Source organism: Anas acuta, chromosome 3 (assembly GCF_963932015.1).
Source record: "Anas acuta chromosome 3, bAnaAcu1.1, whole genome shotgun sequence".
NCBI lineage: Eukaryota > Metazoa > Chordata > Aves > Anseriformes > Anatidae > Anas > Anas acuta.
Window position 1 is genome coordinate 106147050 of NC_088981.1, and position 72089 is coordinate 106219138.

General features: G+C 36.5%; 1 protein-coding gene across 10 annotated transcripts; it reads right to left on the reverse strand.

Moving 5' to 3' along the window:
• Positions 1 to 810: 810 nt before the first annotated feature.
• Positions 811 to 58608, reverse strand: CYRIA (CYFIP related Rac1 interactor A). Of its 10 annotated transcripts, XM_068678633.1 has the most exons (15): positions 58411 to 58608; positions 47298 to 47448; positions 42008 to 42058; positions 40122 to 40190; positions 23681 to 23760; positions 23413 to 23492; positions 12533 to 12654; positions 11550 to 11655; positions 10248 to 10384; positions 10086 to 10163; positions 9719 to 9835; positions 9541 to 9620; positions 7641 to 7767; positions 4962 to 5083; positions 811 to 2921 (listed from the first exon to the last, which is right to left on the reverse strand). In XM_068678633.1, exons 6-15 carry the CDS (start codon positions 23483 to 23485, stop codon positions 2858 to 2860), a joined length of 1026 nt encoding a protein of 341 aa, XP_068534734.1. In that variant the 5' UTR covers positions 23486 to 23492; positions 23681 to 23760; positions 40122 to 40190; positions 42008 to 42058; positions 47298 to 47448; positions 58411 to 58608; the 3' UTR covers positions 811 to 2857. The 10 variants fall into 10 exon arrangements, with proteins under 10 accessions (XP_068534734.1, XP_068534733.1, XP_068534732.1 ...); XM_068678632.1 differs by lacking the exon at positions 47298 to 47448; XM_068678631.1 differs by lacking the exons at positions 23681 to 23760; positions 47298 to 47448 and having other exon boundaries at positions 58411 to 58607.
• Positions 58609 to 72089: the final 13481 nt, after the last annotated feature.

Here is a 72089-nt window from a genome sequence, read left to right on the forward strand (position 1 = left end):
TTAGCAACTATGCTTTGTGACAGCCACTTAGTAGTAGCAGAAAGCTTAGAAGTCATAAATTAATTAATAAATACTTCTGAGTTGAGATTAAACCCATTCATTTTTTGCAGCAGCAAATTCTAGTCTTATATCACAACTCTCCCCCCACTTTTTTTTAAAGGCTACTCTGTCCCAAACTAGTCACACATATTTATGCACATTTTGAGGCTTAAATATTTACCATACTACAAAATACGTATTCTTACATAATGATGAACCAAAATAACAAGAAGAACTGATAAAATGGAGATCAATAATTTTGACTATAGAACTTAGTCTATATAATAATATAATATAATTAGAATATACGTATAATAGTTAGATAATAATTAGAATAATTTAGTCTATAGAACTTCTCTTCTGAAAGCAAATCATTTGCTCTTATCTTAAGATTAAATGAATCATCCTCTGGTTATTATTGATTATAAAGGCAGCCTGTGACAGCCACCACAGCCTTGGGTGGCACACACTTCACTAATGTGCAGTTATAAATTCCATGGAAGGGATTCATCTCCTCTTTTTTTTAAAGCTGTATCAACAATTTCCCCTGGACATGATGACAAATGATACTATTTGTCAAAAAATCCAGGAATTGTTTAACTGACTTGAAGTTGTATTGTTCTGGCATGCAAGTGACACATTTTAAATGCTTTTTAAAGAAACTATAAACTGGATACATAAAGGTGAGCCTATTATAACTCCGATTCAAAACTTAAATAAAATCCTTGTCAACTTTTAAATGTTGTCTCTAAATACAGACAGTGCCAATGCTTACTGTACCAAACTTTTTATTATTTCAAACAAACTTCTGTACAAAAACATCACAGCAGGCAAAGAAATTCAGTGGCTTCAGCAAACAGCACATGACAACTTGCAGAATGCTTTAATGTTTACATTTTTATTATACAAGTGACAAATAGCTTTCCTCCAGGCTACTTAAAGACTTCATGGTTTGACAAATAATTGCAGGTAAGCGTCTATTAACTTTAGTTACCAAAACTCAACAGAATGACCTTTAATCCACCTAAATTTATCTAACTGAAAGTGGCTATGAACAAAACAGGATTTTCCCTAATGTACATTTGTAAATGTCCCCCAATTAAAAATGGAGTTTGTAAACAGTGGATTTACTACTATAAAATAGCAGTGTGATCACCGCTTCCAGAAAAAGAAAAACTACTAGCAATTTCTAATTCTGTTCCTGACGACAACATAGTGATCTGCCACAACTGCAGATCTCTGAAATGAACTCTACAGTTGCAGTGGTATCTTGTAACATTACGTGTATAACACTAGCTTCTGTGGGTTCTCATAGGATTTGAGAAACCTCATAGTGGCAGTTCTGCTCAGAAATAAACTCTAAGGCAATTCCTATTCCAAAGAACTTATGATAGTAATACTGTTTAAGGACCAAGTTCAATGACTAAATTTGTAACAGCGCAGCTGAGTTTTAGCAGACCAAATGCATCTTCAAAGTCTTATGGGTAATGTTTCAGAAGCGAAATGCATGAAAATTCCAGTGACAGCACACAAACCCTGATTGATGTACACAAGAATAAACAAATACAAATCTGAATCTGTGCACAAGCACTGGAGTTTTCATACATACATGCAAGCAAAGTACACAATTGAACACATTTTCACAACGTGACCTCTGCAAGAATATGTACAGCAACTGTAGATCACTCAGAAAAGACACTTTAACGGAGCATGAACATTTTGCTGCTTTTGGCAAAATATTTCTATTTCATTTACTGGAAAAATTACTAGAAAGAAAGAACAAACAACTCAGCAAGGAACTCAAGTCCTTGAAGCATCAATCACACCTAGAAAAACAATGAAGAGCAGTCAGCTGAAAAATACCTCTGTGTGGATTCTGAATCAGCTGATGAATATTACTACCCAGGAAATTGATGGAGTGCCTAAGAACAGCTCAGGTCTTGAAACTCCTTTATTTCATCCCTAGTCTGATGTGGGCAATTTGACACTAGGGAATTTTACTGCTACAGAAAAGCATTCAGCTTTATACAGTTTTGTATCAGCAAAAAAATTATTTACCAGGAAGAGCTGTCTCTAACAGATAATGTTTACCATGATATATTTACACTGACAAACTTTTTTCTCAAGTCAAGGCATTAGCATTTTCCCTTACCTTTCTAAATCTAATAAAATTCTGTATAATTTTCAAAATCTAGCAATGGTCTTGAAACACACTTCATGTTTATATTGAATCTGAAAACAGGTATTAATTTCCTCAATGGTGGAAAGGTATAGGCTATATTTATTAGAGGTAAGATGACCTCTTTTGCAATGCATTTTTGGATGTCAGCCAGCAAATAATCCTTAAAATTGGATGTCCACTCATTACAGGAAAGACAATATATTTAATGAGGTTAATGAACATTCAGGTATTCTTTTATTCATACAATTTTACTTTCTCTTTGATTAAATTTCTCCTTTAAAGTTCCTTTTTCTATGGCATCTCTGATATTCCAGTTTATCTGATTTCATTTTGTCTTCATTACTACCTACTTCTCTGGAAGAGAAGGCATTTAAGGATTAAAATACACAGATAAACTGTTGTAGCTGAAGTATCTAAGTAGAAAAGGTATTTTAAAAGTCAAAAGATAAAGGCTAGCATAAAAACTTAGGCTGCACTATATAAAGTCAGTCAGGTTATGATTACAGATTCATATATTTTAGCAGTGCGAAGAAAATGGTTATGTAAATACACACGAGTATTAACACCAACTGTATTAAATTATGTAAACATACACATCTTCTGTGGTCAATACAAACATCTACTTGTCTCAGGATACTACTGCAGCATAGCTCGGATTTGTTTTGAAGTAGATTCATCATTCAGGTGTTTTGTAGTGAACCTAGAAATTACAAGTTAGAACAGTAAATAAAACAGTAAATACAATAAAACAAACATGGTTAATAAGAGTCTGAAAACTTCATTGGCTTTTTTGGAAGTCAATACAGGTCAATTACACAAAGACCCTTGTATATTCCTTTACTCACTGATCACTGGAATTTAATTACTATTAGTCTGGAGCTCTTTATCTTCTAATTACCCTTTGCAATAAATTATTCCTTATTAATAGGTGGAGAAATGTGAATAAATCCTGGCCTCAAGCCAACAATCATAGTTACTTCAGTGTAGCAAGTGTTTTAATTTAAAAGATGGGTCTGCAATCAAATACAGTGCCTGTGATCTGGCAGGAAACTGAAGTCAAATCATGATAGTTCAAGAACAGATCTTGATACTGACTATGACATCTTTTTTTTTTTTTTGGCAGACTTATCTTCTTTTTTTTTTTTTTCTCCAGTTAAAAGCCTCAAAAGAAATATAACAAATAGAAAGCAATATGAAATAGGATAAAAAAATAGGAATCTAGAGGAATCCTAATTAGGATTTAGGAGTCTAGATTGAATTTTGGCAGAACCTAAAAGTTTAAGAAGCTTTTTAAAATGTCTTCTAAACGTGCATCTTATGATGTACCATCACACAGAGAATCTTCTTTCTTTCTTGCTTGCTTGCATTTTAAACCAGCAGTTTATTTTGTGCTGAGTTAAACTATTATGAATATCCTAGGAGGACTGAAAGAGCTTTAGTGTGTTTCTTCCATTTAAGCCCAAACGCATTTGCCACTATGTATGTTTTTGGGGAAATCAATTACCACTCAAGCTCAAAGGACAACCGACACCTGTAGGATTTAAGTCTGTATCAATTTCAATTCAAAAGACATAAGTAAAGATGGAGGTGGTTATGGCTGTAGTTCTCTCTCTATCCTATTCCTCTACAGCTAAAAAATTCAACACAGCTGTGAAAGATTTGTTACTATGATGCCTTTCTCAGTTTCAGAGAGGTCAGATCATCGTGTTTTGCTTTCTGAGAGTGCCTCAAATGCTCAGGTACAATATAGGGATTTAGGTTAGATGTTTTCCTTAAGTTGTACCATTTAGCAACATTAAAATAAAATAATTCACTAGATCGCAAGGAAAGAGAAAAGGGAAGTAACGATGACCCGAGAAACAGAAATTTTGTTCTACACAATTCTATTCTAATTCTTTCATTCTAAGTGTTCTAACTACTGAGATATTTTATATAAGAAATCTTTCTCTAGCTGTGCCTTAAAATAAAGCTCAAACTATCTACTCCAACTGACGGTAGATGTAGATCAGTGCTCTAAATTGCAACTTTCCTGAAATTTGCAGTCTCTTTCCTGTCCCTTCCTCTACTGTTCTCTATTACTGTCTCTGCACAGGCTGCTGTGGTTATTGCAAACAGCTTTGAGGAACCTAGCTCTTCATTTCTAGCAGTCACTTCAGCTCTGAAGTTGGCTTTAGAAAGTGCTTGTTGAAGCACCATACCATTCCAGTTTTTAATACAGTTCTAGACAATTTGTTGGAGATGTCTCAAGAAGATTGTGGTAGAGCGAGCAATTAATATTCACGTCACCTAACTTTACTTATATAAAAGTCATTTATCTAATTTGAGATTTCTGATCATGCTTGTAAGCAACAGAAACAGAGAAGTAGACAAATGCTCATTTTTTTCCCACTGAATATTAACTGAGCATAGAAAACATGCTTAGCTATATTGTTTACTTTTTAGATAGCTAATTTTTAGGCAATTGAATGAACTTCTACTTAAGTATCACTGATGTAGGACATTACAACTTCCAGTATTAATTGTTATTGACTATCAAAGTGAAATGAAATTGAAAGAAATTAATATTACTTAAGAAAATCCCAGGTGATGAATGCATACCTGAAAAGACAGTTTTCTTAACAAAACAAACTTCTAGGGTGAAAAGTCTTAAATATGAAGAAATTGGGAGAAAAAAAAAAAAAAGAAAAAGAGGAATTTGTTAATTTGTTAAGGCTGAATCAAACAATTAATCGATACATACCTGAGAGCATTCAGAAGTCCTTCCACAGTGTCAGGTGGCTGTTCCTTTAAAACTTTTATGCATCCCTTCATCTGGGAACAGAAGCATGCCACTATTGAACAATAATATATGAATTGCACTAGCTGAAAGCAAGGAAAAATTTCACGAAAGATAGGCAGTTTTTTTTTTTTTCCTACTGAGTGTTAAAGCTGCTTTATAGGACACAATAAAAAGTGCAACTTATTTTAAATTAGAGAAAACACCTACTTTAGTAAGTAGCTGTTGATACTAAATTATAAATCAAAAACGTTTATTTTAACTCACACAATTTCTCCAATTCCAACTGGAAAAAGAGTTCAAGAATAGCTGATATAAGCTAAAAAAAAATCAAAGAGATTGAGAGAGAGTTCCATATCACTGCTGTTAGGAACTATCAAAAGAGATGTTTTAACTTTGACTTTTATTTTTATACTTTCACACAAAGAAGTAATTTTCAGTATTTCATTTATAGTTGTAAATGGCAATAGCTTATGGTTTGTTTCATAACTAGTGGTTTCTAACTTCATCTGAGATGAGAAGTCTCTGGTGTTGACTTTAAACATGATAGTGAAAGAACATCTGCCTTGGAGACTGTAATAATCAGGCTAAAAATACTGTCCAAATTTACAAAAGATAATAAAGCAGAGAAAGAAGACACAGAACTTATCTGACCCAAAATACAGACTCCTTATGTAGTTCATAGAGAGAAACAGTAAATTCCTCCAACCTATTCAAAATATAATTTCAGATGTAGTGAATGGTGCTCTGGAAATACGTATTTCTTCCCATTGCTATGTAGATATCCATTAGCTATTCAGAAGTCAGTCTAGGTAAAATCAATCTTATTTAAAGTAACAGATAAAGACATGGCACAGCCAAGATGTGATCTTTTTCCAAGTCACATTACAGTGCTAAATCTACAAGCCATTATTTTCTTTGTAGCTATAGAGCAACTCTGCCTTATTACGGAAGTGGATGATTAACTGAAGTCAGGATCCATGTATTTGCCAATAAAAATTACTTGGAAAATGTGACTCAGCCTCCTGTACAAAGACCGGTCTAACAATTTCTGATCACTGTTCAGTTGGCTTATTTCTACCTGTAACATAAAACTAGCAATGCAAACACCAAATCAGATGAAATTCTCACGGTAGCAGCACATGTATTGTTAAGTGACAAAGTTACTTCTCCTGAACCAGAGAAACTCTGCAATACAGTATGAAGTACACATTCAGATGTCCCATCAGATCAGACAAACTCAAAAAGGATAAAAATTCAAAGCATTCATTTCCATTTTTGTCAGCCTCAGAATCCTTAAAACAATCAAAAAAATAGAAGCTCTTAGGGTGTCTAAGCTAGGTGCCTATCAGTAACAGCTTGAAATACAACTCTGTGGTATCCAGCCTTGAGAGAGTAACAGAAAGGTAATTTGTTCCATTGTCCCTAAACTCTTCAAATGGCTCCAAAGAAATGACTAGCTTGGAGAGTAGCATTGTTTTTTTTAGTATGCATCACCTGAAATACAACAGGATTTTTATTTTTTTTTTTAAGAAGAATCTCTAAACTAATTAAGCAAATTAATAGTTGAGATCATATACTAATTTTTTAAAAAGTTGTACATTTAACAAAATTAACAACTTAACAAAAGTTGTACTGAGTTGTACATTTCCTGCCTCCCATTTATGCTGACTATCCTGTAAGATTACAGGGTTTTAGGATAAATGTGATAAACAAAGTATGCACACTGTATATTTGGTCCTGTGAAAATTTCCACTTGTGTATTCTTTGAAGGCAAGAGACCAAATTAGAAGTCAGGAAGTCTGAATTTAATTCCCAGACCTTATCTGCTGCATGACTTTGAGCAAATCAATTCACCTCTTTGTGAAATCCCTTTCCCTCTGTTAATCAGAGTCAAAGAGATCCAGTAAAATACTGGTATCCACAAATAAAAAATGCTAACAAAGACTCAGTGTCATGGAGTACAAAAACATGTATGTATGTATATATATATTTTTTTTTCTTCCTTTGAAGTAGACTGTCTTGTAAAGGGAAAGATTTAGCTTTTTTCATGAATTACAGATTATTTCTTCTGAAAGATGTAGTTCATGAGATTTAGGCTTGTAAAAACATGTAGCACCAATAGAGCACTTTTTTGTATGTGCTTGCGATATCTCAGATAAAAAAAAAAAACACTTTGATTTTGCTGTGACTGTTCATGCCAAAACTAGAACTGAAGGCTCATTATCAACATTACAACAGTAGCATTTCAGTTCTGTTACTTTAGATCACAGACAAAGCAGAGACAATGTAGAATATCTGCCTATTTACAACAGAGCTACAGCCAAGGATAAGCATTTTATTATAAAGAGATTACATGATTAATAAAAAATTATGACCACAGAACTCATTCAAGGCTAGCTATAATACAAAATTATTTTGGTGTGACTCTACAGTTGGTAGAAAAGCGGAGCTAACAAAGACAAATAGGAATCTGTGTCTGAGAGAAAATACCTTATTTTAATTTCAAACAATCTGATATGAAAGTACGCAGGTAGCATAAATTTTAAGTTTCGCCATTCAAAAGTAATTAAAATGATTTATACAAAGTCGTCTGCAAACTAGTTTTCAAACCTATGGAATATTAGAAAAAGTAATTCTTACATCAATCTTTGATGTCTTTGAGAAAGCTCCCACAGGATGAACATGATCATACAGAATAATAACTCCCACCATTACACGCATGCAGAACATAAGAGTCTCTTCACTGGTGAATCTACTCCTGTACTCTCTGAAAAACAGAACAAAAGAAACAGCAAGTCTTGAATTTTTTTAGCTTGATAGCTTTCCAAACTAGACTATGAATGTGTGAAACCTTAACATTGTACTTAAATGTAGTACAAGAAGAAGAATTTTAGCAAAATTTTAAAGATCTTTAAATTGCATAAGTCCATGTCAATTTAGAAAGAAGTTCAGAAAGCAAAGAGATACGGAAATCTGTCCTATTGACTCTTCACAGTTCAGATACTCACTTCTGTGAAGCCATCAACTTAGACATTTTGCTGAAGAACTTCCATAGTTAATGAAAATATGATGGACAAAAATTCTGCTTCCGTTTAGTCTTAGCAATGCAACATATTTGGACCTCAAATGAAACCTACTCTTTTTGCTTTCTTTGAAACAACTAATGTTTAGGTGGGATCTAATTTTAGCAGCTAGGAAGCTTAGGGCTTCACCTAGGTGAATCATTTGCTCTCTTCTAAGTACATAGGCAATTTCAACAACCCAGGTTCAGTAAACATCTAAAATGTAGAGGCACACTATATGGGACTTGACTGAACTCATTCCAAAGAGATTTTCTGTGACTTTTGAACAGAAAAATAGGAGTATGGATAGCACAGTTAAGTCAGTCCCTAACAGCTCCAATACCTGAAATCATCACAAAGAAATAAAGAATTAACTACAGTAGAGAAAACCAGAAAGTCTGAAAAATACTAATCACTGCTATTTTTCCAACAAGTATTATTCTGAATAGATAATACACATACATCTACTGTCATTCATTGGCTTTCAATATAAAAAAATACTTAAATATTAAAAACACCAAAAGCTTTACTTGTACTATTTCTCAGTTTACAATGACTTTAGATTTTATTCTTCAGTTTACAACTACTATTAACACAGCATCATAACATGACCTGATTTAAAGGCTTCAGACATTTACATGTGAAAATATTTGATTATCCCACAATTAGAACCAAGAACTGGATAATAAAGTCAATTTTCTTTTTCTAACTCTTTACTTACTGTTATTCTAATTTTGGCAAAAAAATGAGCTAACACATAAGGTTGTGTGTTAATACAATGATGCATTTTAAGATGTCCAAGTATTGTGAGATGAGCCCCACCTCCTACATACACTTCTCTAGAATCTTCATAAACAATCACAATAACCTCGGGCATTCTACCCTTTATATACCATTATGAGCAAACAATTCAAAGAAGACAACTGTGAATCTATCTTGTATGTGTTTTTCACTCAGAGAACACCTGTAACCTAAAAAATACTTGGCCAAAAGCACAGCTAAACAATAGTAACTCCACTGGCTATAATAACGCAAATAAATAAGAAAGCAACTATACAGTTTCCATACAATTGAACTTTCTCATATCCAGAATAAGATGGATGCATCCAGGAAAGACCTATTCAAATTATCTTCAAAATAGTCCCTGTGTATCACCCGCAAAAATGCCACTTGGAAGAGCCAAAACCTGTCCTGCTAATAATTTAGCAGAATGGGCAATCAAGAGACGGCAGTTGGCATATGACTCCAGTTAGACAAGACACAGATATTGAAACCTATGCACTTAAATTACACTTGTATGTTAACCTTTGTTGTAATACCATGTAATCCCAACCTAACAAAATTCAACGCTGATTGATGAAAAATATCCTAAGATGGTTAAAATAGGAGGCAAAGCTTTCTGAAACAGATAATGCTTTTTATACCAATATGATAACACGATAAAAATATTGAAAAACAAGATTTAAGGTAAAACTTACGGTGTTTCCAACATGACTTTACATACACTAGCCATAGTACTTAGACAGTCCGTTGTATTTTCAATTGGCAATGTTTTGTTCTAGAAGGGTTAAAAATAGACATTGTTCAGTAAATTGTCTTGTAAAATTAAAATTAAGAATGTCTATGCATTTCTCCCATTTCTCCCCCATTACCTACTTCTGATACAAAGTGTGTAGTTGCATTACTGAGTGTTTTCAGCATTGGTGTGGCTTCAGCATAAAACAGGGACATCCTATTGGCCATTTCATTGTTTACTTCATTCTCAATGTCTAGCTGATAAAAACACGAGGAAAAATAGTTAGTAAAACTCTTAAAAATTTTGGCAGTAGCAGGATGCTCATATCAGCAAGCAGATTGTTGCATGAACAGTTCCAGCCTAATCACTGCTGATTAACTCTCACTGTGAGGGACAGAACATGACAGCTAGCTAATCAGAAGAAAAAATATTACCACAAATGGTGTAAATGTGTGCAAAATAATAAATACATCTGCATGAACAGCAGATCAGCTTTTATTTACTTACATGCATGTTGTTTATTCTGTTACGGCTTATTGTTCGCCTATAATAACTGAAGTCATTCTGAATTGCTGGGTTTCTCATCTTAGGGAAAGACAAATAGGAAATAATCAGTTTCAATTCAAAATATATGGAAAAAAATAGCAAGTACTAAAAGATTTTATTTACCTTAAGTTCATCAAAACGAAGAGTAAAATGTAAGATTTCTGCAAACTCTTTAGCCAGAGCCTGTTCCCGTTCCAGGTGTTGAGTTGGAGTATAAGGTGGGCAAGTCAAGGATTCCAATAAGCTTTGCAGGGCTTTTTCTAAATAAAATAATAGAAGCACAGCTTTTATTCAGTCCATATTATGACAATTTTTACATAGGTATCTAAACATACTTTGTTAAAAAGGAAGGAACCCTTTGAATATGCAGAGCCCAAACAGGAATATTCTTCCTTTCTATTCTAAAGTGAGAAACATTTGTCAAAGACACCTGCCTCTTTAAGCTGTCGTTTCCTCTCCACTTAGCATCAGTGAGCTCCTTTCCCTTACTTCTCCTTTTCCTTATTAACACCCTTTATCTGGGATCCCTATCAAAAATTGTATGGAGAAAGCATTTTTCCTGTATTCAAATATCATGCCCTCTCTCTTTCATCTCACTCAATTAGCCATCAACAGTAGAGAGATTATTCTGGCATCTCAGTTATTAAAAGTGTACTCTTAGGCACTGATAGCAATGAAGTTTAGCTCCTGTGGCTGTAATTACTAGCATTACTCAAAAAGGGTACTCAATTTAGGATGTTGTAGAAGAATTCCCTTGTATTGGTAGCTCTCCCACTTTATAAATACATTATGAATAAGTTTTTTGCGCACTGGCTGTCATCCGGAATCCTAATTTAAAGATTAAGTACATAATTTTTTGAGGAGAACAGGGATGGCAAAATCAGTTTAAAATATGCTCAGGCTTGGATTTTCACCCTGCAAAAGAGTTTATCGATATCCTCCTTTCTCTTATCTCCCTCCTTAAAACAAACAAACAAAAACAAACATAAATTACTATATATTTTACTATATTTAAATATATATATATATATATATATATATATATATATATATATATATATGGTCTTAATTCATTTTAAAACCGCTCTCTTCAAGAATCCAAATTACAAAAAGCAAATTGCATTACTACAATAAAGATCAATGATGTGCTGAACAGTGGGAGGCATCAAACTTCATATTGTTACAATCACACTCTCTGCTTGTCCTCTATTTAGATAACATAGACTTAAGTGACAAGCTAATAAACTGCGATAATTTTGAAATCAAATAAAGATTAAAAGGTATGCCCTGAGAAATGTAATTGAAGGCAAATTTCTGTTGGTATCAAAAAGAAAGAATAACAACCTTTTAAAAGTTTGTGGGAAAAGAAACATTGTCTTTCCTTAAAGTAAGCTGGTAAAACAGATAAAATAACACAAGGCTCACCTAATCTGAGTGAAAACTCATAAAAACGCTTCAGCCTTACAACCAGAGGACATACTGAATTCCACGCTTTTTCTTGCAACTGGATATCATTGGGGTTTTGTATTGCCTGAAATGAAAACATCACACAAAAGAATGATCCATGAGTAATGACCAAAAGGTGGTTTGGAAGTTTTTTAGTACAGTTTTAGAAAGTAAGTATTATAAAAACACAGAATTACAAGAAATTACACTGTACAGGAATAGAAAACTACTAAACAAAAACAAAAGCAGTCAAAAAAACCCCACAACATTCTTTTCCAGCTTCCTTCTTCCTTTTAATTTGATGATTAAAAAAGTATTGTGAAAACATAAGGGAAGACATTTGTATAAGAAGAAACTTTTTTGTTTTCTTTTTAAGTTTTGATGCTTTTGAAATTTTCAACATATTCAGGGTCTTAAGTTCTATAGCTCATAATAGAAGTAAGCATGAGACTGATGCAGGAAAAGAGTTGAGGCAAATTTTAAGTAACAGTTCTGAATTTTACTTCAGGACCAGATTCACAGGAAAAGGCACCTGCAAAGTTGATATAAAATTATAATTTACTGTGTTCCATTATTTCTCTTATACAGAACCATTATTTTCAGCTTTTTTTTCTATTATTTCTGATATCTGAGCATTATTTCTTCCACATTCTTAACTGTTACTTCTGCCATAAGATACATGACATGAGGCATTTGAAACTGTATATCAAAGCGAAAAATAGTCACTAATTTCTAATAGTAAACCCAAAAGAAATTCCAACAGTGGTTTCATCACCTGATGATGTGACATTAGGGCTTACTATGTTACCCATAATCAGTAACATGTTTTCAAAAAACAATTTTAACGAAGATTTTTGTATAGTTCCACAGAACATGCTTAGATATAGAAGAGAAGCAAAGAACACATTGAGTTTTGCTTGATTTTGCTTCCAGAGAACTGTTATTAACATTAATGAACATACATCTCTAATTTCTTGTCCAGCTCCTTTGTAAGCCTGAAGATCTGCAAGCATACTTTCCGAGTCCTGCAAAACTGCACTGATCTGATTCCATACCTCCCTTTCTCCATCTGTGGGCTGTGCATCTAAGAAACATAAAAGCAAAAGGCATAAAGTCAAAAGGTAGCTGCAGTACAAATGGCAAGATTACTCAGTTCTACTTAATTATATTCAACTTGACAATGTGTTAAATGCATTTTTTTAAACACACAACTATACTGCACTGCCACTCTGCTAACATCAAAGTTTTTCCTTTCTTTACACCAAGGAAGGAAAACCAGTACAGTTTTGGTAAGCTCTGGCTCAGAATGTCTCTTCTCAAAAAGCACCATTTTGAAGTGAAGCAGTATCATAAAGCAGTAGTATTAGAAAACAGAATAATGCCTCAGTCTTTTAGTAAAAATGCCTCTCACTCGTGAGCTCCACAACTTGAATCCTCAAGCAAAGGATTGTTCATGTTTCTTGCAGCTTGGGAATAAAATCAAGCCTGAACGGTGCAGTAGAATATTAAACTTCCTCCAGGCTTCCCTAACTGGGCTAACTTTTCTCCTTTTGTAAAAACACAGGTACAGTACTATTAAACATTTTTCCTTTGTATGTCAAAGACCATTCCTGCTACTAAAATAAAACCAGTTTTGACAATGATAAGTTTGATTTTAGGGTGGGAATGGCCTGTAGGCCTTTATATTAAGAGAAATGACATTTTGAAGGAGATTAAAATGCCCACGCTAACAACACGAAATTCAACAAGTGCAAGCAAGGCACGTAGTGATAGGACAAGGGGAGACGATTTTAAATTGAAAGAGGGTAGATTTAGATCAGATAACAAGTTATTCACTCTGGTGGTGAGGCACTGGAACAGGCTGCCCCCTCCTTGGAAGTATTCAAGTCCAGATTGGATAGGGCTTTGGACTGCCTAATCTAATGAAAGATATCCTAGCCCATGGCAGCAGAGGTCGAAACAGATGATCCTTATAAGGGTCCCTTGCAATCCAAACCATTCTACAATTTTAAGATAAATTTTCCAATTCAAATCCCACGTGATGGGATTTTTAAAGCAGTATGATGTCAAGTGATGATGTCAGACCTCAAACATCAATTTGCAAGACAAGGTAGAGATCTTCTCCCTTCTTTTGCTTTGAAACATAAAGTTAACGACACTGATTTGACAGGATGACCTACATTTACAATTGCTGTCAGCAGTTGTAGAAATAATCACAGTGTCCCCGCAGATTTCTACAATGAGACTTTTTTTTTTCTCCCCTAAAGACAGTATTTTGATCTTAATGGAGGAAAAAAAAATACTGTGAAGGTAAATCTTATGTCAACTGTTAAGGGCTACTTGTTTGAATTCAAAGCAGAGATGCATTCAGTTTGAAATTCAATGATTAGGAAGAGCAACTATACACATCTCTACGTTAAAAGGCATTAAAAATACTTTTTCTATTTAGTCTTCTCACTCTCCCTAAGAAATGAGACACAGTTTTTCAGCTGTAAATCAGTACGGGATTCATTTACTCATCCCCCATTAGAAGCAAATGAACCAGTTCAATTTGGAGAGTATGGAAAGGGCAGACACTTCTGAAGACTTTCTCTATGAATTTTCGGGTTAGGATAATTCAGTTAAATATTAAACTGGTACCTTCCTTGTCTCAGCTCACTCCCCGAGACCCTATGGATATCACCTCCTGTAAACATCTTGGAGGGAAGGTAGAACCAAAGGGAAAAGTACCCCAAAGACAAAAATCACAGATGAGACAGTGCTGTTGAACTGAACTCTTAGTGATAGTAAGCTTACAGTGATACTGACTGATTCTTTCCCCGAGCTGCAAGAAATCTCATGTATACACTGTAATGGTTCTCTGACCTTGTGAAAAAGAGGGGAACAAAACAGTAAACATTTATGAGTTTAACAAGGAGGGTGGTACTCTTGCTAAAATGTTACATACCAAATAACAATGAAGTAGGAGGAAGGAAGGAGTCACCTATAAATCAGTATTTGTATTTTAATTGTTAAGTAAAAGTTAATTAGAGTAGTATTACCAGCATAAAAAAGAGAATAAGTAAGCGATTAGTACAAATCACAAGTGTAAAATTTGCATATACAGGTCACCAGAAGCATGGGTTAGTTAGCAAAGTACTTCTATGTTACTTTCACAGTTAATTCACTTTAAAAAGTTTTAACCCCTAATAAAAATTTAAATGCTGTAGACTGCTCAGCATTTTGGAACTTAGGAATGGTCTTTAATAACATCCTTTGTAGTTAATCTTTATCAAATTTTCCTAATTCATCTTTTGGAAGCTGGGGTAAGGGTGAACATTTGAAACCAACTGAGCTATTTTGTATCCCAGCACCTGGGGAAGTAGGACTAGCAGAAAGGTAGATGGATGGAAAAGGGAAGGGAGAGGGAGCAGGCTGCAAAAGCCACAGAGCAATAGGCTTAGCTTGCACTTGCAGAAGCAGTTTGTATTTATGCTGAAAGTGTTTAGCTTAAACACAAAGGCAGGGAGGATGAATCAGGCTTTTTTTTTTTTTAAACATGCATCTTATTTATGAACTGTACGTTACGCAAACGGATGCTCTGATAAAATTATAGTTGTGTTTCAAAAGGGATTTTACTTAAAGATTTTACCAGGTATTTTTGTCAGCTAAAATACCTGTGATCAATCACTGAAAAAGATACAGCTTGCTTCAAACAATAACAACAACAATAATTAAAAGGAATAAAGAATTCTTCATGGTTGAGAGTTTGGCTTTTAAAATTGTTTTTCTATTCCAACAATGCCAAAGCTCATTCCCCTGTACTGTGTGTAAAAATGCCATACATGAATCAAACAGTAACAGCCTGGAACTACTGCTTGGTAGCATCACCTCTTGCATCTTATTACTAGAGATCCAGCACATTCTTAAGCACTTTGAGCAAATTTATAAATAAAATTGTAGCCACAACTAATCCACACAGAATGTAAGCCCTCTCAGTAAGGTACCATGATCACTGAACTTACTGCATTTCAAGTCTAATAGTCTTTAGAGTACCCTCAAGTCTGAGTCTTTACAATTTGCAACTATCTTTCAGAGTGCGCTTTCTTTAGTGAGACAAAACAGGAAACCCTTGCATCTCTCTCTGATAACTGAGTAAATCCTCTTCAATTATTTCAATATACTGTATTTAAGTACAGTGTGGTAAATACTCTGGAGGGAAGGGATGCCATTCAGAGGGACCCTGACAGGCCTGAGAACTGGGCCTGTGTGAACCTCATGAAGTTCAACAAGGCCAAGTGCAAGGTCCTGCACCCGAGCCACAGAAATCTCAAGCACAAATACAGGCTGGGCAGAGAATGGATTGAGAGCAACTCTGAGGAGAAGAACCTGGGGGTGGTGGTTGATGAGAATCTTAACATGAGCTGGAAAGCCAACTGTATCCAGGGCTGTATCAAAAGCAACATGGCCAGCAGGCCATGAGGTTTCACCTCCCTCAACCTGCTCTTGTGAGACCCACCTGGAGCCCTGCATTCAGCTCTGGGGCCCCCAGCACAAGGACACAGACCTACTAGAACAAGTCCAGAGGAGGGCCATGAGGATGGTCCTCATTCCAGAGGGCTGGAATACCCCTCCTATGAGGACAGGCTGAGAGCTGGGGTTGTTTAGCCTGAAGAAGAGAAGGCTCTGGGGAGACCCTACAGTGGCCTTCCAGTACCTAAAGGGGGCTACAGGAAATCTGGGGAGGGACTCTTTGTCAGGGGGTGTAGGGATAGGACAAGGAGCAATGTCTTTAAACGGAAAGAGGGTACATTTATATTAGACATTAGGAGGAAATCCTTCACTCAGAGGGTGGTGAGGCACTGAAACAGGTTGCCCAGAGAAGCTGTGGATTCCCCATCCCTGGAAGTGTTCAAGGCCAGGTTGGATGGGGCTTTGAGCAACCTGATCTGGTGGGAGGTTGGAGCTAGATAATCTTTAAGGTCCATTCATTCTATGATTCAATGAAATTTGTATATTTGTATATACAGATTCTACCAGAAAATTTTCATACAGAAAGCAAAAAAAATAGTTTTGGAGAGAAAAGTTATTCCATTGGCTCCATCACAATTAACCAGAATATGGTAATTCATCCACTCCATGAACAAATTAACCCTTTCATCATTATACAAGCTCTAGTCAATATTTTTGATGGGACTTCAGATTTAAAAAAAAATGAAAGGTGGAAATGATGGAATCTGGACCAAATTCAGTCCATTTGTGGATGCATTATGTATTTCAGGTACTTGGTAGTGTTGCAACGTGGAACCATTTTTTTTTTCCTTAAAATATGTCATTTGTTTCAAAAAAAATCCTAACAATGAAAAGGTACCTACCTCATCCTTCACCATTTATGCATTAGAAAAAGCATAGACACGACTACATATCTAAGACACTAGTTCTCACGGGACAAGATTAAATACAGAAAAATGGTTATGAAGCATTTACCAAGACAAAGTCAAGTGTAACAATATCTCTGCAATTGATTTTTATGAAGAGATAACAAGTCAGTACTAAAAGGAGTACTTCCAATCCGTACACCATTTCTGTATCTGAAATGCAGATGAGAAGCACGGACATTTATTCCACCCTCAAAGTAATTTCAAGCTAAGGGGATTCCCAGTGAGGTTGGATAGTGCTTGCGTTTCATTAAGTGTGCAATTGCATTTGTCACAAAATACCATGGTCAGCTGGCTCTGACAACCTAAAAAATTAATAGTGAGTAAAGCAAGGTGTTTTACAGGCTCTACTTTCACCTTTCCTTGTCCTACCCATAGTTGAATGGGGCCAATAATTCCAGCAGCCACCAAAAGCAAGTCAGAGTGCAGCATATATACATGTATATTACTGCATCCTTCTGAAGTCCTCTTACAGGTCTGTCAGCATGCCAATGATTTTTCCTTTTCCAATCTGGCACATGATTACACAAAAAACTAGCCTATGTACTTGAAAAAGACAAAAAGCCTTGCTTTCAACTACAGTGAATAACGTATTTCAGAGGGTATAACCCTCTAGCAGGTATAGCAGGTGAAACCTGCTATATTCCACACATTAAAAAGAATGGTACCATATAGAAACAGCATCCTACCAATCATTTAAGGCAAAATTCCAGTGTACACTGGCTTTTTGAATTTCATCCTTTCTAAATCAGACAGAACAAAATGAAGCTCTCTAAATTGTTAGTGGCATGACGCTGTGCCAAACTGAGTCTGAGGCTTCCTTGTTTGCTGCTCCCTTCAGTTCTGTGACAGATGCGGAGTGGACAGCCTGAGAAGAGGTGGTGTGACCTCTGAGACTAAACCACAACTTCTTGCCTAGGGCACTCTCTGAAGTGCAGGAGACAAATGTAATCTCCCTCAGGCTGGATACAGATTACATCTCCAGACTTCCTGCCTGCAGAGTAAGGGAATTAATTAATACTCTATTGTGCAAAAAAATGGACAGTTGCTCCATTGCCAGACATGTTCTATTAATAGACAATTTTAATCATGTATGAAAAATTATAACTCAGTACTTCATGGATCGTTCCATGGTGGAGGAGGAACACTGGAAAGTAAGTGTCCTTGATTCTCGGGGGAGGGATCAGATAACAAGTCCACTCAGCTAACATTTAAGAAAAAGGGTTCAGGTTCTTTTAAGGTTCTGAGTTCAAAGAGTTTGGTCTTATAAAAGATATTTATATGTGAGTAGAGGATGGGACTGAAGGTGACACTAGAGACATTTCCTGCCAAAAACCTACAAGCTTTCCAAAGCATGTTATAAAACTCCAGTCTTTTAGGTTCAAAACAAATTGCTGTTACCCCAATCATCAAATTATTTCCGAGAATTCATGAAATAGTTATTTACTTTGCCTGAAGAGTGGGAAGTAGTAATTTGACAAGATTTCTGCAAAAAAGAGCACTCATAAGTTGCTACGGAAAGAGCTTCAAATACTCAGAATTCATTTATCTGTTACTAATTTAAAAAAAGGTGAAGGTCTAAAGAACAGAACAGTTCTTGAAGGGACAAAAACAATTTTAAGAGAACTCACCCTACGTGCTAACAACGAAAGCTTTCATTAGCTGTGAAGACCATAACTCTAAAGATTTGTTGTGTACTCACTCTTCCTAACCAGATTTTTATTTTTTTTTTGAGTTAAGAGCAAAGGAGGAATTAAGACAAAGTGGTATATAATCAATTCAAATACCTATCATTTTGAATACAAATACACAGAGTGTAGAACACTAATTTGCTTTCTGGAATTAAAATACATAAATCTGGGGTTTAATTAAAACATAATTATGTTCTGGAAAAATCATAATTTCTAAGAAAATAAATTTATTTCTGTTGCACAGAACAACTCAACCTTACAACATGTTGCCAAAAATTAAAGGTAGTAAGGGAAACTAGTAAAATAAGTCTACTGACTACTATGCTGACCTTATTGTGCAGTTTCTTAACTGAACTAAGATATCTAGATCTGTTTAATTGCTTGTCGTTCTCTCCAGCATTTCTGTTCTCATTCATGTGACACTGTTAGGGCTCTTCCAACCATGCAGTCATCCAGATTACTCTGATCTCACTGGAAGAATACTTAATAGGAAGTTGAAAGCTGGTAGAATTTTTTGTTTGTTTGTTTTGTTTTGAACAGCTAGTTCCTAGCAGGGTCATTTTCCCACATAGTTATCTGACTTAGTTATATGACTGGTGCAACCATATTTGTACATGTTAATTCTAGCACAAGGATATAAGACTACATGACAAATCATTGGGGATCACCCCTTTGGAGCAGCACAGAGCTAGATCAGCTTAAATTGATTATCAAGTGAATTTAAAACCTTCACATTCTTCTTGTGCTTCCTTTGTATAAGTGCTCATACTACTTTTGACCAACATCAGCACATAAAACCTCTGACTCTGGAGGTATGGAGACAAATCATATTTGTTCTACTCCTGCATAGTAGGAAAAAGCTTTTTTTTTTTTTTTTTTTTCTTCCTAACAATATTTGTATGGCACATTAGATGCATAGCAGGAAGAAGTATGTCACACACCCTCTTTTCAGGTACAATAAATTCCAAATGAAGAACAGCAAAATGTACTATGGAAGGAATATCCAAAAATTCTGTAAACATTTCAGACATGGTGCTGACAGATTTACTTTGAGATTTCAGCTTACTGCTAATGAAAAAGCGCACAAAAACTAAAAAGCAATATCCTGATGCAAAAAAATGGAATACAGTAAACGCATCAACTCAACATACCTCTCATCTAAAAAGGGACATTCTCCAGAGTATTTCCTGTGTTTTTATAATGTTCAGTTATAAATGCAGTTGAACTCAACAGAAACCTCTCTGGGATACTTATACTTGCACAGCAATGTTTTCAAGAAAGTTACTGAACAACAATAACTCCACTAACAATTGAAACTACAGTTTTACCTATTTAACTTTGGTTTAGTCATTTCGCAGTCTAAAGCAGAGATGAACACAGATGTGAGTTTTTCTCTGATGAATCTGTCAGAATAGGTGTGGCACAGTTGGATAAATCCTTGTGGACAGAAAGGGATACTGCATTTCTACAATCCAGCTAATTCGTCCTTTAAGTCTCTTATCTAAGGTCCATGACACTTCTAGATGCAAAATAGCTGGAAGATTAGTAAATATTTAAAGAGCCTGGCAGCTAATCTTTTTTATGCAGTATATTTAAAATTGAATGAAGGACGTCTGTGATAGTCTTATACTATTCATTAGCATAATACAAGTACCCTTGAAACTGCATTTTGGTTGAAGGCTTTATTGACACAGAAAAATAATATTTGCTCTCCTTAAAATAGGTACCTAACCTGTCTGTATTAACCTGAGGATTTGTTTGTATGTGTATATATATAAATATATATACACACATATGTATACGTGTGTGTGTATGAACATTTCTACATATTTTTACATTTATTTGAAAATTACTTTTTACATTTCAATGAAAAGCACAAGCTATTTCACTCTGCAGACTAATACAATTTAGGGGGAGAAAAAAGGAACAAATTGTGTAAGAAAACATTTATCTCTACAGTAACTTTAACTCTGTCTTAGTTTAAATTTAGCGGATCAAAACTTTACCTTCTAACACATACCTACAATGTTCAACAGCTACAGTGACTGGAAAAAACAACTTTTGGAGAAACTAGAAACAAAAATGCTAACTCAGCCTGCAGACACATTAAGTCTTTTGTAGAGAAAGAAAAGAATAGAATTTCTTGCACCTGTCCTGTTCTATAAGGATGCACTACACCACGCTGCCCCTGGCATCCTGCAGTGTCAGGAGCTCACCACACTAAGGGTTTTTCACAGGAGAACTGTAAGTAATGCAGTTCTAGTCTTAAAAATGTGACTAAAATTACCTTTTTGTTATAACATAAAAGATAACATCAAAATATCTGAGACTTCTCAAACTATCAAAATTTGATTCTACATTATATTCTATATTATATGAAACACCTTTCCAAAGCTTTGGAAAAGGCTTTTTTTTTTTTTTTTTTTTTTTTTAAACAAGGAAACTTTTGTAACTGCATTAGGTTCTAATAATACTTCTTACTGCTGACATCAGGTATGTAAGAATAGAAATCCAAGAAAAAAAAACTAAGAGTACTCTAATTATTTGACTTCTCTCCATAAGTTCAATACATATATTGATAGGTTTTTGGCTATGGTGAATGCACTTTTAAATATATGAATTTACAAACAAAACAAATCTTCAACTTTTTGATTATAATCAGAATACAGTCACTTTACAATGGGTTTCTCAATTACAATTACTTCTGCATCTCATAAAACACACGTAACACCAGAACTGTCTACCAGATACCTGGAGACTTCAGTGTATGCTCACGAGTTAACATAGAATCATTTAGTTTATGTTTGAGAATGCATGAGGAACGTCTCTGTACTTTAGCATAGTCCCAACTATCTTGTTCAACAAGGTATCAAAAACTGATGTCAACTCCTGATTGGAACTACAGTGGATGTATCTTTAGCAACTATACCTTAGAGATACAAAGCCGAAGGACTTTTAGAGACCTCTGAATAACCAACTCTAGTGACAACCTTTACCCACTGAACTGAAAACTAAATCCACAGAAAGTCACATAGCCAGCAATATGCAGATTGGCATCTGGCCATTAACTGAGAGCGCTTTAACACCATTCAATAGCTAAGGAGAAAAAAGCGTGCCACTACACACCTCTGTTGTCACATCCCTTCCACAGAACACAGATTTCATTCCATAAAAATCTCCAGGACTTTATTTCAATCTCTAGGTAGCTGTGCCTGACAAGTGTGTGTGTGTGCTTACACCAATCACTTGTACTTCCCTTGGGAGAAGGTGCTTTGGCCCACTTCAGTTCTTGTTGGCAGTGCACTTTTAGAAAGGCAATAAAATAGGTATTTTCCCCTCTCCCTCCTACGAGGCCTCCCACTGCCAGGCCACCTGTTTCCTGCTACGTCTACATTCCTGGTTCATAGGACTTTCTTACAATACAGGACATGATGGGACTGATTAAACCCGAAAGCTCAAAGCAGCTGAAAACCTTTGTAATAGCTTGGCACAGTGCTCTGAAGTTTGATAGTAAAAACTACATGATCTTTTGGATAAAGATTTGACATCTCAGTTTTACAATAAATTTGTCAAATTATATAGACAGAGGTGAAAACGGCATAGATGGCTTGCAGTACCTTTTTTTTCTAAACCCCAACTAACCAATTAACTTTTTCCATAATTTAAAACTGATCCTTCTTAACATAGTAAGATCGAGATGAGAAGATTAAGATACGTACAAAGTTATATGCATACACTCCAGTTCTGATCCAAGAAAGCAAGTTTGAACAATTTCATAAGATTTACATGCGCTTAAATGACTTTTTGAACCAGTGCTTCTGAGTGTGCACACACAGTCTTAGCTCATGTAATTTTTTTCAGAAAAAATACTTTCAGAATAAAATTCAATAAAGCTATTTCAAGGTATTAAATTGATGCCTACTCATCTGGAATTCTCTCAAACTGTTCTTGAAAATGAAGTCATTAAAAAAGTGACTTTTCTCAAAACATTTTTGTTTGTTCTTTAAAGATATTAAGAGACAAAACATTATACACTGTTAGCATTTCAAATAAAAAGCATTTCACATAAGTAATGGAGTAAGATTAAACTCATATTTAAGGACTTGATGACCAGTTTTCAAGACAATGTCTAGAAGTACATGCAGGAAAACTGTAGCCAGCAGAACTGCAATAGCTTTGATTCAGAGACAGATGCAACAAGGAAATTAGAAAGCGAAACACTGTTTGCAAATTGCTAAACATGCAATTAAGAGAGATGCAATCAAGCACATACACTCTGACCACTTCATTACTTCTTAAAAATGGTAATAATCCTGTTAAATCAATCACTGAACCAGGCAAAAACTGTGCCACCTACACTGTTGACATTTTAACAAGATTTTTATTTCCAATATATATTTGCATTCAATGAAGCAACAACAACAACAACATAACTGAATGTTAAAGGAAGCTGAGGTCAAGTTCATTCATATGCAAAAAATGGCTTATAAATCTTCTGAAACTAAGTTGAGGTAAGATTTTACTTGCATGTCTATCATTCTGCCCTCTTCTCTGCTCAGAATGAATTTAAATCACTTTATATGGTTTTATAAATATCAAAAAACAATATTCAACTGAAGTGTAATTTGATTTGCTTGCAAATCCCTTTTGAATTGCTTTATGATGCGTAAGCGCATGCAGTTTATTAGGAAGTAATAAGCGAAGAAGGCAAGCCAGGCAAGAAGCTTTGCTCACTTTCAAAGTCAAGGAAAAAATTTGGCCCCTGATCAAGCTCTGTGCAAGTGAGAACTTTTAAAAGATTTCCCATTTGGTTCCTGAAAAATAGAAAAGGAAGAGAAAAGGAGTCCTGAGTGAACAAATGGTTTTAGAGACAAGGACTTGGACAGACTGGTTGTGCTGGAAAATATACACTGCAAGCAATCAGATTTTAAAAGTTTTTCCTCAGTTTGCTGTAAAGTCAGGGAAAAGATTCTCTCATTGTCTAGTAATTGTTTGAACTTACTTTCAAAATCCAGGAAAAAATGTGGATAGTTTTCAATTTCCCTGGTAAGGACCTTAAGAAGATTACCCATCCCAGCAAACCTAGTAAATGCAACAAAATCGTAAACAGTTATATATGTAAACTTAGAATACTACAACTAAGGGCTTGACACAGTCTGCATCATGTATTAAACATTATGGCAAGTTCTGGACCATGAGAAACATTTTGATGGTCAGTTCAGTGATATTTAAGTGTGGGGACAGAGAGAGTAAGACCTTGGATAAATACACAAATAATTCTGTTCATCAAATTGGAATTTAAACAACAGTATAACATTCCTAAGTACAGACAGATATTTATGAGTTTATTTACTTAGCAGAAGAAACAAACTCAGAACTGTCTATATTTGTAAATCCTCTAAATTGCTGGACTCAGATTGCTAAATAGCATTCAACAGTAAGAAATAAGGTCTTAATCCCTGGTTTGGATTCTTAAGCATAAATTCACACATTATTGCACTAAAATGACTCAATTATTAAAGAAAATAAATTACTATATTAGAAACCTAAAAAGTCTACTTCTTAACTTGTAAGAAATTATGTATTTTTGAAAAAAATACTGAAGTTCAGACTCTACTATTTATCTGTTATTCCTATCTTGTATCAACTCAAAAACATTTACATGTGAAATTATTAAGAAAAATTCACAAAAGGAAAAGTGACCAGTTCTCAAAAAGGCAAGTCTCTATGGAAGACAAGAAGGAAGGAGATTTGAAGATATTTTTTTTTCCCCCCACTGGTACGGTCCTTAGAAAGTTCCATTATTCTAAAACTATGTGAAAGTATAGCTTACTTGGGTAAGCTTAATCATTTTTTCTCAGAAGAGAGGAATTAAACCATGAAAAGCTAGAATAAAGAGAGTCTGCCTGGAGGGATGTAGAAAAATGTAATTTTAGATTTAAAAGTCAGATTGAAAACTGTTTTTTGCCTCAAAGATAAACATTCTCAGTACTCTAAACCATGGCTCTTGAGGCTTACATCTGATGCTCATCTATTTTTCAGTTTAAGACTTTTCCCACTTAAGAAATCAGAACACACACAAAAATGATTCTAAGCATGTACATGGGTAAAACTTCATTTGAGGAGACAAAGATTTTTTCTAAATTTTCCCTCAAGCATTACAGAAGAAAAAGTATCATGAGTTCTAACTGCTTCATGCATATAAAGGATACATTTTTATAGCAGGAAAACCTAGAAAGGTAATGTAAGGCTTGATTTCAAAGCAGTCATAGTCATCCCATAAAACGATATAAATTTAGTCAATAATCCGTTCCGAGTACACAGTTTCATGTAAACCAGGTTTTTGTTACACATGCTTTGCATAAAGTATTTCTTCAAAATTTTCTCTCCAGAACAGATCTAGTGAGCAGACTGTCAAGCCCTTTACAATTAGCATCATCTTGCATACACAATATTGAAACATGAAGAAACATTCTCCATTATTCATAAAGTCATGTCCATTTACATGCAGAAAAAGGAAATACAGTTTTACTTTCACAAGTTCTACACTTTATGAACTGAACCTAAGCTTCTGATTAGCCTAAAAAGGGGAAAAACATGCAAACAGGGCAAACAACTTTACTCAAGACAAGGTTTAATGATGTATAATATAACATCTCATCACACTGAAATATTGCATTTAATAAACATCATTTAAGAGGGACAAGATAATATACGTACAGTTATTTTCCTTTTCAGAACTCAGAAAGAAACAATTTACATTATTAAGAAATACTACCACAATCTAAATTCAGTTTTTATTCTTCACATTCAATTCATTTTAAGCCGTATCTTACCTCATTGCCTTCAATCTTCAGAGAGAATCCAACCATTTCTTCTACTGCCAAAGTTAGCACTGCATCCAAAGACTGTTTTAGTTGATAGCATGCTTCGAACAGCAAGAAAGCTGTTCCCTTTGCCAAAAACTGAAGCTATGAGCCCTTATTTGCATGGAATAGCTTGAAGTCATGTGCCCAATATTTGGTTTCTTATCCTTCTTACAGAACTACAGCACACCAGAGCTGTGGAGATTTCTAAATATTTTTTTCTTGAATGTTTACTACATTTCTTAGCTTGTTTTTCATTCTATTCCCCTCTCCTTCAATCCTCATTTAGAAAATAGGTTCAGCTATTTATGTTATAAGTACTAAACAAGAACTCTCTTGCAAACTTTATACCAGGGTCAAACTGCATTTTGTAGAGGTCTTAAAGGCACTGGTTTGATGTCATCTATTTCCAATACACACAAAACCAAAAAAAGTACGTGATATTACTCAACATCTAGAAGACACGGTTTGTGCGTTTGATAAATATGTGTCATTGTTTATGTTTTGTAATAATTTCTTAGTGTTTTCCTAAAAGCAAAACTAAAAGCAAGATCTACTTCCAAGTAAATTTTCATTTTAATTATAAGTCTTCATTCAATATTAAGTTTTTAACTCCGTATTAGAAGACCAACCTTTACCATAATAGAAGTATTGAGAAGCATATTGTCCTGCCCCAAGCTGAATTATTTTATTCTTTATAGCTTGCTGCTTCCCATGACTTGAATCTTCCAAACTGTCTTTCCCTGGAAACTAATAGTTTTTCAAACCTCAGGAACCAAAAGTCACTTCCAAGATGATTTCTTAATGAGATTTCAAAGATAATTCAATTTCATTAAACTGGAAACCATTTTCCTTTACTTACTGTAAAATCAGTTCAATGTTGAAATACAACTCAATGCACGCATAAAAACATTGCTGTTGCAGTGATCCTAAATGACAGCAGCTTCTCCTTAGTGTCCAAATCCATTAAAAATTCAATTTTTACAGTATGTTTTAAAAATGACATGACGATGATGCTTGCGTTTTCATGTTTCCCACTTTTTCCAAACCATCAAAGCTTATCCGAAGAATATACATAAATATACAGAAAATACTAAGGTATTGTTGACAGTTTAATCCGTATTCGATACTGAACATTTCATTAGTTGCACAAACAAACCATAAAAAAGCAGCAAACAAGAAGGTACACTTAGTATCTTGTGTTTCATATACAACTATTCACTGGTATTTAAAAAGTCTTGAGCTTTGAAATAAAAATAACACAGACTGATTTTCTATTGCATCATCACTTTGTTCCTAAAATTGCATTAATTTAGTTTGGACATTCTCCAGGTTACTATTTATGATGGGTAAAGAAAATCCTTCTCCTACACTAAAGCAATCAATATATTTTTGAATAATGATAAGCAAAACACTCCCCAAAGTGCACTAACTGGGTATTATCAACTGAATTTTGCATGTCAAATGCTAAACAACATGTTACTTAAACTTTCTTAAAAATATTTGTATCTGCTGTTTCATGTCATTATATAATTTTGATGTGTGGAGTTTTTTAATATTTCTAATTGATAACTACAATATTTTATATATTGTTAAGAAGTAATAACTTTATAAAATGTATTTATTCTTCCTTTACAGGACTAATTTACATCAGTATAAGCTCAAAAACATCATTACCACTACACTACGTTGAAGGTAGACAGAGAGAGACAAACATTTAAACACTGTATTAGTGAAAAAAGACATGTTCACCAGCTCAACCCTTTGCTGATCATCAGCGTTCCTTTGCCAAATTTTGTTTTCTAAATCTGCCTGCTTACATAAACACAGTCTAAAAGGCTTCTGTCAAAATGAGCTAGATCAGCAAATACCTACTGCTTAAATTCATTTATATCACCCTAACTAAATGGGGCTGGGAGTGTTCTCATGAGCAGCTCCTCTGGGAGTTTCAGGAGAAACAGAGACTCCCAAGTTCAGAAGCAGCAATGAGTAATTAGGAATGATGACTTCTAATGGTGCATCTACGTTGATAGAGACAGGCATCCAAGTCCACAGTCTGAGGGAACTGTACTGTAGTAACCCTATTATTAAAGTAGTGGAACTGACCTTACTGCCTGAATACTTTACTCTGATTTCAAAACAAAACAAAACAAAACAAAACCTGCAGCATCTGAACCCAAGATGATGTCTCAAATCAAAAGCACAATTCCAAATTACTGTGATATTCACCTGTGAAATCTGTTGAGGTGCTTATAAGGGAACATAGCAGAAGTGCAAGACTTGGAAAATGGTCAGAAAAATATTGAGAGATAAAATCAAAATAAAAATAAAAAAATGCTGATTAAACATCATCACAATTTCTTCATGACAATAACCAACTTTGTTTTCTGAATCACTGTTTTTTTGATTGGGAGAAGAAGGAAGATGTAAAAGATCATTTTCAGCTACATTTTCCTACTCTATTATTAATATTTTTGCTTTTTCTTCTTCTTTGCAATAAGCATATTAACACTTACTCTCTTTATTATTATTTATTCTGTAAGAATTTATGTAAGGCTAACTCCAAGCAAACTGGAATTGCTGCAGTTCTTGGAATCATCCACAGAGTGATGGCACACAGAGAGACTAGAGTACTTACAAACAAGCAAAGAAAAACCAATACCCCACATTCCTTGCCCAGGTGAAGGATAAACAGAAACAAACAAACAAACGAACAAACATAACACAACAAAACTCAACCCCCCAAAACAGATGTAAAAAAGTGAAAAGTGGAATAAGAGAAGAATGTTGCTCAAGGTGAAAGTAATCAAAGATAAAAGAATAATTTCTGCTTTGAACAATTATTTTATTACAGTTCCTAGAAAAACAATGCTTCAAGCCAAGAGCTTTTGCTGTCAACAGACAGGTAGATTGTGGGCACAACTGAAAGCTACAAGAAAGGTGGGGTGTATCAGCAGGAGTTAATAAATGATTTGTAATGACAAATACATTTTTAAATAATCATAAAACGTTAAAAGAGTTGGCCAACAATATGAGAACCTATAGCCCCAAGGAGCAAAGAGCTTGGCTCATGGTTTCACTAAAATCAAAAGGTTAAAAAAAAAAAAAAAAAAGGATTACCTCAGATGAACTTAAAACTTATTTAAAGGGGGATTTTTCAACATGCCAACCCTCACACCTGAACACACTTTGAAGAGAATACCTATGTATTTTCAAAGTGCATAATATTAAAAAGAGACATCATGAAAGAATGAAGACCAGGCAAGAAAACTATTGGGATTCTGACTCACAGGTCACAATAAACAAGAATGGAAGACAATGAAATAATTAGAATAAAATTATGTTTGAAATAAAGGAACTATACAACATCAAGCTGTATACTTGATGCTTCCACCTAAGTATACAGTTTGAATCCAATTCGTTGACTACTGGCATCACATCCACAGATGCTTACACACCCAACAGGGGTTCAATTCCTCCCCTCTCCCAAGAAATAGAGCCTCAATCAGGTAAGCTAAACAGGATTCTAATATCTACCCAACTGATACCTGTTAAAGGTATCCTTCACAGAAACAGAACAGGTTTAGCTAGTTTGTTTCTTCCTTCAAAACAAAACCATTTTTTCCAGGTACAGTTTGACTTAGCGCTTTAGAACTTCAATTTCAAAGGGCATCTGCTTTCAACATTTGTTGATATTACAAGCAAGAACTCTACTGCTGATCCCATACAGTCTTACATACAGAATGAGAAACAGAATTCAGACGAAAAATCAGAAAGAAAAACAAAAACAAAAAACAAAACACGTTGCTCCTCTTAATGCCTTTTAATTAATGCCAATTATTCAACCTTCTGACTATACCGTACATAACATTTCATATTTTGCTCATAGAAAATCCAAAGTATGTGTCTGAAACAACAAGCTGAAACCCAACATATTCTAGTTCTTTGTACAGCAACAGCAAAGATTTTCCACAAAGTGATTTTTATTTTCAAGTTATTTCTTGAGAAAGTTGATAATAGGAATAAGTCTTTGCATGCTAACTTTGTTCTTTATCTATTTTACTTCTCTTTTTAATACTTAAATACCAAAACAGCACATAAAACCTCAGTCAAGCCAGACATAAATCCTATGGTGACTGGATTTCTTGCTGCATATTTGTTAGTGATCTGCTCTGAATGTGTCATTACGAAGGGCATAGCGCATTTTGCTTGCTGAATATATATTTCTAGTTTGAAGGGGGCTGATCTACAAGCTATGAACCTGAATCAGTCTTTATACATATTCCTTTCTGCAATAGGAGTCAGAAATCAAATGATATCTTATAACACTACGCACATTATTAATTTCAATCAAAGAAGTATATTGATACTGTCAGAATTAAGATAGCTGACATACTGAATATAACAATTGCTCAAGATTTGGGGAATTAAAGAAGAAATGTAGACCTTTGAGGGATTAGTTGCTATTAGTTTAAAATACTTCCATTTGTATAATACTGATCATACTTAATATCTCCTTCCAGAAAATAAGAAAATTTACTGACTCATTTGCATTACATTGATATTGTTGACGGAAATAGCAACAATTCTACCAGAAAGAAGAAAAATATTTAAAAAACACTGTAAATAGGCTGGATGGTTATATATATATAGTCTGGTTTTTTTTTTTTTTTTGAATTCAGAAAAGAGTAAGAGAAAAAAATCCAAAATATGGAATATGGGTGAATATGGGTGAGGGTAAAGGAGGAAAGCACAGGTATCATCAAGACAGCATTCTGAGAGATCCCCTAAGCCCAAGAAGGTTTATTGAGCTATGGAGGCATCTGGGTAACAGAACTGGGCATTAGGAGGTTTAATTAACCATTTACCTATACCAGTTCCAGAAGTCGACTAGCAATAAATGTTGTTTCTCAAACACTGAGGAATTTACGAGAAGAAAGGCTATTTTAGACTTTCACTTTTATAGTATCTTTATACTGTATTTGGTATCTGTTGTAAAGATCTGTTTTTCTCTAATACTTTTAATCAGTGACAAAGAAGCAGAAAATATCATTTTAAAATATGCAATAAGATAGAATGGAATAAAAATATTCTGGAAAACAGGATTACAATTCAGAATCATTTTTGATAAACTTGAGATAACATCCAAAAGAAATTCAGTAAATTCTAATGTAATATACTGCAGTAAAGGAGTGAAAATAATAATAATAATAAAAAACCACTAACAATTAACAAAACACAAAAACAAACAAAGTTACAAATGCAGATGGTCTGGAATGAAGAAAGACTGAGGAAAAATTACTTCTTCATTATACTGAACAATAAATTAAACATAAAACTAGAAAGGTGTTAAAACTCCAGATTTTTTCAAAGATTGTGCTTATAGTCAAAGAAAGGGAAGGGGGGCCCATATATTGAAGAATATATTTTCTTCAATGTATTAGTGTAATCTGTAATTAGACAGGAGCTAAAGAAATGGATGAATTCCAGTAACACTTCCTTTTAGCTTCATTATCTTTGTGTCATTTTTTAATTCCTTCTGATATTATTTTATTAACTTTCACTCTTTCCCATTAGGCACTCAATTCATTAGAACTTGCAGAGAAAGCTTGGGATCATAGCATTGCTGCAAAATATCCTGCCTTGAAAATTGTATTCCATTAATAGGCAAGCACATAAGCCGTCATAATGTTGGAAACATGAAGAGATTCATAATTTTACATCATGCCTAATACTTCAAGAAGCACATCCCCTCATAAATCTATTTCCAACTAATATGTTTTATGTACAAAGAATACCAAATAAGTTTTGTGCCCCAATATGAGCTACTAAAAGCCACTAAAACTTTTGTTGGCTACATTAACAAATCTGCTATTTGCCTTATGAGGGAAGAGCACTGCGGATGGTACTGAATTAAAAAATAATCCTTTTAATTAAAAATTGTATTAGATGGTGCAAATGAAAATTGAAATAACATTCTGACCCTGACAGGCTTCTTAGTAATTAATTCAAATCACTACTGGAAGCTGTTATTAATTTAGCAATGAAATTTGCACAATAACTTTTTATTAAGACAGTAAAATTGATGCACAGTAGCGACTTTATATTCTCCTTCTACTTTCCTATAAAATCTATTTTTACTTAATCGACTAATTTTCATGATGGTTAATCACAAGCGCATTTATGACAGCTTAGTCCCTTCATGTTAAAAGATGCACGAGTCTATAGTGGCCCATTATACAAAGAAAACAGAGTATTGTTCGATGATGTGAGCAAATTAAACATATGCACAAAAGTGAACATTGTACAGTTGTTTTGACAACCCTACAATGCTACTCAGTGGATTTCCTGTAAAGGAGACATTTAAAACTCACAGACCAGCCTATAGACATTTGCTCATTCAACATGGCTTCACTCGAGTAGCTACAACACAAGCTCAGGAAGCCTTTTGCTGGTGATGTGGTGCCCTCTGCTGTCTGCATGGGAATCTCAAACCGAGACACGTTTTTGAGTGTTTTTAATTTACCCAACATTGCACAGTACGATACTGTGGAAAGCACAAACTAGAGCTTTTACACAAAGCACATGAAAATTTATGCTCTAAATAAATCAAGTTAATTAATATTTTACTGAAGTGCTTATCCCTTTTATGCCTAAGTAGCTAGCACTAGCACTTCAGATCTAACCATGAGTTTTTATTTGCAGTGAACCATCAGTGCTAACTTCTGCATGAGATGCATGTATGAAACTGAATATTTGCAGGGACTAAAGCTACAGTATCAGCGCGTGAATTTCTCCTCTACCTTTACTTCCTTTTCTAAATAAAGCCAAAGTAAGCTAGATATTATTTTAATAACTAGATTTCAGAACAAGTATCAAAACCATTACATTGTTTTCCCCTTCCTCCAACTGAAACACAAAATTTTGTTTTAAAGTGACTGTAAATTTACATCTAAAATTATGGAAACCATCATTTCTCCTGAAACATTCAGTGGTGTATTATTAGCCAGGCTTAGCAGAGAATGAAATTGGGAGGCTGATGAGCTTTCTGAGCAGGGCATCCCAACCCAGCATATAACGCATGCTACACTGGTCTTTGGCAGCAGTTGTGTTTTCTCTATGTGAACAGAAATACTATTTTTGTTTACAGTTACTCAAGAAGTTTCAATTACTACTCTTTCTTTGGAAGTTAAGAAGCAGATTACAACTTAAAAAAGAAGAAATCTGCTTTTCCTTTGGTAGTCTGACTGAAAAGCAAATACACAGGATGAGATACACTAGCTTAAAAATGCCAATTGAAAATGTAGGTAGGTAGTTAGCTCCAACAGTTTTTTACTGTCTTTGTTGAATACTGCTGTTTGAGGGGCAATTCTAGTTTTACAACTAGAAACTATAGAAAAGACACTGTAATTATGTTTACTGAGAAATTTAGCAAGGTTTATTTTTTAGCTAAAAAGGATGTAAGAATTTTCTATTCACACTTCGAGATGAGATAAATCAAAAGTAATACAACCTTGTAAAGACATCAATCATTACCTCTAACAAAAATTCCAACTATAACTTATTTAAATAGTTCATTTAAAAATAGTTTAGGTACAGATACATAACTCATTAAAAAGGTTAAATTCAGTATATAAGTCATACATGCACACAGATGTAACAACATGTATACATACAGATACTACGCACAAAGTTGCAAATCAGCATATTTAACTGAGAACTGAGAATTAGTTGCTCGTTAAAGGGGAAGAATGCAAATCAAGATTAAATTGTAACAAAATAATGTAAATCAAGATTAAAATAATCTACTGAACCAAAGCCTTCTATTTGTTGACTCAAAGCTATCTAGTCTATGTGTCCAGAGATACAAACTGCTGTACGGCAGTAAAGCACACAGCAGAATGTCTCTGTGATTTCAGCTCTAAGAGTGTCATAAAACTCAGGTTAATTTCAGCTCCATACTTTGAAGAACTCACATCATCTGAGGATGGGGTGAGACAGGTAAAAAACCCTCAATTATTCCCAATTTCATTATAAACAAATATCATGATTGGAAGATATAAATTTCCTGAAAAAAAAAAAGTTTTATTTAGGCAAATCAAAATCAGCATTTTCTTTTAATCTTCAACAGTAAAACGACCAGTCTGTAATAAAGCATTAGAAGATGACAGGAAATTTAATTATGTTTTCTTCTTTCTCCTCAGAGCCAATCAGTATTTTACTTGTAGTTTATTCAACTCACCTATTAATAAAAGTAGTATAGCTGAAAACTTCAGAAAAAAAGTGAGAGATTTAGTAAAAAATGCTCAATTGGGGGTTGATGGGAAGCAATGGAAATTTACTTAGGGAATAAATAGTTAAAAGAACACAGTCAATGACTAAAGGAGTCATAAATCAGTCCTAAACCAGTGTGTTTCCGCAGGGGAAACAATCTCTTCCATCAAATAGATTATTTCTGTCAGATACAAAGTATAAATTTCTATGTATTTAAATTTTCTATCAGATACACCAAGTTATTAGCACTGTCATCTTTACTAAGCAAAGAAAAATCCCTGTGGAAAAAATATACTTCAAGTAGTAAGTGTATAGTGACTGAATAGACTTTTTGCATCTATCTCACCTTTCTGTTATTCCAAAGCAGAATTGTTTGAAGTCTACAAAAGATTCCAGCTAAAACAGGATCTATACTCTGAGAGTGTACCAGTGCTATACTCTCCTCAGTGCCATCCCAGAAAAGGTATTGACTACTTTCAATTAGGTCCTCTTCAACCCAGTTCTTGAAGAATCGGCTTGGTCATGGCTTGCCCAGCCACCCAATCTTTCAACCATAAATGCCAAAAAGAACTCATTGCCTGAAACACCATTATCTTTAACTTACTAACAATTATATTTCACTAGCCTAAAGAATCAATGCAGTAAGACCAAGAATGTTTGATCTTTCAAATCAAGTGAAATATACAAATTAGAAAATCCTTACTTTCTTCTATGAAGTTTAACATTCTGTAATAAATGACTCTGACTTTTTAATACATTTAATCCAGAACCTGCACTGACTATCACGAACTTCATAAAATAGTGATAACAGAAGGTTCTTTGAAAACGTGCTACTATCACCGTATTCTAGACAGGAAGAAAACTACAATATAGAAAAGGATAACTTTATGCTACTTGATTTGTTTTTGCAAAAGACTGTAGTTAAGGCTATTACCCACTAAGTGGCATTATCAACTCAAACATGTAAATTTGACGAAAAATAATCATAGTACAGTTCGTTTTTGCTCCTAGAAACAAATTCATGGAAAACATTTTCTCTGGGTGTTTCATTTTATTTAAGTTTATCCGATCTTTTGACAGAGCTCCAAACAGACAAATATATTAGAAAACCAGCATTACCAGCTTATTCCTCATGCAAATATCTAGCAGAAAAGAAACAAGAACATTTACAAATATCTAGCAGAATAGTCAGGTCAGAAATAAAACTATCATGACAGAGATATTAAACAAACCAAAAACATTACAGTGATATGAGTTCAAATTAGATAGATAAAGGTATCATAAGATATCTAAAAAGTAGCTGGCATTTCAAACTGTTGTGCATCAACAGTTCTAGTGCTTCCTACTGTAAAACGTAAAGGCAACAGAAGTCACACCAGGTGTTTATTTTACTTTAGATGAAATACTTTACTTTAGATGAAAAAAATAAATCTAATACATCAGGTAAACTAATTGACTGTTGATAATTGATTCTAAAAGATATTTAAAAAATACCAACCATTTGAAAGTAAGAACAGTATTTATTACATTTCAGTAATTATTTAAGGGTTAATTTTCAAAATGTTACTTAACAGTAAAAAAAAGAAAATGTAGCTTTCTGAGAAAAGTTTACTGGAGCAAAAGCGTTTAGAAACAATATAAATAGAAGAAAAATGTATTAGATCGAAACTCTCATTTTAAAACAGGTTTATTCTATTCCTATTTTTAGTCCCTCATCTTTTATCACTGTTGGCTTATATGTAGAACTGCAGAAAATAAGAAGAAAAAAAACTAGTGTCACTGTATAAGAGACTAGGAAAATGAAATAAGCAACTACTTCTGTCTCTCTTTACCACTTCAAAGCATGTATTTTAAGCTTGTGAAATGTCCTATACATGTACTCATGTGCACAGATAATGCTAGAAGAATCAAGACATTCTTTTTCCTTTTACTTATTTTTATTTTATTTTATTTTAAAAAGGGGGGGATTTTTTTTCCTCACTAGTCACCGAGGAATTGCATTAGGACATAGTCCTTTTTCCCTACATCCGCCTACGACAAACATTTGCTGCAAGTCAGCGACTCCAAAACCAAATTGTTTACAATTAACTCAAAAAGCCATTTAAAAAATTGTTTCTTTGTTCCAGTTGGAAAGAGAGACAGCCAGATGTGTGGCTTGTTGATCTTGCTCTTTTCTGACCTCTGAGTGTAGGAAGAACTGTAGCTGAGGAAGGAAGTCAGCAAGTTGTGTTAATGAAGGTGAACATTGCGAAAAAAGATGTTTGCATTTTTTATATAAGAAAATATCTTTGAAGCATTTTTTATTTAAAGAAAAAGTGTATTAAAAAGCTTTTCTTTTTGCTAGTGGTGAAATATTAGAAATTTTGTTTCTATAAAAGTCAATAAAGAGTGCAGGTTCTGTTACATTTTAAAAATTCAACCCCTAATTTCAGGAATTTCATAAAGTTTCATCACTGTAAATTAGCAAACACCTCATCATTAACACCTGCTGGGAGACTGTCCTTCTTTGAGAATGCAAAATTCAGGAGAAACATTTAAATTTTGGACTCCAACTGAGTCATACTCTATTATTACAGACAATAATCAGACCTAAAGCTGAGTTCCACATAGAGAGTGCACCCACCTCTTTGTAAAACACATCTGGCAAAACCTCCAAGACAATGAACGATGTTTTCTACAGTACCTTTCTTCATGTTTCTCCCTGAAGCACACGTGTGCTTTATAAATATTCAACAATTAATTAAAGTAATCTGAGTTGAAAACTATTCATTACATGGTTCTATGCACTACACACTGAGATATTTCACTAGCATAATAAAGAACAATCTCTCAAAGACTTCACAGTAACAGACATGAAACATTATCACTTTCTTTCTGAACTTTGAATTATTTTCTAGAAAACGTCTAAAATGTATTCTAAAGTTCTGTGACTACTCTGACCCTCCTTTTAGTCAGTGAAAGTTACCATACTTGAGGTGCTAAGAATGCATTTGCATGTGAAGCAAAAATTTACATCAGAAATTCAGTTTTAGATATTATTTTTGGCACCTAAGCATCAATCCAGACTCATCAGACAGTAAATGAAGATTCCAAACTGTACTATAGGCATCTAACTTGGTTGTCTGAATTGTATTGCTGTCTTCATCTTAACAACTCACACTAGTTTTGGTAGAAAATGATAACGCCTAAGTTTTGTCAACTGGTTACTATTTCAAGAATATACTTACCATCAAAAGACCTGAACGATATCATCACAGTTCATCTTTCAACATATGCTTATTATGTTACTATTTATTTATATTCAAGAGTTGGACTTGATGATCCTTAAGGGTCCCTTCCAACTCAGGATATTCTATGATTCTATGATTTAATTTTTGTTATGTTAATTTTGTTATTTTGGTATATTTTGTTATGTTATTAAACTATTTAATTAATGTTATGTATTCTTTGAAAACAGGAAACTGAAAACTAGTTTACTCTCTTCCCACTCCATGTTCTACTGACCTCTAAGGTCATTTGGAAAATGTTATTAGATCACCATACACATGAATATTCACACAATATACACACAAAAACATTTGTGTGTATTTCAGTTATACAAACGTTTAATCTGATTCTGGAGAATTAGAACAGTATTTCAAGTCATACATTTGGAAACTTTTCTAAGGGATATGGATCATTTTAAAAACAGCGTAAGAGACTCGATCTTCCTCTTTGTGCTAAGAGACGTGGAAAATCTTATCATGCAAGACTTCCAGCACAGCTCAGACAGCTCACAGCTATTACCACAAAGATACAAAGAACTACTTCTGCTGCATTAATATTTAAAAATTCTTTTTGGCTTGCTGTTGTTATATGGTTTTATTTTAAGAAACTTATTTTAGGGAAAAGTGTTTAGATGTTTCTACAGCCCATGTTTTGTCATTGTCTTTTGCCACAGACAATCTTTAAGGTTAATAATGGCATGTTTTGAAAAAAAAAAAAAATCATTATATCTGCAATAGGTTTCTAATAGCAAAAAAATAGGACTTCTTCAGCTAATAAAGAGATTACCAATTTTTTTTTTCCTATCAGTTGTAGCTCCTAGCAAGGGAATTAATAAAAACAATGAACTACATTGTAGTAAAGATTAACCTTCTATGGACTAGATTTAAAGAAAAAAATCCTTCATTCAGTAAATCTCCATTTCTTTATTTTACATTCCTTGTTTCTTATCATTTCCTGTTTCTTCTAACATGTTGGAGTCTTCATTAGCTTTCCTACCATTTTTCCCTTTATTCTTTCTTTTCAGTTTTCCTGTCTCTTAAGATCTCCTTGCCCTGTGCTTCAGTTCATCTCAGTCCCCCTCTACTAGGACGGATAAGACCATGAAGAGCATTCATTTTTGAGACCCTCTCATATCCAGTTCAGTAAACTCTTCTTCAACTAAAAAAAACCAACAATTTAAATTCAAACTTAGGGCCCATTCAATCTTTATAAGATGTAATAGGTATATCATATACATATGTATATATATATGCATATATATATATATATCATATACATAATTCTTATTTTAAATTCCACTTGACTTTAATAGAATAGAATGATGGAAGGCCCTTCAAAGGAAAAAAAAGCGTAAAAACAAAATACACACAGACACTTCACTGATTTAGTCTGTAATCCTTTCAAGCGTCACTTCATTAGCTTACAAGGTAGAAAAGAATAATTACTTACACTGCAGAAGTTAATCAAGGTTAGGATTATAGCCTTCAATCTTAACTAACTTTCCTTCTACCCCTTATATCCACCTCGTCTCTTGGACCTGGGTTTGTTCAACCATTTAGTGAAACAAAACAGGAATACTGCTGGTTTTCAACTACACTGGTTCCACTTTCAGCAGAAACCTTTGTGGTCTTAAATTAATGAATCTAAACTTTCCAAAGTCCTCTGCAAGTGGCTTTGTTTCTTTTGAACAAACATCCACATGATTAGCAAATACTTTTACTTTGATAGACTGCCATTGAGATTCCTGGGGTCACTTGGGAACTGCAAACCTGCTTTGATAAATTGCCAGTCAGACTGCTGCCATGTTGGGCTTGTTTTTTTACTTACAACAAATTGAAGTCTTTGTGGTCACCTGCCTGCAGCATCCCTTGCTGGATGACTCTCACAGCAGCTAACTAATGACAGAATTCACTAAAGCAGGGCCAGCTTCAAGATTCCTCTCCATATTTCATGATTTCCTTCTCTCCTAGAAACCACTGGATAAAAGCTAGCATCTCACAGGGCCTTAATTCCCTTAACAAATTAAGATATTAGTCTCTTTAAGATTTTAAGATTTTAAGTGTTACATGCTGCAACAGCACAGCTCAAATGTCATGTCTGCTTCGCATTTCCCAACAGCCTAGAAAGGGCTGGCAACCAGCAGCGTGTTAGGGTCAGAACCAATAGAACCATTTCCTGCAACTTGTAGCCTTCGGGCTCAGAAATCATAGCATATGGCCAAGTTAGTGTCAGCTAAGTGTTACACTGAGTTTTCCATTCTCATCCTTATAATCTATGTGGTAAATACTAGCAGCCAAATTGGCATGACCTCCAGTATTTCACTATGAGGAAGAAGGCAATCTCCAGGGACAACTGTTGTAATTACATGTACCTATTAAAGCCTTCTAGTTCTATGCTATCACCTTCTACTTCCTCCCCAGATACTGAAGTCTCCAAAGTTCCAAAAGCTGTTCACAAATCCTTCATCTTATTTCTCATGCATCAAATTTGTTCTTGGAGCAGAGTAAGCAAGAGGTTTAAAGACACAGTAAAGCTGATACAACAATTTGTTGCCACAAGTACTGGCACTGATTTCCTTGTGTAAACACCAGTACTTGTTGGATTCCACAGCATGCTGATCCAGAGGCCTAACCTGTCAGAAAACCTTCCAATATGTCTTTAAAATCCTACAGAGTTTCAGCAGCAAATTCCCTAAATCAGCACAAAGATGGATACAGGTGTTGATGCAACAGAAAGGGCAGACAGAACTGAACCACCATATTTTACAGCAACAAGTTAACCAAACTACTTACTCAATCACAAAATTAAATCCTATACATAGTTAGACCATGTAGAGTTGCTAATGCAGTTTCTCTCAGGAAAATAAAAGTTTAGGATAACTGACCTCTTATTCAATCTCAAATAAAAGTGGACTCAATCAACAAAGATAAACACTCTATATACACAGTGAAGTCTAGCATATTGCATTCTTTAGCTTTCTCATAATCAGTGCAAAATTAAGGAGATACTTAACACAAACACTTACTTATGTCTTACCTAGAAATAGAGTGGTTCCAATTCACATTCAAAAATCCGAAGTGTTGATGCTAAACATTCAACGTCCGTCTGTCACGAAAAACATTTAAGATTACACATGGGATCATTGTGCTTTTCCACTTTCAGATTTCAGTTAAAACTTTTTTTGCTTGGAAGCAAATACACCAGATTGTATCAAATGAAAACTGAAAATGAGTCTTTTAAAAGTGAAGTTTGGAGCATCCAAGAAATTTTAAAGTAACTGAATTCAAAAAAATCCCACTGGATTGAAATGGTCAGATATTTAAACTGATTTTTCATCCCATATAATTCTACATTACAAATTAAATTTAATTTTCCTATTAAGCATCGCCAAGATTGCACAGCCGTTCACTGGTACCGATATGTATTGCATTAAGAATGAAAAGAAATAACATTTAAATAATGAAAGGGTAAACACATTTCCAAAACATTATAATAGCTACTTATTACAACAGCTATATTTATTTAAAACAGTGTTTACATTGAAAGAAGTCTGGTGAAACTGATTCTAAGTTCACAAATTAAGTTTCCTGTCTTCTGAAACTTCTAAAATAAAGAATGAAACTGAAATGCTTAACAGTGATAATTTCATTCTCAAAGTGTGTGGGGGAAGCTAAGAGAAATGCAAGTAGACCAACCAGGTCCTTTATAAGAATCCACAGGTAGACTTGTTCTTAAGATATGGCTGTTGTATCACTTCTACAACTCTCTAAGTCAAAGAACTTACAATGATGCATGTTTGCTCCAAGAACAAAGTTAAATCAACTTAAGAGAAATAAATCTCCTAAATAAAATATTGGAAGTGAACTTCTTTTTCAACCATATCCTCAGAATTGCTAATTTGGCTCCACAAACACTCTTCACAAATATTCTGTTTCACTGTTCTCATGACTATGGAGAAACAGAGGTTAAGTCATCAGGTCCATAAATCAGTTCATTTAAGTTTGGGCTCTGAAAATCCCATGGTTTCTGGTGCTGTACTTATAAAGATATGACTAGGAACTGGGCCTAATCTGACTATGAATTTTTATTCATTTAATTTCAAAAAAGTAAGCATGTTTAATCACTTCCTGAAGAGAAATTCTCTTTTGAAAATCAGGGAGTGATATGGCACAGATTTTTTTTTCTAAAAATAAGTCCCTCACTACAAATTGTAACAATTCTTATAAAAGCAGATTGAATTAAATCAGAATGAAACACTAATTTCTCAAGTAGAGCACCCACATAGGGAACTAATTAGGAATAACTCCTCTGAGTAAACAAACCTTTATACCAATTAGTAGCTGGTCAAGTCAGGGAACTCCCTTTCTCTAGGGAAAAAAGTCTATTTTCAGCATCACTTTATTTTGCTGCTGGCTACAAATTCTCTAGTTCTGTAGCAATGGAGGGTGTTTAGAATTTAATTTTGAGACAGTTTTCTGGGAATGTGGTCAAGATTTAAAAAAAAAAAAAAAAAAAAAAGGAGCAGTGGAAGACCTAAATAATTGTGGTATTAGGACTTCAGAAGGGATGAGAACAAATCCTATTTTCCATATAGGCCAATTTTGCCCCAAAGTCTAAACAAAAAAAAAAACACATGTCACAGTAACAGTGAGATGACTCAAAACAAACAGTAGCATAAGTGAAAAAAAGTACATGGGAAGGAGAATTTACAGCTTTTGTTCTATAAGAAAAGAAAACACAAACCCTAGGGCGAGAATATTGTGCCCACATAGCATTTTGAAAGCGTCAGTTAGGTGCAATGGTAAAACTGTATCACAGGACATCATTCAAGGGAGGCTGAGTATTCATTTATTATTTATGACATCTGAATCTGCTAGACAGCTGTTCTGTGCAAGATGAAAAGTACATGAGTTGATTCTTACCTTGCTGAAGATGATTCAGAGCCTTCCTGATAATTAGAGAGAGACTGCAATCTGTGAATTTTAAAATTTTTTTGAAAGAATTGTTATTAATCCAAGCTTTGATTACTAAGTAAAAATCAGAAAAGTTACCAAAACGCCTTCAAAACATTATAGTAATTTCCCATTTTTAAAAAGCTATGATTACTGCTGCAAGGTATCTTCTCTTGTGCATTATGCCCAAAGTAAAAGGTCAATTATCTCATAGTACAGTGCACCAGGATAGTGAACTACTGTTCCCATGGTTAGAATAGCAAGGGAAAGTTCAGACCCAGCTTAGGAAGCTCCTGTAGAGTTAAATTTGACTAGGCTCTCAGCAGCTTTAACTGTCTCTATGGAGAGTTACAAAGAATTGAAGAAAAGGAATTGATAAAACCTTTCAAATGTTTTAACTTCACTACTCGTGGGAAAGAAGCCAAGAGAGAGGCATCAGAGAACAGGCAAGAGAGGGATGGAAAAAGGACTGGAAACACCCCCACAGAACCCAGAAAACTATTGATTTCTTACAGAGTAGTGAAATAGCAACAGACAATTTTTGACCCTCCAGTCCTGGAAAACAAAGGACTAGCTACCACACTTTTCTACAACATTTACTAATTAAAGATGCATCAAACTATCACCACTTCCCTCTTGACCCATCACAAATGACAAATCTGAAAGATTCAGTAACCTCAGCACTAATTAAATGAGTATCAGTGGGAAAGCTTCGAAGAGGGTATTCCACTTACAGCACCATGTTAACTCCCAAGCTACTAAGTGTCTTAGTGCTACTAAGGTATTTTCCTAATTTCATGTAATTAAGGATTAATAGCTGGTTAATAACTAGAAAGAGTGGTCAAGCAACAGTGCACTAAGATTCATTTTAAACTGAAACAAAGCAGATTTATTACAATGAATGAGAGAAAGTAAAGATGGTAGAACAGAATGAATGGAAATATTAAGAAAAAAAAAAAAAAACAAAAACAACAAAATATTAGTGCAAGTAAAGAAAAAGGCCTGTGAAACTTGATGCTTTTCAACAAGAAAAAAAGAAAAAAAAAAGGAGTTTAGCAAATCCAGCACAGACTATTCTGACACATATTAACTGTTTTTGGAGGGTGCTCACAACCGATAAAAAAGACCCTAAATCAGTTTGAGAAAGGGGAGGAAAGCATTTTAGTATTTTCGATGCTTTTAACTTTAAATAAATTAATTAATCCATTAAAAATCTCATACCAAAGTGGGCATCTGCAGAACTGTATTTATTTGATCCATAATCAGGAAAAGTTAATCAATTTGAAAAGATCAGAAATTTTCAGTCATTGAAGCCAGAGGCAATGCAGTTTAATTGAATTCATAATCTAATATCAAAAGAAAGAAAACAGAACTAAAAATACCTCAGTAAGGGCACTAGAAAAGTTATGAAATTTCCACCTCTTTTTGAGAGTTTTAAATTAAAATAGGCTACAAAGCTTCAAACTATAGAATCAGTCTTACATGTTTAATTATGGCAAAGAATTGCTGGAAACCTTTAAACAGATTGCAAATGGGACAGAAAAAATCCAGTCTGTAACTCTATGGAATAAAGAACTGCTATAAAAAAATGAAGTTGTTTGAATGCCATGATGCAAGCACAAAAGTTAAAATATATTTGACAGAAACTTTAGAATTTGTATCTTGTAAAATAATGTATTTAGATTATTTTAAAAAATCTCCATGTTCATATCACATGAGCCTTCTATAATAGTATTAGTGATGCTAAATGAAAACTTTGAAATCTAATGTAGACCTACAGAAAGGTAAATAAGTATTTTCTTGAATTATATTGTTTGTTTCCATTTGTTGATGCTTGACTGACTTGTTTTATTATGTAACTTGTCTTTTTTTGGACAAAAATGAACAGTGTGGGCAAGAGTAAACTCTCCTTTAACAGGTGTAAAGTATATTCACAGAAAGCAGACTGGCTGGGAAGTCGACTAGCACAGTTACTTAGGGAGTCCTGCACATTTTTATATAGAAAAAACTAGGTTTTGGCAACAAAACCCAGCAACTATAAAGAAGTAGCTCCAGCATAGCAGAATCATGAAACTACACAAATATTGCTACTTCCACAGAATACTTGTTTCTGTATAAACCTAACACAACCTAGCTACCAGCTGACAGTGGATTTGTTTTTTAAAAAACTGTACATTGCCTTGTAGAAGTCTTTTAATCTTTTAAAAAACTAATTCTGGATATCCAAATGTCTTTCAAATTTAAACAATGTGTGTATATATTTTTATATATACACACACATATATATATATACATATTTATATATAAATCCAAATGGCATGTAAAATAATGCCAGCCCAGTTTAGTAAAGCTGATACGATCAAGGGGGATGAAACAGGCATTTAAAAGAGACAAGGACCAGATGCCAGGAGGCTCTTCTTGTTCAGCTAGCAATAAATGCCTGGATGGCCTGGGAGGCAAGTTTACTGAGGTAAAACATGTGGCCTGAGTGAGATGCCATTGAGCAGGAAAGCAAGTGCCATGGGAGAGAGAAGATAAACTACACTGACCGAAAGAGCTTCCAGTTTTCAGATCTTGGCCTTTAATATAATATTCCTTTAAAAGTTTAGATAAGCAAAGATTGATATCAGTCTTCCACAGGAGAGCCAGAGGAATCAAGAGGGTCAACACTTTAAAATGTTTATAAAATAACTAAATACCAGTATACTCCCTACGACACTGTGACCCAGACAGGGGGTGAACAAACACATTTATGAGCAACTGAGAATTCTTGTGTCAGGGAGAAAGGAAAGGCACCTTTCAGCAAGGAAAACACCAGCATAATGAAAACGGGCAGAAGCAAATACACACGCTGCTGCTTACTCTGGAAACCTCAGCAAAAAATCCAACCCTTAAAGCAGCTTTAAAGGAAGGATGTCAACAAGGAGGAAAACCATCAGAGATTAGTGTAGAAGAGACAATTCTGTTACTGCTTCGGTAACACCTAGTAAGTCCACTTATCCCTCTTTAAAAGGCATTTATAAAATGAAGCATGGGAGTCAGTTCCGCACCCTCAGAGCAGTCGGCTGGGGGGCCTGCTGGCAGTAAAGCTTATTATACACCCAGGGATTTGGGCCGTCGCAGCCCACCACCAACTCAAACCTAAGGCATAACACAGCTGCTACTTTGAACGTTTCCTGCTGTGTAAGAAATAATTAAGGCTGTATGATCAGTATTCAAGAAAGCATTTATAGCAGAGAGGGCAAGTTAATTCTACCTGCAAATAAAGAGTCAAGTGACGTTGCATCACAGAACAAACTAAATGCGAAACTAGAGTTAAGCAAGATGTGATGTGTAATAGAGGCCAATCTCTAAATTATAACAATGCAACTACAACATTATTCCACATTTTAGAACTCATTTACTCAAGAAGACACATGTTACAAAATGAAGTTATGAATCTTTATTTCAATTTAAGATACAGGGAAAAAAGAGAAGTAGCAGAACACACTGATTGATGTATACAGTGAAAAACAAAGGCTTGTTGAATTTTTTAGTACCAAGCAGGTACTATTTAAATATTATGCAGGAAGATGAGAGAGAGAGAGAGAGAGAGAGAGAGAGAGAGAGAGAGAGAGATGTTAAATCTGGACTCTTGCGTTCAGGGCAGTTCTTGCTGAATTTCAACTTCAGTGGCACCTGCTCTTGGTTTTGGCTCCCTTTACACACAAACCCGGTCACCCACTGCACCCAGTATCCCCAGCCCAATCCACCACTCATCCCAGCACTCTCCCTGTGGCCCAGGACCTGGTTTCTGATTGTGAGGCCATTCCCAGACAGAGGGACACATGCCTGATTCAGCAGACAGCCTGTGCTGCCCATACAGCTATTCCTCCCTCATCCCCTACTGAAGAGGCTGGGAGACAGATGGAAGTGCTCCACAGACCGGATTCAACCCCTAAGTTGTCTAAAGAGACCCTGGCCCAACTGACATTAGGTTGCTAATAGCTTTAATGCTGCTTTAAAAAAAATAAAAAAATCAACCCACCAGTTTTGGCAAAATATAAAGTTAGACTTAGATCTCCCTGACAGGAGGCAATAAGACAATTAAAGAGGGTTGAAATATTTGCTTGAGACAGACTCCTCAGGGGAAACCTAAAGATCATACCTGTTGTTAGCAGGTTGCTACTGTTACTTTGGATAACAGAAGGCAAAACTTAGGAAAGGGATAAGTTTTACACTTACAGTATACATGTCCTCTGGTCAGAGGACACTGTAGACGACATCTGTTTACTTTTATTTTACTCATTTCGATTTAAAATGCCAGACCATTATTCTTCATAAATAAATATATTTTTAATAGAACTTTCAAAATGGCTAATTGCCTGTGTATTCCCTGGGGTTTTTCTCATACGCACAATGTGAAACTTAATTATTCTATGATTTTAAGTTGCTCAGGATTATTTTTCCAGCTTTCTAGACACAGATTCTTACCTTCAGATTTGATTGATTTTTTTTTCTCAACCCTTCTAAGCACACAAAGAGAGTCCTGCCTTTGCATTCTCAAATATGCTCCTGAATCCCAGCTTCCTGAAAAGCAGGATCTGCAGCTGCATATATAATAAAAAATAAAATAGAGCAGGGCAAATGGCCACACTCTGGGCTTGGCAGCAGCTAGCATGGTATAGCTTGTGGCTGGACAACTAAAATCCTGTCCCTCCAAAACAGCATGGCCAGATCCAGACAGCCTTTTGGAAATCGTCCACAGTCTATACTAACCCCAGAACTATGCTTGGGCATAATGTGGGAGAGTGTTAGTTGGCACAAGACAAAACTGTGTCACGAACAGTACTAAATTTGTAACAGTACAGACAGTTGCATGCCATATCCATTCCTTATTTAGTTCCTACTATAAACATGTATCATGATTATAGTTCCCAGTTGCTTCTGGAGAATATCATTTTAAGAAGTGAATTCCATAAGTAGCCAATGCATTTCAGAATTAACAGGTCACCTTTTCCAGGCACAAGAGCTTCTAGCCTTAATAACACATCCTAATCGAGGATGTTGGTGCAAATTTGTACTCTCTTAGGATTTAGAATTCTTCTAGTGTATTCAGATAGACAGAAGATGAACATCTGGGATCTGACTTCTTCTTTTTAGCAAGCCTGGATTGCTGTCAGTATTACACTGGACCAGACTGTCAGCTGGTATGAAGTGGGCACAGCACTAGTGACAAGTAGCCAATGTACAGCAGATAAGACTCTTCCCCAAACTTTACCTGCATCAGGGTGGTGGGCAAGGCCAAAATTAAAATACTTTAAAAGGTTAGCGTTTTTTTTTTTTTTTTCTTCTTCTTGTAATTCACAAACTCGTCCGTGTCTTCACAAATTTCTTCTAAATCAGAAATCCTGACTTACTTACTTTTCCTGCTAACACAAATCAAAAGAATTTACACTTAATTTTCACAAAAATGGATACAAGTAACAAGTCTTTGTGCACAAAACAAAGGCATATAATTTTTTTCCAAAGGAAAATATAGCTACACTGGATCCAAATTTTATACTTAGGAAGAATTACTGTCTCTTAAACTTTGTATAGATGTAAATGATTATGTAGTGTCACAGGGTAATGAAAAATTAGAAAAATTAAAACTGAGTATAAAAACATATACTCCTTTCACAAATGCATACCTATAAGTTATCTCAATACATGCTTCTCCAAGGCTTACCTTGAAATAGCCTTAAAATGTAATGGTATTGACAAAACTGCATATTATTCTGCAAAACCTCAACCTGCCATTGATAACTGTTGGAATATCGGCTGCCAATCTGGTCCACTGAGCTCTGAAAAATTAAAATATCAAACAATGCTGCCTTGTCCCTTGCCCAGTGTACCAGTCCCAGCCAGTGAACTCTTGTACCCACATTTGCCTGGGAGTACTTTAATCGTAGCCCCTTGAATTATATGTGCAATTTCTGTCTTTCAAAAAAGTGACATGAGCACATGCATAAAGATGTTAACTCCAGTTAACGAGAAAACTAACAGATCTGCCAACAAAAAACAACCAAAAAATAAAATACAAATGCCCTCCCACATAAGTGAAGTAACAAACTTCTTAACTCTCAGCAACAATAACATTGCTGGCATGAGACAGGCATATGTTTTGCACAGATTTTGGCCTAAATCCTAGTTCTGATGTGGAAAAAAAAAAAAAAAAAGTAACAAACCAGCTTGTTGGAAAGCGAAAATACGACTGTAGATCCTGAATTACTATGGTCCTTTTTCTGTTTTCTCTGACACGCTGCCCAGAATACATACGGTGTCACTAGAAAAAGATGAAGCTAGGAAATAACTGGTCAATACTGTCATCTCAGTTTTCTCCGGTTTCCTTTGGACTCCCTGACAAAATACTTCATTTCATATGAAAGTAAATTCTTGCATGAAAGATCTTTACTTTTCACAGTTGCTTAAGAAAAAAAAAAAAAAAAAGTCTGGTTTCCAAAGGTAGATCCATTCTGCTATCATTCTAAAACCTGTTATGTTAGATTGAGCTGGAAGAGAGACAGCTAATTTGTATGCCTCCAAGTCACATTGTTTCATAGCGTCAGTAAGTAGGGAATGTAGAAGACTGACTAAAACCAAATTCATCATTACTGTGGATTGACGTGGAGATGGTTTTGAAAGTATGTTCAGGACATCAGCAGCGAGCATGGTTGGATCTGACAGATTAAGACTGTCCTGGTGCTGGCTGCACACTTAGATGCTGAAACATAAACCAGTTGAACTCTACCCGTTAAGCCATGGTAGAAGCCGGGTGGCACTTATTTAGAGCTGTTAATTGTCTTCACTCTGTGGAAAAAATGTGACTCTCACCAATGTGAGAACTATGCTTTTTGTCAGAGTGCATCAAAAGAAAGCCAGGAGACTCGTGCTTTGCTGTACACTGAAAGACACTGTAAGACTGCAGAGCAAGTGGGCACAAGGCCCCCAGTCATGGAAAGCACTGAGACTTCCAGGTTTGATTTCTGGGCAAGCCTTCAAAGGATCACCTGAATATTCTGTTTTCTTGAAAACTGGAGAAGAAACTTTTTAACAGTGCAACATTAAGCACTAAACTTACCCTGCATATCTACAGTCACTGGCACAAGATGGGAGAATACCACACACAGTCATTCTTTTAATCACCAGCAGGAAAGTTTCTGCAGGTTTGGAGGACAGCCTAATCCTAGAGAACTGGTATTTTTTTTTCTTTATTCCAAATTCGTTTATATCCAGCCTCCCTTCAGAATCTCTCGTCCATGTAGCAGAAAAGAAAAAAAAAGTTATTCTAAGAATGAAATGTTTTACTTCAATGTCAGTTGAAGGAAGTACTACCACATACTCTGACAGTTATATCAAATTAAACGCAGACAGCAGAATGTCTAGCACCATGTGGAAGAGTTAGTGCAAGAAATAGCTACCTGAGTAACCTCCCCCCTGTTTCCCTTTGAGATCCGCTCTAAAACAAGTCATATGGCAGCACTTTTCTCCTTTTATGGGCAAAAAAAAAAAGGAGAAAGGAAGTCAGCACCACGAGCAGGACTGCATTGCCACGTGAATCAAGAAGCTCAAAGCTGGAAGACTACGTGCTTGTGCCTACCTTGGTGGAATCAGAACACACACCCTGGAAGAGGAATACCATGAATCAGTTGGCAGGCACTTACCACGTATATAATTATGTCACAAAATATTTCATGCCTGCTGTACTAGAGAACTTACTGAAAACCAAAGGAGAAAGGGCATGTAACATATTTGTATTTGCTTATCTAACATCTTCTTTCTTTATGTGAATGGCCTATCGCTAGATACGAATCTCTTCTTTTGGAAGCAGCTGTAGTGATAGTATGACTCAGAGCAGCAATTAAAATGCATTCCTGTGAACTATAGTACTTTCTGCTGCATATATTTCTCTGCCAGTTGCATGCTGCCTCAGTGCCCAGCACCCACTCCCAGCGCCGTGGGAGTTTATTTTTTGTTCAGCACCAAGCTGTGGTCTACAAGACAGTCAGAGAAAGTTACAAACAATCTGACTTACCACAGCTTGGCCTTTTCAAGAAAACTGTCAGAATGTCATTAGCTCAAAACTCGGGAAAGGTAAATGATATAGAAAATTCCCCATGTATCAGGCAAAAAGGAATAAAAGCCTTGTTGTTCTTTTATCAATAGCAAGAAAGAAACCATTGTTTCTGCCTCAACAGTTAAACCCCTAAATCGTATGAGGGGACTCCTACCTATAAAAAGCTAAAGAATCAAGAGACAAGAAAGCCTTTTCCTTAGCATGCACAGGTGATGGGACCATGACACTGGAAGAATTCCCATTTCCTCTCCAACGACAGGCAGTCAGGCACATCAGCCAGACCACACATAATGTATGTACATACACACAATGACCTGCAGGGTACCTGCAGACACCTTGCGTGGAACTGGGTACTTATCTGTCGGCCGTACAGGTACCTATCATTGACCAAGAGCCACCTTGATTTTCCTCAGCTGCTGATGCGCAGTCATTCAACGTTTTATTTGAGCGCTGCAACTTAATATTCGACTGCTTTGGGACTCATCCTGCAAACAACTGAATTCAATTACATGAGTTACGCTTGCTGGGTTGCAACCCACGCATCAAAGTTAAAACACAGATAAGCACTGGCCGGGTCAGAGTCTCTGTCCTCAAAGCATTTTTTTTTTTTTTAAAGGAAGGAAACAGTCTTCCCACTTATCAGATCATTATCGGGTCAGATTAGATGGCCAAAACAGCAGAGCTCTGGAAGTAGTTTAAAATAATCCCACCATTTTTTGAAGTCTAACATTGCTATTACATGGAAAATTAAATTAATTAAATATATATATCTCTCTATATTTGTTATCGGTAAAGATTATGATTTGCTCCTGGGAAGCTTTCAAGTTTTACCAGTGGGTCTTTAACTCTCTTTTGACAAATGTTATTTCAGTATAAACAAGGGATATTTCTTTAAAAAGTAGTACTTTAACCTGTAGGTGTCCCTTTGCCTTATAAATAAATTAGAAAGCACTGAATAACTGCAATTGCAAAAGTACAAACACTTTATTACGATTGTGGTGAGTCAGACTGCCAGGATTTGGCAGCCCACAGTGTTCCTCAGCAGCAGAACAAAAGGGGATTTTTTAGGCGGATTTACTTTTGGTTCAGTAAAGGACAACATGATACTGTCTGTGCCATAATGAATCAAAACCTCAGTTAAACACAGGCGTAAGTAGTCAGACCACAATATTTTTTGCCTCATGTAATAAAAATGGACAAGAAGATTATCTATACTTCTAAGGCCTCTAATATGTATGCTCTGTCAATGTCTTCTGGATACAAAAACCAATAAAAGGAGTAAGATTATCTAGTTGTAGAACTACAAATCTGTTTTGCATGCAGCATATCCCCATAATACTTCAAGATCAGGAATTATTTTCTATTTTCCTCTTGAGTACAAGAGGTGTTCAGACAAAACAGTAAGTGGATTTTTTTAACACCTTCTCTAATTAAAAATATAAACCCTGTAGACCTAAGTATTGCATTCCCAACAAAATCTTTCATGTATTCAGAGCATGAAACACATTTTAAGAGAGACTCATTTTCCAGCTTCCCAATCATGATCTCATTTGGACTCGCAAACCGTTCCCACAGTAATTGATATTACAGCGCTCTGCTGTAATACAGTCTTCTGAGAGGGTGAGGAAAGTGTTCCAGTCCTACAGGGTATTTATGCTTTAATAATAAAAACATAGGAAAAACAGTTGCAAAGTATCAGCTCCTATTTCCTCTGCTGCCATGAAAAACCCAATCAGTTATTAGGGAGATGACTGAAGTCTTATTTCCAGAAACTTCCAAAGATGCCCACATCCATCATGAAATCCCTATCTAAAGGAGTCACCAGCAGTCTACAGATGATCCTTCAAGCAAAACATCATAAAATTATCAAACCATTCAGTAAAAGAAGTCAGACTATGTGTATGTGGGTGGGAAAAATTGCAACTGATAAAAAAATCAAGACTCTTCTTGGAAATGAAGCATAACAAATTTAACAATCTAGCCTTCTAAAATATAAAGAGGGTTGAACAACTCAGAGAAATATTACCATAACTGTTTCCCCTCCTCCAATTTCCACAGCATTAGAAGAACCTCCCCCAAAAATTAGGAACAGCAAATCGTCTGTACCAAATAACAAACCAAATGATAAATACCACTGCACATCTCTTCTGATGGCTATTTAAACACAATTCTGGAGCCAATTTACTTGAGATAAGATCATACGGATCAGTTACCAGAGAGAGTTTTCCTTATTCTCCAAAACCAATCCAGCTCCATCAGTGGCACCATCACTCAGCATTTCCGTACCAGCTAACAGTAATGAATTTCTGCCCCACAGGTCCATACCGCCATTAATATGCATGAGAGAAACCCAAAGATGTACTTTCTGCTCCCCTCCCAGAAAGCCATTAACTCAAGCTAACCTCCCAGAATTAATATGGGGTTGCTGCAAAATTAAAAAAATGAGGATGATCAGGCTATGTACCAAATACATTAGCAATACAGAAAGTAAAACAGAAAGTTGGTTTTCTTTGAAACGCCTTTGAGAAGTAAGAAAAACACCTCTTCCCCACACTTCTCACCCTAAATACATTCAGCCTAAACAACAGAAATATTGGTAAACTACTGGGTTCAGTTCAGTTGTATACTAGAACCAGCTGTTCTAAGTTCTCAGCACCAACTTAGGCCCCCCTGCATTTCCTGCAGACATTACTCCAGGCAGGACATGGGTCTTTGCACATCTTGCATCTGCCAGCAAAGCACAGACACAGTGGAAGTCGCAGGGCATCTGGAATAGGACATGATGCCTGTGTCGGGCAATTCAACCAAGCCATGCTCCAATTGTGTCCTAACCCCCAAATAAAGTTGTTCTTTGGAAGGTAACTGCAGTCCACTCTTGCCAAATTCTGGACTTCATCCCCCAAGAAATTTACACTTTTAGATTTACCACTTCATATGAGAATAAAAGCACAACAATGCATTCCCATGAAAATTCTGAAGATGGCTATAATAATTTGAGCTAGGAACTTAAAGTAACCGGGATAGTAAGCAGGAAGCCCTCTAACCTAATAGGAAACAATGCTGAGAAGTAGATACCTTAAACAGCATTATCCTGGAAGCTCAAGAGATGCCTATGTTATTAAGAAGGGTTTTAAAACCTTCAAGCCTCCCCGGGAGGAAAATACAAAGACATCCCTTTCACAAAGAGATGAGGGAAGGAGTCACACAATTTTGAAGTTCTGGATGAGAAGACGAGAGCACACCCCCGAGCACCATTTAGCAATTCAAGAGCATCAGTAAAGCAACCACGGAGGAAGTGCTGGGTGGTATGCTCTCTTCAAGCTAAAATGCTGGCTCACAACCACACCTCCATTTGACAGGGCACTGCCCTAGCCAACGGACTAGTTTCTCCCAGACCATTCCCAGTGAAGGTATGAAACTGAAGAATATTTACTGGATGAAAGAATGAAACACCGACAGCGATCAGATTTCCCTCACCTCAGACGAATGTCTTGATCACACAGGGCAGGAGTTGCTCTCCCTTTGGCCTAATTATTTTTTTTTTTCCCAAGTAACACAATTGCAGGTGAAATAAACATTTCCTACCACTATGGGACAGTTTATGAGATGCTGACTGTTGTACTTTCCTGGGAAGAGAGAGATGTGAGCTTAAGTTACTTCAAGCTGAAAAGGGGACATAGAAACAAGCTTTCCACTTCATGGGTAATTGATGCAACTAATGCACCATTGAATATAAAGAGAAGAGGGAGAGAGAAACATCATTGCAAACATTTCTTCCTTGAGTTTGAATAAATAGTTTACACTTCTTATTTATTTATAAGCAAAACAAGGTTTTCAAATCCAGGAAGATCATTCCTGTTTAAGGATGCCAAAGGCAGTTAGGCACAAGAGAGATGCCAGTCTCCAGAACAGTCACGGGGGTAACAGTGCTGGATGGATGCAGACGTGTAGCTCAGTGTACCTAATTTTCCCTACAGTAAAAACACAGACAGCAGCGTGCTTTCAGAAATGAGTTTTAAGAACACCATAGTTGGCTTTGAGGCATCTAATTGTAAAATAGGCCACTCAAATAATTTATGAATTCAGGCTGCAATTCAACAGGGAGAAGATTTTTCCTCCAAAATATCATATATTATACATACATATATAAATAAAAGGCTTCTAATAGCTACTTAAATTTTAAGTAAAGCCCATGCGTATCAGAGAGCTATAGGACAGTGCAGAACAGCTGTTATCTAAAATGTCAGCATAAGTCCACAGACCCCTTTAAAAACACCGAACTACCTCCAGAGCATTATTAAATTGTGAAAACTCCAATGCCCAGATATGACTCAATCTTTCAGAGCGCACCACAGATAAACACGTGACCAAACGCAACATCCCAATATATTCCATTCCATGTTCCATATATGACACCTCCCATGACATGTCAATGCTGTTCAACAGATCTGAGGGCGACAAGTTTATGAATCACATTTATTAACTCAAAACTCTGACAAAGAAAGAGTGGCAGTAGTGATAGACATAAATAACATCACAAGTTGCATTGCTAGTGGAACCTTCAAAATTAATTTTTCACATTTTACAACCTTGACAAATTCCTTACACAGATTTATTTAAAAAATAACTCTCAGACTTAGGCATTAGCTTCATCTTTTGCACTGCCATTTATCTAATCCATGATTTTAAAAATCAACTTGTATATTCCACTTCAAACAGGCCTTCCTTTGTAAGTATTATCATTGACAGGGAAAAAAAAATAGGGCAAAATTCACAGAAAGTTCCCATAGCTCACTAGTTACGCAGTCTATGGACAAGTTGGTAAAGTAGGTAAGAATATTTCAGCTGGTGGTGAGCAAAGTTAATTATTCTTGAACTAAGTCTGTAAGGTATGGAAGATGTGAAGACTCATAAGACTATTTCTAAACATTTTAAATCCATAATAATAAATACAAATCTTTTAAGCACCTGTGTGTCACTGCTGCCCTAGTTCATATGCATCCTACAAGATATTTGTCCTGTATCTGCTATTTTTCAGGTACAAGCCACTACTGCTACCAAATCAAGAACTTGTATCAAACAGTATATAGAGATGGAAAATAAGACACATGTATTTCATTTTAATTGCAAGTGTAGATTGGAATTCTGTGAAAGCAGAGGAACGGTAAAATGTGTACTTCACAAGAATTAGGACCTATACAACTCCCATCATTCACATTGCTCTCATCATTATTCATACATGAATGCATAGCAGCTTCTATTACAATTTTAATTTAAACAGCAAAATTCAAATTTATGACTCCATTTTTTGCAGCTCTCAAGCTGTCCCGTATTTTAAATATTGTAATTCATGCTTCTCAAACTGTTTTCTCAGATTTAATGTTACTGCTTTGCATTCATAGATAACGTAAGTAGAAGGCACTGCTAAAAGAATGATTGATAATACTGAAACAGATCCAAATACATACTGAATTCAGTACACAGGAAATACTATGAGGTTTTGGCTCCTTCAAATTGATACATACTATTACTATGCATATTCCTCTGCCCACTGATACTATAACTTGCATTGACATAGTAAGTTTGTTTCCAAGGATTTAATAGGAGACCTAATGATGTCTGGATTGTATACAGGTTTTGGATTTAGAATATTATTTTTCTGTTTTGTATAAAATGTGAACTGAATGATCAAGTTAATGTGCTACTGCACCTAGTACTAAAGAATGTGATTCCACAAAACTATTTTACAGTTTCTCTAAAAACTCCAATTAAAAGGTTATTTGGAAATACATATAATCAATTCAGGACGTCTTATTTATAGTATCTGTACACCTACAGTTTCTGTTATATAGTTTCTGTTAAGGTAGAATTGTTATTCATCTAAATAATGTCTAGTATTTTTATATACATTTTCATCACTCATTTTGTATAACATGTAACCCATGTAAATCTGCAACACACTGCACATGCAAATCCCTGACGTCTGTGAGACTACCATAGTGCTGAGGACAAGATATTTTAGGCTGACAAAACAGTGTCAAAAATTATGTCATGAAGACAAGCTAAGCACACTAACAATGAATTATCTTCCCAGCACTGTAAAATTCACTAACAGGCTCACTACTATGGCAAAATGACATCTGCTGACAGTAACTATATAGTAGTACCCAAGATCTTCACCATTTTTCCTCTGTGAATTAACCAAGTATTTTTTATTCTAATTACTGGCATACGTTGCCTTTTTAATGACTTGTGACTTGCTTATTTTCTGTTTTTAATAAAGAACTAGTTCACAGGCATATGTGACTGCAAAACAGTAGATGAGAGTAGTGAAAAAGTACAGAGCAGTATACAGTAAAATAATGGACAGTCATTAAGAAACCATGCGAATAATTCAGAAAGCCTCTCTTATACTTGCCATAGTTTATAGTTTCAAGTGAAACCTTAATGATCAGATACATTATACTACAGTGGTTCAAAATGCAGCTGAAGAATCTTATTCTTAGTTGCTACTCTATGCTTTTTATAAATTTAAATTAAACCCTTTATGCTAGTCTCAGTCTGTAATTTCATTAAAACATTTTGTGAGTTGTTTAACTTTATGATTTGTTTGCTTTTATTTCAGGCCTCGTGTGTGGAGGGGTGGTTTACAAGAATGCAGAAAGAAGAATCCAACATGAGAAATGACAAAATTTATTCCCTAAAAAAAATAATAAAACAGCCTTGCCAATGTATAATTTTTCTTTATATCTTAAAAAAGATATAAAACTTAGCATAACTGAGAAAAGGGAAGTATCAACTTAGTTCTCTGTGTAATATGAGTTGGGGTATTTTTGTAGACCAATGCTGAGCATGTAAAATTCTTTGCCCACAAGGCAACCTCCTGTCACAACTGCATTTCATTCCAGATCTCCCCACCTAAGCGTTCACAGTCAAAGTCATTTTTATTTTTTTTCTGACCTTGCAGATGGCAAGAATAGGAGAAGGAAAGCAAAGCAAAAACATCCCTATCCCCCTCAATTTTCCTTTTCCACATGCACACACAAACTGCCCTTAGGAGCTGGTAAACAAAAACAGAGTGCAAAGATTGTCTGTATGGAAATCAAGGACTACCAGAACAGGCTGGAAACCAACACACATCACAACCCTCAGCAAGTTATTAGCAACAATGCTGAAAGAATGGGAAGTTAAAAGTGCTTCTGGTGAATTATGGAACATTTGATTTTATACACTGGCATCATACATTACCAGGGCCTTAGCAGAACAAAACCCAGATAAATAAGTCCGAAGCTTAACTGTCTTGAAATTAAGTTAGGGGGAAAAAAAAAAAAAAAAAAAGGCAGAAATGCTTGTGTGGTGTCTGTTCAGAGATTCAAACGATGAGATGAATTTAACATTGCAGAACATGTTTTCCATCTGCTCTCTCTCATGCCTAGCCTTCACAATGGCACATCCTTCTAGAAACAGTGCTCACAGCACTCTGCATCCAACCATCTCCAGCAGCTGAAAGTTTTCCCTAATAACCGAAGTTGTGAATTTGAACCCCCCTTGTCTCCAACCTCGAGCAAGGGCATACTTAATCCAGAGAAGGGCTACAGCCTTTTTATTTGATTGATTGATTGATTGATTGATTGATACCCTCAGCCCCGTTACAGCTCATCCTGGCACCTGGGCCCACAGGGAGCCAGGTGCCCACAGCACCCCGGCGTGATGGGGGTCCCTGAGGAAGAAATAGGAGCTCCTTTAGGGGCTGAGGCAGCGATGAGAGCTCAGGCATGGTCCTTTTGGGGCCGAGGAAAAAAAGCCTCTCCCCGAGCTGAGGCTAAGATCTACCAGAAAAACGTTTTACCACGGGGGAAGGGAAAGCAAAGCGTGGCCCTGGTGCCCCGTAACCCCACTGGAGGCCGCTGGAGCCGGTGCTTTTTGAGGCAACAGTTGGCCGCCTCCCCGCCGGCAGCCCCCCCACCCCTCTGCCCCCCGAGGCTGGCAGCAGGAGGGCAGGGAACGGGGGGCGGCCGCAGGGAGCTGGGCTGAGGGAGTGGGGCACAAGGGCGGCGGCGAGGAGGAAGGCAACCCCCGATCTGAGATGAGAAAGATAAAAATAAAACCACCACAAAACAACGCAGGGGCTGCAGAGCCTCCCGTCTCCCAGCAGGGCGCTGCGGGGGCGGCTTCTCCCTTCCCTCCCCCTTACTCCCCCAATCTTTTCCCCCCCAGAGAACGGGGCGCCGCCTTCCCCCACCGGCGGCCAGCCGCAGCCCCCGAGCCGCCTTACCTGAGCTGCCCGTCGCCGCTGGCCGCTGCGGGGACCCTCGTCCATCCCCCGAGCCTCAGAGACAGCCGGCGGCGCGGCCCAGCCCGGCCCGGCCCAGCCCAGCCCAGCCCCGCGCCACACTCGCAGGCCCGCCCCGCGGTGGCTGCGTGCGGCTGCCGCCAGCCGCCGGCCCCGGCCGGGCGCGGTTCCCCCCCCCCGGACCCGCCTCCCGCTGCTGAAGGAGGGCTGTGAGCCCCTCAATGTCTCCCCACCGGGCTGTGTAGGGTCACAAGAGGGAGGAGGAAAAGAGGATGAAGCCTTCCCCCCCAGTGGAGGGTGGGGAAGGGGCGGCAGGGCGCGGGGGCAGAGGAGGCGGCGCGGTTTGAGATCAGGAGAAGAGGGAGAAGGAGGGTGAGGGGGGCACCCTGCCTCTGCACAGACCTCACCCGGGGAGATTCGTGCTCCACACGTACCCCCCAGCCCAGCCCAGAAGGGCAGGGACACCCGGCGGTGTCACCCCTGAAGCCACTGAGGAGCGGCCCCCACCCGCCCTCTTCCTCTCAGCGACAGCGGCTTTGACCCAAATCAGCCCTGTTTCGACCCAAATCAGCCCCGTATCGACCCCAAACCGCTCCATTTCGACCCAAATCTGCCCTGTTTGTACCCAATTCTGCCCCGTTTCTCACAGTTGCCAGCCCGTCCCCTTCTCCTTTGTGGGCTTTTGACTCTTGTTGTGTGTGTGAATGCTTGAGTTCAGCTGGGCTGCAAAGACATTTTGTGTGTGTGTGTGTGTGTGTGCATTTCTGACTTCGCAGAAGGCAGTACTTCCTCAAGATGTCAAAACCAGATCTGAGTCCATTCACAGCTCGTGAAAATACTTTGTACTTCCTCTTACTGTTTGGAGGGTTAAGTAAGGTTAAAGTTGTAAAAGTGGCTATGCGATGCTTGGTTTCCCCCTTCCCCAAAAGCCAGTCTATGAGTCATTTACAGGAAGAAAGAAAAAAAAAATCTCCTACAAGTAACTATTGGAAGTACAGTATAGAAATACCAGGTTATTTATTCTTCACATCGGGGTTTTGCTTACTGAGCTCTGTAGATGTGAGACGCTGCAAGGCTGACCACAAAGCCATTGTAACACCATTGTCAGTGCACCCAGGGTTCACAGCTTTGGGAAAATGTGTCAGAGAAAAAGGGCCTCTGTGCACTGAGCAGGTGTGATGCTCTTGAACAAGGCAAGTTTTGCAGTGTTGTGGAGCAGAGTGGCTTGGTAGAGCTGCGAGCATGTAGGATCTGCTGCTGACTTGAACCTCTGGCCTTTCACACCAAGTCAGCAGAGCAGCAACACTTACATGCCCAAACTTGTTGTCTTTACCCAGGCTGTGGTCAGATATCCTTGAACTGTTCTCTTTTGGTCTGAAAATTCCAAATTTTCTTGTCAGAAAATAATTCAAGGGACAGAACTGGTCTATTAAAAGGCTTAGTCTTTGTTACAGCGGCACGTATTTAATACAGCTATCCTTACAGCACCCGGCTTAGTGGAACACTAAACTGCTGGCTTGCATTTTTTTATCCGCAAGTCTCAAAAGTACCTTTTAAAAAAAGTAAAAAGCATTGCTCCACTTTCAAGCAGGAAGAACAGTCACGTGGAAAACTTGAACCAGGAGAGAGAACTGAACCTCAGATTCACAGCTAGCAACCCTTTTCCTTGCTTATTTTTCTGGGGCATGTGTTCTGACCACTGTATAATGGACACGTCTTTAACTGGTTGCTGTTACAAAAAGAAATAGCTGTCTACCACCACTGGTAAATACTCCCGTTCTGTTAGTGTGTGTTACATATGCTCTCAGAATGCCTGCACTGAATGCAGCTGGAACTTAGCCAGAAGAATATTTTGATTCTGGATGCTGATAGTATTTAGGAATTAGATATGTCCAACTTTTAAATTCTGTCAAAACAAAGGGACTGTTATATATTGATGAAATGAGCTGTAGAACATCTACCCAGCTTTAGCGTCATATACTGCCGTAAGACTGAAGTTGAACAGCCTTTAGGGGGAACGGCAGTTGAGTGATAGATTTCAGATTCTCAACTTTGGACAATGACGTTACAGACCAGGAATTAATTGTTTAGTCAGCTACTTGTGTATTGGCAATACCACAGTAACTATCTGTGTGAAACTGCTATGCCAATGCAGATGTGAGACAAATTCAATTTGGGACACATTTGGTAGGATTCAGATTCCTAAATAAAGCTCTTTCTTATCATTTGGACTCTACGAGGTGTCTTATATAGTGCCCAGCTTTTGCTCAGAAAAGGTGCAAAATTCTTACAAAGTTCCATCTCATATCTACCAGCTGCATGCCAGTACCTCAAACACCCTAAACTTTTTTTTTGATTTAAGGATGTGCTTGCATTTAGGCAGGTAAATTGTACCTCTAAAATTAGGTATGCAGACACTTACATGATCTTAGACATCGGTCAGGTGTCTAAACTCCCACTACAGTCAGTAGTAGTGTCTGGTTCTGGTACTTTCATATGGGTGTCTCAAGCATCACAAGAAGCAGTCAGGTGCCTACCGGGTAGCGATGATATGGACCAGCTGCTACAAAGCTGTGTTATCACAGCTCAAAGCTACCCAGGCTCCACTGAGCCAAGACCTGAAGGGGTAAGCAGGAATATGCAGGGCATTTCAAGATGCCCTTGGTTATCTTGCTTTGTTTTCTGCCACTCTTATAGAAGCATGCAGGTCTCTTCTAGGTCCTATGACCCATACAGGTAGCTCAGACAACTCAAGATACCCACTGCTGCAGAAGTCAATCTGTCTTCACTGCAATGGAAATTTCAATCCCTAGCTGAAGACAACTGCATACAGACAACAAAAATTTGGAAGTTTGAATCTTACATTGAATCCTATCCAAATCAATTTGCTATCTTAAATCTCAGGGGAATTTAACACATTTTATTGCACAGTTATGACAATGTATATGCAACCAGTAGTCATGGCTTAACTGAACATTGTAGCATAGCACCAATAACACATTTTTTAGATGCTGTCTGTATTTTGAAAGATAACATAGAGGTCTTTCTTTCTTTCTTTCTTTCTTTCTTTCTTTCTTTCTTTCTTTCTTTCTTTCTTTCTTTCTTTCTTTCTTTCTTTCTTTCTTTCTTTTAAATGGGAATGATCAAGTCACAAAATCATAGAATCATAGAATCATTAAGGTTGGAAAACACGTCTAAGATCATCTAGTCTAACTGCCCACCTCCCACCAATGTCACCCACTAAACCATGTCCCTAAGCACCACGTCCAACCTTTCCTTGAACACCCCCAGGGGTGGTGACACCACCACTTCCCTGGGCAACCCATTCTGATGCCTGACTACTCTTTCTAAGAAAAAATGTCTCCTAATTTCCAACCTAAACTTCCCCTGGCACAACTTGAGGCCATTCCCTCTAGTTCTATTGCTAGTTATCTGGGAGAAGAGGCTGACCCCCAGCTCCCCACACCTTCCATTCAGATAACTGTAGAGAACAATAAGGTCTCCCCTGAGCCTCCTCTTCTCCAGACTAAACAACCCCAGTTCCCTCAGCTGCTCCTCATAAGACTTATGTCAGAGACTTATGTCAAGGCTTTTGGATAAGTCATCCACAAAGTTAGCAAATATTTGAATGACTATCTACCTAGGACAGTGTAGCCTTCTGTAGAGAGCACAGTGCCTTAAAAGTTTGAAACTCAAGGTTTTAGGCAGAATTGCGCTAACAATCATCTATCTAGATGCAAACAGTGGCCTTGGAACAGATGGAAAAGTGAGTTCTCTGCTTTTAATATTTGACTTGCCAAGAAGAAGTAATAGATTTATCTAGCAGTTTTCTCAAGTATTTAATGAAGGGGTTGCTTTGTGGAATAAAAGGACATCTTTCTTAATATTCATTTTAACTCTGTACAGACTGCCATGAAGGAGGTTAATACAAACAGCATTCTTAGAAAGAAGGGTTTTGCACCCACTTCAGAGATTACCAAATTCAAAGGAGAGTCTCTTCAATTTCAGCGGCCATTGAATCAGCCCCTTAATCACCTCCTCCATCTGGAAGTACTTTATTTTTGTGGTTAATGCAGAAAAAAAAAAAAAAAGGATAATGCTAATATATTCTATGAAGTAAATTGTATGAATATTCAGTATGATCCTGTCATCACTTGCATAATTCATGGTACCACTGATACTGTTTGGAATTGTAGCTGTTCATCACTTATGAAGACAATCCTCTCTACAGTTCTGGAATTTAGGGACATAATTTTCTGAGTTATGAGTTATACTGCTCAAAATTAGGAGTAAAAACCGTAGATGAGACATAACAAACCAAATAAATAAATGAAGAGGTGGTGGTGGGGAGGAGTTAATCTGTCATTTTATGAGTCTGAATTGTGTCTGAAATTGTTTCCTACCAGAGAAATGTGCTGCTGTGGTTTGTCAGCTTATTTTTCTCTCCTCGCAAAGAATCTTCTATTAGTAAGTGGGCAGAGAAAACTTCTGCTTCTCAGTTGTTGTGGATATCTTCTGCTTGAAGAGCCTGCTTTCTCAACATGCATTGAGCCTTCATTGGAAATCCCCTGTTTATTTCTCGCATCAGCTGATGAAAGAAATTAGCAGAAGCATGGGCAGACAGCCCTTTGCTGGCAAAGGGCCAGCCACTGGAGATTACAGCAGCTACACTGATCACAAAAATATAGGAGTCCCCACGGAATACAGCTGGAAATCTGACTTTGTTTACCTATTTGAAACTCAATATGTTGAAAATATAATCCTCTTTATAATGCATGTACACACCTTAAAGAGGTATACAATAAAATGTATTTGTTATATATCTTAAGTACATGTATATTCATTAGGCATTCAATGCAGACAATCTTCATTGTCGGTCTTACACAAATTAAACAACTTTTCTCAAGAAAGTGATATGATTAAGCTTCTGGTATAGGCTTTTAAAGGTATCAATATTCATGTATGCAATTTAAAAACAGTTGAGATTTATGAAATATATTGCTTAAAGTAAAAAGTAATTTTACTTTTGTCATTTTTGACCAAGTCAGAATAATATACATGTACATTAAATAATGAGACTTTGATTATGTAATTGAATAGGAATGTGGTAAAACCCTAGGATATTTTTTGGGCACAGTTCTCAGCTGTAAACAACTTATCCAAATATACACAGGCAAACCATAATAATAGTGTCCCTATACACTGATACATGCTTATTGGTAACACTATAACACTAAAAATCATAAAAATTAATAACAAGAAACTTATCTTTTAAATTCAAAAGTTTATCAAGTAGCTAACATAGAATATTTACTCATTCTATATTCTTCTTCTACAATGAAACTGCAGAGTAGTGGAATTATATTGTACAAAACAAAACAAAAAAAAAGTTCAGATTTTCTTGAAATAATATTCCTAATGAAAAATTAATAGCAATAATTGCAATAGCTCACCAGATATGTAACATTGCATTTATCACTATTAATGTTAATAAGAAAATGTCTAAGTAGCAAACTATTTTAAGCTGGTTGGCACAAACCCATTTTCATTTGCATCTAGCAAGATGTATCCTGGCAACCATATATTTTTGGATTTGTAACAATTTATTCTATTCATTTTATGCAAATGAGGTAACCAATACTGCAAGAATCATGAGAATTCAAGATGGATAACTTGGATAACATCGTTCAGAGCTATATATAGATGACAAGGAGTGATATGTGAGTAATATATGTATATATTTAACAATCTATTGAACATTTCTTTCCATGTACCTACCCAGCTAAGGGGTTTATCTTGCACAATTCACATACTTTTATTGCAAAATAAAGCAGTAGCAACCCAAGCTGTGTCCTGTGAAGTAATGATTATCACACACCACAGTCATGATTCTGTTTTGTTCTTTTTGGGGTTGAAAATGCTGCATGTTTCCCAGCCTCATACAGAGTTTAATCAACTGGAGGGAGGAGGAAGAGCAAAGGCTCTAGCTGTTGACCGCATCTATGCATGCTGACTTGATAACTTGATAAGTTAACACAGTATCTAGAGCAAACATGAAGCTGAAGCTATATATGGAGTTTCTATCTTATTGTGTGCAAGTGTCATTGAAAGGACACATAAGAAAACTTTTGGTTTCGGTGCATATGTGTGAATGATTTCAATGCATTTGCTATAGGATTAGATTACAGCAACCTGTGCATCTTCAGTACATTCTAGTATCATCAAAACCTTGTTTGATTAGAGATTATCTAAGGTGTTCAGCTGGAACAAAGCTCCGCTTATAGAAATGCAGAGTGTATAATGCCATCATAAGAACAAAATGCTTATAAAAATCATTAATTCTTCTTAAACAGGCTCTTTGCCTCAGTCCTCACTGCCAGTCTGGCTTCCCACGTTTCTTGAGTCCCTGAACCTCTAAGCAGGGTCTGCAGTAGCAAAGTCCCTCCCACTGTACAAGAACAGCAGGTTTGAGACCACCTGCAGAACCTGAACAGGAACAAGTCCATGGGGCCAATAACATGCATTACAGGATCCTGAGGGAACTGGCTGATGTAGTGGCAAAACTCTTTCCATCATATTCAAAAAGTCCTGGTAGTCAGGTGAACTCCCTGGTGACTGAAAAAAAGTGAAACATCACTCCGATTTTTAAAAAGGGTAGAAAGGAAGATCTGAGGAACTACAGACCATCGAGCCTTCCTCTGTACTTGGGAAGATCATGGAACAGGTCCTCTTGGGAGCAACGTTAAGGCACATGAAGAACAAGGAGGTGATCTAAGACAGCCAGCATGGCTTCCCCAAGGGCAAATCATGCCTGACCAATCTGCAGTCTTTCTATGATGGAGTGACTGCATCAGTTGACAAAAGAAGACTGACCAATGTCATCTACCTGGACTTCTGTAAGACCTTTGACACAGATCCAAATGACATCCTGGTCTCCAAATTGGAGAGAGACAGATTTGATGGGTGGACCAGTCAGTGGATATAGAATTGTCTGGATGGCCTCAGCCAGAGATTTGCAGTCAACAGCTCTATGTCCAGATGGAGGTTGGTGACAAGTGGCGTCCCTCAGGGGTCTGTCCTGGGACCGGTGCTTTTTATCAGTGACATAGGCAGTGGGATCAAGTGCACCCTTGGCAAGTTTGCAGATGACACTAAGCTGAGTGGTGCAGTTGATCCAACTGAAGGAAGGGATGCCATCCAAAGGGGCCTGGACAAGCTTGAAAAGTGGGCCCAAATGAACCTAACGAGGTTCAACAAGTCCAAGTCCAAGTTTCTGCACCTGGGTTGGGGCAATCCCAGACAGGATTACAGACTGGGGGAAGAACTCATTAAGAGCAGCCCTGCAGAGAAGGACTTGGGGGTTTTGGTGGGCAAAAAGGTCAACATGATCCAGCAGTGTGTGCTTGCATCCCAGAAAGCCAACTGCATCCTGGGCTGCATCAGCAGAGGAGTGGCCAGCAGGGAGAGGAGATGACTGTCCCACTCTGCCCTACCCTTGCGAGGTCCCACTTGAAGCACTGCATCCAGGTCTGGGGCACCCAGCACAAGCAGGGCATGACCTGTTAGAGTGGGTCCACAGGAGGGCAAAGAAGCTAAACAGAGGGCTGGAGCACCTCTCCTTTGAAGTAAGTCTGAGAGATCTGGGGATGTTCAGTCTGGAGAAGACTCCAAGGAGACCTCATTGCAACCTTTCAGTACTTGAGGGGGCTTATAAAAAAGATGTAAAGCAACTTTTTACATGGGCAGATAGTGATAGGACAAAGGAGAATGGTTTTAAACTAAGAGGGAGATTTAGATCAAATGTTAGGAGGAAATTCTTCACCCAGAGGGTGGTGTTGGACTTGGGGGTTTTGGTTGGTGAGAAGCTCAATAAGAACTGTATGCACACTAATGTGTACTTGCAGCCCATAAAGCCAAACACATCCTGGGCTGCGTTAAAAGAATCGTGGCCAGCAGGTTGAGGGAGGTGATTCTCCCCTTCTACTCTACACTTGTGAGAACCCACCTGAAGTGCTGTGTTCAGCTCTGGGGCCTCCAGCCCAAGAAGGACATGGAATTGAATCCAGAAGAGGGTTGTGAAGATGATCAGAGGGCTGGAGCACCTCTTCCATGAAGAAAGGCTGATAGAGTTGGGATTGTTTAGCCTGGAGAAGAGAAGGCTCCAGCAAGACTTTATAGTGGCCTTCCAATACCTAAAGGGGGCCCACAGGAAAGCTGGTGAGGGACTTTTTACAAGGGCACATAGTGATAGGACAAGGGGTAGTGGATTTAAATTAAAATAGGGTAGATTCAGATTAGGTATAATGAAGAAATTCTTCACTATGAGGGTGGTGAGGCACTGGCACAGGTTGCTCAGAGAAGCTGTGGGTGCCCCAGCCCTGGAAGTGTTCAAGGCCAGGCTGGATGGGACTTTGAGCAACCTGGTTGGTTGGGAGGTGTCCCTGTCCAGAGCAGAGGGGTTGGAATTAGGTGATCTTTAAGGTCCCTTTCAACCCAAACTATTCCATGATTCTATGAAATACCGTATTGAATGAATTCTTTATGCTGAAGATCTGATACCCTGTCTTGCATAGAGTGTTTGGAAAGGGTTTGTAGGATTGAGTTTCTCCTTTGCAGAAGCATTAAGTCATAAATGGATGTTACCTTCTTGGTTCCTCTGTGTTAATAAAAGACATTACCACTCCCAGCTGCTTGTCAACTTTTTGCCTGTGATTATTGTTCCCTATCCTATTGCTGGTATGACTTGCTAATATAGTAATATAGTCAAAATGAGACAGGTTAGATGAAACAGTTTAAATAGTAGGTCTTTACTGGGTCATCTCATTTTGAGTGAACCATCTTTTTTTTTTTTTTTTTTTTTTTTTTTACCTTAGATCTTAAAAATCAAAAATATTGTCTCTTTAGAAAGAAGTGCTTCTGCCTTTTAGTTGAACATTCAAAGAAAATTTAAGTATAACAGCACTGGTAAAGACTCCATCTGAGAGGGTGCCAACACACAAAGACACACAAACAAAATTAATTCTTCTATAATCTAGGCATTCCAAGCTTAGTCTATCACTTGTCTAGTTTATAATACAAACTGCACGGCAACAGAAGTGCTAGGAACATTGAGATAATGCTTTCTGCACTGCCCAAAAGTGCATTACTTTTTGCTGTGTTACTAGAATTAGAATAGTTATAGGCCATATACCATCTTCCTGCTAAATGATGTCAAAAGTAATTTAAAAAGGTAAATATCATTATTATTAGTAAACTACCTGTGCCTTTTCTGGCATTTGAACAAGGAAAGCTAAGCACATTTTCACGAGTTCTCTAAATAACCATTACATTTCTTCTTTCAAGCATTGAATCTATCCACAAATGAAAGAATTACTTATCTGAAGGATAAATGCAGCAGTAATTAGGAAAAGTCAGAAGCCAGCAGTCAAGAAGATGTTAAAAATGAACAGCAATTAATACTGAATCTTTTATGAGGATTCATTGAAAGTTTATTTACATGGGTGGAAAAAGACCCATGTCATCAATATATTGAACAATTATAGGATCAGATCATAAAATGGTTAATGTTGGAAGGGACCAGAGGCAGTTTCTAGTCCAACTTACTGTTCAAAGCAGGGTCAGCTTTGAGACCAAGTTGCTCTGTAATTTATCCAGTCAGTTCTTGAAAACCTCCAAGAATGGATACTGTACAGCCTCTCTGGGCCTACTGTCTGACTGTCCTCATGCTGAAAAGACTTTTCCTTATATCCAGTCTGAACATCACTTTTTTTCAACTTATGTGCATTGAGTCCCTTCCTCCTGACATAAATCACTCTGAAGAACTTGTCTCTATCCTGGATAACCTTCTCAGGGGTATTAGAAATCTTCTATTATTTCTCCCTAATAGTAATATATAATACACAGTAAGTCTTTACCTCATTTTTCCTATCAGCTACTATGAATGGGAAATAAATGTCTTACTCTACCTCACCTCCTTCTGTTTTCCCAATAAAGCCACCGATCCTAATCCCCTGACCTCCTCCCTGGTATGTCTTCTGTGAGCCATGTACAGCAAAGTCCCCAAAGCCATCTTAAATCATGATGTTGCTTTGAGCTTTTATTCTAGTGAAAGAAGCTCCTTGCTTTCCAGTAGTGACCAGAAGTTTCTGGGAGCCAGATATAGTGTCTCATTGCTTTGGCATTGCTTCTTGTAACAGTCCTAGTTAGACATACCACAGTTCTACTTTGAACAGTTTCAGCTTTGTCACTATGGTGCAAAACAATCCAAGTATTTCTCTGACAAGATGATATGCAAACAGTCTTTTCTAGCTCATTAATAGGTGGCAACAGAAAGCTATTTCTCCTATGACAAGAAACAAGTTCATTCAGTTGTTAGAAGGAACTGAACATTGATTTATAAAACAATTAATTTTGCATGAAAATGAAAATTATAAAAAGTTTTTTTTTTTTTTTCATATCCTGATAGATCTCATAGTAAGGCTGAAGCATACTCTGCTTTAATTCTTTCACCGCATTTTCTGCATTTCTTTGCATACAAGTGATGGCTTCCTGCTGCAGGTAGCACCTTTAAAAGGAGCTGTAGGACTGAGATGAGAACTGTGTTTCAGTGCAGCCATAACAAGAAAATGTCAAGCTGTGTCACAAATTCTGCCAGAATTAAAATGAAGAAAGCCATGGATGAAGACAGAGAAAAGCATTTAAAATTTTCTTGGATAAGACAGCCTCTATGACTCAAATATAGCAGTGGAGAAAACAAGATAACTTTTCATGGCATCATAACTAGATCAAATCATAAGGAGACCTCTCTTCATCACAGAGTTTGAAATACAGCTGAAATCTTATGCATAACCTAGATGAAAGCTGGCCTTCCTGCACACAGAGCAGAGAGGAGCTCTGCTCTTTGCTGAGGTTCAGGATGAGGGCATGAAATTCCTCTCTGTGTGTTTGCTTTGTGCATCCAGTGATTACAAATGGTGTTTTCTTTACCCTGAAGGTTCAACAGTGATAGGGAATGCCATGCAATGAACAACATAAAACAAGCCATTAGAGCTTTTCCTTCCCAAGCTTTAGTTTGCATCACATTTTGTCCTGAACAAATTTTTTAATGCCTTTTCACCAAGTGAAGAACAGTATAAAGAAGAGGCTTAATGCAAATGAATCAATGAGATAATTAGTGCTTTAATCAAACAAGCAGGTTCAATTCATGCAGTACCAAAAAGGCATTTCCAGCTCTGCCTCCCTGACAATCTTTGCTATTAATTGAGCACATCTAGCTTCCAGTTTGCTAAATAGCACAAAGATGACGACATGGGCCATGCTGCTGTACGTGGTTTGCAATCCATTGATTAGCCTACAGCAAACGGAGAAAAAAGGGGTGAGGTTAAAAGTTGTATTTTAACCTCTTAATGACTTGGAAACCTACTGACTTCAGGGTCTTGTTCAGGGTTTCGGTTTCTGGCAGTCAGCAACTTTCAGATCTTTGAAGGGTTCCTCTCTCTCCGAGGGTAACTGCCGTGTGAAGCTCAGCAAGAAGCAGCACAGATCTGCATATTCAGTTCTGGATACAATAGCTCCATTCTCACTGTCAGGTCAGCAGTCAAGTTCAATGTAACTCCTCCTTCTGTTTCTGAATCAGGACTTTATGGAAATGCTGAGGATTTTTAATAAAGTAGCTCTGCTGTGAAACAAATCTGCCCTTAGTGACAGCTCTGTACTGAGCCGCACCAGTGCAGAGCTTATTAAGTCAAAATTTTAGAGTTCAAAGACAGCATCAGGTTTCAGTGGGCGTCTCTCCTGATTTGCTCTTCACTGCAACATAATTTGTTACCACCCATATTTTATTAGACAAGTAAAGTCTACATGCTCTTGCTGTTGTAAAACTGGGTGTATTTCAGTAACCAGTGAACCATTCACACACACACACACACTATCAGAAGCCCAAGCTTTGAGTCTTTAAACTGATTTTCAGCCTTTTTTTGCACCTAAATTCAGATGCAGTCTATGATTTCTAATCAGTAGCAAGCTCTTCCATAACCCTGGAAATGATATTTTTCAGTGATCCGTATTTTGGTGCAATATTAAATTAATGCACCACAGGGCAGAGAAGAATGTTATTCCATGGGTCTCAATTCAGTCATTAATATGACCTGACGTGGTCAAATCTTTCTTCACACAATATAATTTCTGATGTGGTAAACGCCATCCTTTAAATTTCAGTGCTATAGCCTTTGCAAAAGAACTGTTGCAGCTGATTGAATGAAATCAATCTTGAACGAAATCAGCAGCCAAATTATTTTATTTTTAAAATATAATTGCAAATTGTAGCATTACTGGCAACACTTGCATATTTTTTTCCCCATTGTTTTTATAAAAACCATAAACAACTTTTTTTTTTTTTTTTTAAATATAATTCTTTACACCAGTTGATGGGATTTTGTTCTGATTTCAATACTTTGTGTTGCAATCACATGGAACCCGGTTTTTAACTGTGGAGGGCTTGTGATAGTGTTAAATGCATCAAAAGCAATTTCCTTTAACTGAGTTGTTCTTGTGATCCTCACTAACAGAGAATATCATTGGGAATCCATCTGCTGGCCTGAATTTCTAACTTGGTCATTGGGTCTCTCAGTCCTTTTTTTGAGGATTTATAAATACAAACTTACTTCTTTATATCTTCATCCCACAATAATCCAGTAATCCTATACATAGCTGCTGCAGATCATTGTCCAACCTCAGTCTGTCTCCCTGGGTGTTTTTCTGCTGACTGGGAGGCCTTCCTCTGCTACTGCCAGAATTAAACTTTAGCCACAATTAAAAGATTTTGGAAAATAGTTTTTGAAAACAGATTGACCTCTCAGTGAGTGGGTTGCAGCGGGTAAAAAAATAAAATAATTTTAAAATAAAATTCTTAATTAAACCAAACAATTCACTATCATCTTCTGAGGTCAATTTTGTGTGTGACCAATGGATGTAGCAGGATTTGAGTGGGTGTAGCTGTGGAAAGGATCTAACTGATAATTTTATTTTTCAGGGTAAATTCAGCCATATCTCTTTGCCTTTTTTTTTTTTTTTGTTTTGTTTTTTTTTTTTTTGGTCAAAGTTTCCATTTTCTGTGCAGGAAGTTTTCACTAAAATTACTTTGGTATCTGTCTGAAATGGTATGCAGCATATCATGCAAGGTGACAGTAGAGTAAATAGGATGCCTGTTAATGAAAGTGAATTTCCTTCTACACAATCATTACTTTTGTCATGCTAACTTTCCATATCCTGTAAATATGAACCTCGCCTCCAACAGGAAACACATGTGCACACGTTCTTGTCATTGAAAAAAATGATACAAGGCAAAGTTAGCTGGCACTGAACTTTTAGACTGTAATGTTTGTGAATAGTCACAAACATGCCAAGAGGGGATCTATATAAAAACATGAAGCATGAAGTTGTAAAGTAAACGCTGAAAATTTACAGTGATAGTTATAAGTTAATGTAAGCTCGAGCATTCTGATTTCCTTTCCTTCATTCTGAAGCATTTTCTTGTGAATATAATAGAATCTAAAAACCGTCTAATAATAATAATTAACCTTTGAAGTCACAGGATTTATAATACTGTGATTATAGCTACATAGTCCTGTCAATGGTCTGTTCATAAGCTGGTATAGCTGAAA

Excerpts from the sequence above, each read along its gene's own strand:
- CYRIA (XM_068678632.1), bottom strand. The coding sequence starts at position 23,485 with ATGGGAAATCTTTTAAAAGTTCTCACTTGCACAGAGCTTGATCAGGGG. Across the intron at positions 12,655-23,412 it reads TTTTTTCCTTGACTTTGAAA|ATGCACAGCCCACAGATGGA; the intron begins GTGAGCAAAGCT and ends TATGTTTCTTAG. Across the intron at positions 9,621-9,718 it reads CTACACACTTTGTATCAGAA|AACAAAACATTGCCAATTGA; the intron begins GTAGGTAATGGG and ends TAACCCTTCTAG.